General features: G+C 48.2%; 1 protein-coding gene across 1 annotated transcript; it reads left to right on the top strand.

The window, feature by feature from the left end:
- Positions 1 to 14,441: 14,441 nt before the first annotated feature.
- NOP2 (NOP2 nucleolar protein) lies at positions 14,442 to 28,056 on the top strand. The gene is made up of 17 exons (XM_063962430.1): positions 14,442 to 14,587; positions 15,717 to 15,859; positions 17,045 to 17,084; positions 17,179 to 17,246; positions 17,344 to 17,705; positions 17,931 to 17,980; positions 19,160 to 19,248; positions 19,504 to 19,700; positions 20,010 to 20,099; positions 21,022 to 21,109; positions 21,206 to 21,346; positions 21,461 to 21,600; positions 21,941 to 22,030; positions 22,411 to 22,533; positions 22,755 to 22,852; positions 25,402 to 25,532; positions 27,245 to 28,056. The coding sequence occupies exons 2-17, from the start codon at positions 15,754 to 15,756 to the stop codon at positions 27,697 to 27,699; spliced, it is 2,268 nt and encodes a 755-aa protein (XP_063818500.1). The 5' UTR covers positions 14,442 to 14,587; positions 15,717 to 15,753; the 3' UTR covers positions 27,700 to 28,056.
- The last annotated feature ends 44,033 nt before the right edge of the window (positions 28,057 to 72,089 follow it).

A 72,089-nucleotide genomic window follows, 5' to 3' on the forward strand; every position in this document is an offset into this window, starting at 1 on the left:
GAAGGGACAGCAGATGCTGGGGTGCAGGTGAGAGGCAGGGGATCTGGGGTTCAGAAGGAGGGACGGCAGATGCTGGGGTGCAGGTGAGAGGCAGGGGTTCTGGGGTACAGAAGGAGGGACAGAAGATGCTGGAGTGCAGGTGAGGGGCAGGGGTTCTGGGATACAGGAGGAGGGACGGCAGATGCTGGGGTGCAGGTGAGGGGCAGAGGTTCTGGGTTACAGGAGAAGGGACAGCAGATGCTGGGGTGCAGGTGAGAGGCAGGGGATCTGGGGTTCAGAAGGAGGGACGGCAGATGCTGGGGTGCAGGTGAGGGGCAGGGTTTCTGGGTTACAGGAGGGACAGCAGATGCTGGGGTGCAGGTGAGAGGCAGGGGTTCTGGGGTACAGGAGGAGGCACGGCAGATGCTGGGGTGCAGGTGACAGGCAGGGGATCTGGGGTTCAGAAGAAGGGACGGCAGATGCTGGGGTGCAGGTGAGGGGCAGGGGTTCTGGGTTACAGGAGGAGGGACAGCAGATGCTGGGGTGCAGGTAAGAGGCAGGGGTTCTGGGGTACAGGAGGAGGCGAGGCAGATGCTGGGGCACAGGTGAGGGGCAGGGGTTCTGGGTTACAGGAGGAGGGACAGCAGATGCTGGGGTGCAGGTGAGAGGCAGGGGTTCTGGGGTACAGGAGGAGGCACGGCAGATGCTGGGGTGCAGGTGAGAGGCAGGGGATCTGGGGTTCAGAAGGAGGGATGGCAGATGCTGGGGTGCAGGTGAGGGGCAGAGGTTCTGGGATACAGGAGGAGGGACGGCAGATGCTGGGGTGCAGGTGAGAGGCAGGGGTTCTGGGGTACAGGAGGAGGCGAGGCAGATGCTGGGGTGCAGGTGAGGGGCAGGGGTTCTGGGGTACAGAAGGAGGGATGGCAGATGCTGGGGTGCAGGTGAGGGGCAGGTGTTCTGGGGTACAGAAGGAGGGATGGCAGACGCTGGGTTGCAGGTGAGGGGCAGGTGTTCTGGGGTACAGAAGGAGGGATGGCAGATGCTGGGGTGCAGGTGAGTGGCAGGTGTTCTGGGGTACAGAAGGAGGGATGGCAGATGCTGGGGTGCAGGTGAGGGGCAGGGGTTCTGGGATACAGGAGGAGGGATGGCATTATCTTTATTACTGTGTTTTCTACCTATTGTCAGCGGTTGGTTACCTTACACTGCACCGGTAGTATTGTTATACTCATTGGAGGTCATTCCGAGTTGTTCGCTCGCAAGGCGATTTTTGCAGAGTTGCTCACGCTAAGCCGCCGCCTACTGGGAGTGAATCTTAGCATCTTAAAATTGCGAACGAAGTAATCGCAATATTGCGATTACACACCTCGTAGCAGTTTCTGAGTAGCTTCAGACTTACTCGGCATCTGCGATCAGTTCAGTGCTTGTCGTCCCTGGTTTGACGTCACAAACACACCCAGCGTTCGCCCAGACACTCCTCCGTTTCTCAGGCCACTCCTGCGTTTTTTCCGGAAACGGTAGCGTTTTTTCCCACACGCCCATAAAACGGCCTGTTTCCGCCCAGTAACACCCATTTCCTGTCAATCACATTACGATCGCCAGACCGATGAAAAAGCCGTGATAGGGTATGTTAACCTATTCAGGTCTGATTATAAATTCTCTTCAGTCATCAGTCAGAATGCTGTTCCCCTTTAGCAACCGGTTGGAGGTCAATGAATGATAAGATGACACAAATTCATATGTAACCGAAGCAAATCATAAGTGACCCGCTCGGGGGCCGTCATGGCTTTATTATTTATAGCTTGAACACAAAGGGTTTATGCTTGCCAATACATTTAGCCAATCAGAATACACCATGTATGTCTTGAAAATATATCGATTGTCATACAATGTTAGAAGTGGCAACTAGGACAGCCTTGAAAATGGTTATTGTTTCGTTTATCAGTCTTTCGGACATAAACTCAAAAGATTTCTTTCTTTATTCTTCTCAATTAGCCTTGGATATATCTGGTGTTGCTTTGTCCGTCTTGGATACATTTCCAATACATTTAATGTTGCATTTGTCTTGTACAAGTCATGCCTTAAAACAAGATTATTCAGCAAATATAGTATTCTGACCAGCTCTGCACATTTTTCTTAAGGACATATCAACTCATTTTGTGATTAACAGTAAATATCTTAATAAATGCGAAAAACGTGAATCAATATATATTTGCCATTTAAAGGAAGCTCCTACACCATCATTTCCCCTCTTTTTGATTCCACTTTTTCTCCCTATTCTACCTACACTATCTAGGCCTGAACTATTTTCTTTCAGTAAACCAGTCCCCTGGACCTATAGTCCAAACCTTGGGGATTACCCCTAACAACAATCAAAGGATAAGCAACTTCATTCTTCTGGCTGGAGAGTCACTGTCAACTTCTTCAAGTGGGATGCATGTAATCAAGTATCACGACCTTTCACCTTAATTTAAGGTAGACATGGTTAGCAGCACTTGATATGGACCATCATATCTTGGTTTAAAGGTCTTTCTCACATGTCTCTTTAAATAGACCCAATCTCCTGGATTTAGCTTATGCGTAGCTGATCCTTCTGGGTCTGGAATGGAAGAAAACACTCGGCAATGGAGGTTAGTCAAAGTTTTACAGACCTCCTGTACATAACCTGTAAAAATCACCATGATTATGTTGTAATTGTTGTGGATAATAACAACCTGTTCTTAGAGCTGACCCAAACAATATTTCATATGGAGTCAGTTTACTAGGTTTCATGGGTGTGGACCTAATATTAAACAAGACTATAGGTAGGCATTCTGGACAAGTTCTTTTGGTTTCTGTCATTTTCTGTAGTTTTAGCTTAAGGTCAAAGTTCAGATGTCCCCCCTTCCCACTCGCCTGGGGCTGGTAAGGCACGTGGAAGGCCTGCTGTACCCCCAAATCTTTCATTATATGCTGCATGACTTCTCCCGTGAAATGTGTACCTCTATCTGATTCTATAACCTCAGGTATCCCAAATCTACATACTACTTCTGCTATCAGTTTCTTTGCAGTGGTTTTTGCTGTGGCTTTGCTTACTGGCCAGGCTTCGGCCCAGTGACTAAACATGTCTGTTGCTACTAGTACATATTCATATGGACCGCTTCGTCGCCACTGTATATAGTCAATTTGTAGTCTTTCAAATGGGTAAGAGGCTTTGGGTATAGTTCCTAGAAGTGTCTTGGTTCTTTTTCCTGGATTGCTGATTCCACAGATCCAGCATCCTGCTACAAAGTTTGTTGCAGCTTTATTGAAGCCTGGAGCTATCCAATGCTCTTGTACTCTATTCACCATGGCTTCCTTTGACTGGTGCACTTGTCCATGAGCTACTTGTAACATAGGTGGAAATAGAGCTGCGGGTAGACAGTACTTCAATTCTCTTTACTTCCAAAGTCCATGTTCATCTTCTTCTGCCCCCAATCGTCTCCATTTCTCCTTTTCTTCTTGTGATGCTTGTTGTTGAATTTTGATCAGCTCCTGTTCACTAGGCATTTGCTTCACGTCTTGAGCTACTAAGACTTGCTCAAGTTCTTTTGATTTTAAGGCAATTCTCTTGGCTTCTGCATCTGCAAATGCATTTCCTTTAGCTTCCATGGTTTGGCTCTTAGTATGTGCTTGTACCTTGATTATTCCAATTCTTTTAGGTAGTTCCAATGCTCTGAAGAGTTCCATAATCAAACTGGCATGTTTGATGGGTTTTCCGTTTGCACTTTTGAAGTCCCTACTTTTCCATATAACAGCGTAATCTTGGGACTAGATGTTAGCTGTCATGTTTTCAGCATGTATGCAGGCTTTGGTCATTGCTATGAGTTCTGCTTCTTGTGCTGACATACTTGGTAGCAATGCTCCAGAGTCTATGACTTCAGTTTCAGTTGTTACTGCATATCCTGTCTTTGGGGATCCATTATCATAATATCTTGATCCATCGACGAACAGGTTCATGTCTGGATTGTCCAATGGTGTATCTTGGACATTAGGGAGAGGTAAAGTCTCTAATTCCATGAGGGCTAAGCAATCGTGTGGAGATGATTGTGTTGTATTCTCTGCGTCTGTAGCAGCAATTTCCTCTTCATCTGACGATTCACCATCATTACCATCTTCCCCTGTCCTCCCCTCTTTTGAATCGTTGATGGGAAGGAGTGTGGCTGGGTTTAGTACAGTGCATCTTGTGATGGTGACATGGGAGGCGCTTAACAGTGCTACTTCATATTTGGTAAGTCTGGCTGCAGAAAGATGCTTAGTTTTTGCTTGACTTAATATTTCTGTTACAGCGTGAGGTACTTGTATATATAGTGGATGATCAAGCACAATGTCTGCCACCTTTTCCTTCAGTATTGCTGCTGCTGCAACTGCTCGGACACAGGATGGTGCTCCTCTGATAATCGGAGCCACTGGTCTTTGTTTTGGTCCGTATTTCTGGGTGAGCACCCCTAAAGAATGTCCTTTGTTTTCATGGCAGAATAGGTTAAAAGGCTTTTTGTAATCAGGCAATCCCAATGCTGGGGCTGTTACTATAGCTTGCTTTTAGTTTTCTTACTGCTTCTTCAATGGTGTCCCAGTTTTCTGATGATACCTCCTTTTTTGTCAATTCATATAGAGGTTGCATGAGTAATGAGGCTGAGGGTATCCATTCTCTGCAGTATCCAATAAGGCCCAGGAAAGCTCTGATTTCTTTTAATGTTCTTGGGGTTTTTGCTTGAGTTGTAGGCCACTGGTCTTCACCTTCAGTTCATAATTTTGCGTAAGGACTTCTATGTATGGCCTCTTTCTTTAATAGTCAGGTAGTTCTAGGGCTTGAGATGAGGCAACTGCTGTTTCCAAGTGTTCAATAGCTTAATTCATCTGTTGCTGTATGTAGGATGCGGACCCTCCTCCCTTTCAGTGTTGTCATACAATGCTTGCATGTAGACTGGTGCTAGAGGTATCCATGTTCTGTAGTGTCCTACTAGGCCCAGGAATGATCATCTGACTTGCTTGACACTAGTTGGCATCTTAGCTTGCAGTCTGAATCTTTTCCTTTTCACTTTTGTTAGATGTCTGGTACCTTGAGTGTCCTAGGAAGATTAACTCTTGCTTGACTAGCTGCAATTTCTCCTTCTGAGGCTCTGCAGTCTTGGTCTTCCAGAAACTTCACTAAGGACACTGCCCCTTCTTGGTACTTCTTTTGGTGGTGGTGGCAATCAACAGTTCATTCACATCCTGTATTTAGCTGTGTGTTTTGTGGATAAATCACTTGGTGATATAGCCCCTCCACAAAGCTATCCTGGTCCAGTAGTATTGCTTCCTTTCTTCTACAACTGGTACTGCGGGAATGAGCCAATACTGAACTTCTGTTTTAACTTGCTTCTAAATGGCTTTTTGTTCTTTCCTTTGATAAGTTGCTGGAAAGTTAAACTTCTGCTGGTGTATACTGTATTCTCCTTGGATAAGCTTTAGTACATTGTGCTTCAGCAAAGTCACTGGACATGTACTCCAAGGTCAAGAATTGGGCTGGTATTGGTGACTGCATTTCTCTCATCTCCTGTCCCTTTAAGAATTTCTGATATCACCAGTTCTTGTGGTATCTCCCTCTGCTGTCTTCTGCGTGTGCTGACTCCAGTATTCATTAGGCACAAACGTATTTCTCCAGTGGGCAAGGTGACTGTAATCATACCTTCTGCTGTTTCTTCTGGAGACATTATGTTCACTGGGGAGTACCTGAAGAAGCTTGTACTTCATATTGGCAGAAGAAGCATCATTTATTTGTCTTTTGGAACTTTTTCTGTCTTGTTCCTTATTATTTGCTTTTAAACCCCGGAGCTTCTGTTGCTTTAAATCATTGCATTATCTCTGTAATCTTGCCATGTAGTACTGACCACTTGTCAGATGTCTTTCTTTGTCCTTTTTTAAAGCAGACTTCCTTTAGTCTCCAAACTTTCATGCGACCTTCATATTGTTTCTCAACTTTTCTTTTTCCAGTCACCTCTCTTTATGATTCATTCATTATTCTTCATACTTTGTCCTTTCTTCACTTGCATATTCTTTCTCACTGCTGCCGGCATGTCATCTTCTTAGTCCAAGTCCACCCAGGCTGGTGTTTAGCATAATGATGTTCATGCTGGGAGTTGTTGTTCCTTTTTGTCTTACTTTGACTGTGAGAGATAGACTTGTATAGCAGCTTGTATTTCAGGTTACATCTTTGCTTTCTTGCAGGGGTAGGGCTTAACCTCATAATCCAGTCGTTGCAATGGCTTGATCTGTAAGTAAACGTAGAGGAATCTGGTTGTGCATAAAAACAGCTCTTGAAACCCTTGTGTCTCCTGTGGGTAAAGTCACTTTTATCAAACTGCCAGTGGTGACTGAGTACACTGTTGCCGACACAGGAGTTGCACACTTTCATATTCTATCATCTTGTGTGTCGTATAGTGACTTTATCATAGTAGGTTCTGATGGACTCAGTCTTTTCCTGTTTCAAATCTGGGGCTGCTGGTGCCCTGAGTGTCTGTGCATGACACCATCTCTTAAATCTTGTCATGCACATCTTTCCACTTTCAAACGTTGTTCTATTTTTCTCTGTCGGAACGTCCGTTATGGCTGGGCAATCATCTACTGCATCTGCTTTTAACATGGTGCTTACTGTTTGGGCAGTTGCTGGTCCTAGTATAGCCTCACACAACTGGTGGTAGTCGACCCATGCCGGTGTCCATATGGTTTGAATTCTTTCCATATAGGCATAAACTGCTGTTGGGTTTTTTTTCTAGGATCTGGGGACTTGGCAACTATACTTGCGAGCTCGTTGCCATACCATGGTTTGTGGTGTTGGCTCTGTATGATATATAGTCGATCCGCCCTGGTTGTATCATCTGGGTTGCGTATTCTCTGCACTTGTACTGGATACAGAGAAATAGGCAATGATGTCCGTCTTTCAGCGTTTCTGGTGGCATAAATATTTTGACACGGTGGCTCATGGGGTGAAACCCAGTTTCCACAATTTGGGCAGTGTTCATATCCTTCTGGAACACAAAACTGACATACCGGACACAATCTTTCTGGAAAATATGTCAGTTTATTCTGTACATTATGCACCTGGGCATGAAAAGCTGTAGAGGCTGTGTCTTGACCCCTTGCTTCTCCTCTTCACCTGATTTGCACCCTTTCGCCTATAGTTCCTGATTGTGGACAATTGTTTACTGGACTCAGCTTGATTGCAGGTGTCTACCACTCGTTTAAACATGAGGGAAGCATTAGGTGGCTAGTTTCTTTGGTTGGTCTTGTTGGGGTTTCTTGTGATAAAGTATCAGGACACTGGGGCATACTCTGTACACATAGCTCAGGTAAATCATTCGGATTTTCAACCACAGATCCTTCTAAGATAGGGCTGATTATTCGTCACTCTTTTCCTTGCTCGCATCTTTTTAATTTCACTGTTAGTGAGCTTGTAGGTAATTGCATTCTGTTCATACTAGGGGTACCTTGGTGTGCATGCATGTCTGGGTATAGGGGTGGGGTATAGTGTGCAGGTGCTGTTGCTGCAATTACAGGCAGTGAGTTTAACGCTGGTTGTGGTGCTATTGAGTACTCTGGTACAATGGGGAAATCATTTTTCTCATCTCTTCTTCTATTCTCTGCTCCTAATTCTTTTGCTACAGTGATCCAGATGGATGCTTGATCTCTACTATTATGCTTAATTATCCAACTTTTGTTACAGGAGGCAAATTTTTTCCATTTCTCTAGGTCAAGTGTCCCCTCTGACGGGAAGCCTGCTCTTTCATAGATTTACTGCCCTCCCTTGTCATTAACAATATCCACGGGTTTGTCGGGCCCTGACATCTTTTCAGACCGCGCTCCCATGCCTGGGTGAACGTGCGCGGAACCCCTCCTGATGTGGTATTTTAATAACTCCTTTTGAGGGACTTAAAATCTCCTTTTAAAACTTTTCTTCCCTTCTTAAAATCTCCTTTTAAAAATTTTCTTCCCTCCTTGTTATTAACAATATCCACGGGTTTAAACCCATCCTGATGTGGTATTTTAATAACTCCTTATGAGGGAATTAAAATCTCCTTGTGAGACGCTGACTCTGAAGAATCTCTTCTATCCTTGTACCTAAAGAGCTTCTTCAATCCGTCTGTGGACAAATGACTGGGGTTGTCCCATTTCTCTACTTTTGTTACAGGAGGCAAATTTTTCTAGGTCAAGTGTCCCCTCTGACGGGAAGCCTGCTCTTTTGAAATTCCTTTCAGAGATGTATTACCCTCCCTGTTATTAACAATATCCACGGGTTTGAACCCATCCTGATGTGGTATTTTAATAACTCCTTTTGAGGGACTTAAAATCTCCTTTTAAAGAATCTCTACCTAAAGAGCTTCTTCAATCCGTCTGTGGACAAATGACTGGGGTTGTAGTGTTGCCCCTTCCTCCCTGCTTTTGTGGAAGATCTGTTAGTACTGCTCCCCAAGTGAGACCTGCATAATAGATTATTTCTTCTGGATCACTGAGATGCGTCCCTAATATTATTGTTAAGTTACTCCAAGGGTCTACCCCCCTGCCTATATGGCTTGTAAAGTAACAGCTAACACCGGGGACTGCTTGGATGTGAGAAATACTTATCAGTGTGTGTAGGAGAATCTAGTTTCATTTATTCAGCAGACAACCCGACTCCCCCCCACCTTTTCAAAAGCATATTGACAGAGTACATATAACAGTGCAAGGATACAAAAACAAAGATGACAGTAAATCCTATATCTGTTATCTGCGTGCACGGCAGCTGTTTGAGGCTGCACGGGCACATGGGTCTTAGACCTGGGATTATGTGGTTCCTAGGCCAATAGGTTATGATGTTAAATCAATCATTCTTAATGTAATGTTCCAACAATTCTCTTTTTAAAATGACAACCTTTTGTACAATAAAATTCATCATCATTTTCCACATAACCAAATGAGACTTCAGTGCCTGTAATTGCCAGCAATCTTGGTGCTACAGACCCTTTGTATTTTCTTAACACAACAACACAGGTACAAGATTTGCATATACCTCTTTGGTTATTTATCAATTCAAACTGGTTATCAGCATTAGAACATATCTTGGCCATGCGCCACCTTTATAAAACGGCTCTATTTTCTTAATAAACATGCATTAATACTTGCACAATTTAAAAGTTTTCTGCATACTTGATTAATTCCCCCTGTGCACTTGTGACAATTTATCTGAAATTATTTACCCACAATTCAACAATATAACATAATTCAACAATATAACATAATTCAACAATATAACATACATGTATGGTACCTTAAAAAAAATTTCTTCTGACTGACGCTGGGCTCTTTAAAATATTCTCTGACCTTCCCGACTGGACTTCCCCTTGATTTACACAAGAAGCGCTGATTTCAAGTGAGCAGGTAGAAATCTACACAATAAATCTCACTTACCGGTTTTTTTTTTTTGTTATCAGCGGTTCCTGAAAGATCAGAGGATTTATTGCCAGTGGAGGAGATGCTGGAATATCCCGGACGAGATCCCAAAATGATAGGGTATGTTAACCTATTCAGGTCTGATTATAAATTCTCTTCAGTCATCAGTCAGAATGCTGTTCCCCTTTAGCAACCGGTTGGAGGTCAATGAATGATAAGATGACACAAATTCATATGTAACCGAAGCAAATCATAAGTGACCCGCTCGGGGGCCGTCATGGCTTTATTATTTATAGCTTGAACACAAAGGGTTTATGCTTGCCAATACATTTAGCCAATCAGAATACACCATGTATGTCTTGAAAATACATCGATTGTCATACAATGTTAGAAGTGGCAACTAGGACAGCCTTGAAAATGGTTATTGTTTCGTTTATCAGTCTTTCGGACATAAACTCAAAAGATTTCTTTCTTTATTCTTCTCAATTAGCCTTGGATATATCTGGTGTTGCTTTGTCCGTCTTGGATACATTTCCAATACATTTAATGTTGCATTTGTCTTGTACAAGTCATGCCTTAAAACAAGATTATTCAGCAAATATAGTATTCTGACCAGCTCTGCACATTTTTCTTAAGGACATATCAACTCATTTTGTGATTAACAGTAAATATCTTAATAAATGCGAAAAACGTGAATCAATATATATTTGCCATTTAAAGGAAGCTCCTACACCATCAGCCGTGAGTAAAATTACTAAGTGCATAGCAAATTTACTTGGCGCAGTGCGGACATTGCGCATGCGCATTAAGCGGAAAATCGCTGCGATGCGAAGATTTTTACCGAGCGAACAACTCGGAATGAGGGCCATTATTATTATCATTACTATTATTGTGTTGAGCTGCTGCTAAACTATTTGCCAAAGCATCTTTTATAATTTCTTAGTTACTCCATTTGCACACAGCATGACTATTGAACCTTGGGGGTCATTCCGAGTTGTTCGCTCGGTAAATTTCTTCGCATCGCAGCGATTTTCCGCTTAGTGCGCATGCGCAATGTCCGCACTGCGACTACGCCAAGTAAATTTGCTATGCAGTTAGGAATTTTACTCACGGTTTTTTCTTCGTTCTGGTGATCGTAATGTGATTGACAGGAAGTGGGTGTTTCTGGGCGGAAACTGGCCGTTTTATGGGTGTGTGTGAAAAAACGCTACCGTTTCTGGGAAAAACGCGGGAGTGGCTGGAGAAACGGAGGAGTGTCTGGGCGAACGCTGGGTGTGTTTGTGACGTCAAACCAGGAACGACAAGAACTGAACTGATCGCAGATGCCGAGTAAGTCTGGAGCTACTCAGAAACTGCTAAGAGAGGTCTAATCGCAATATTGCGAATACGTCGTTCGCAATTTTAAGGAGCTAAGATTCATTCCCAGTAGGCGGCGACTTAGCGTGAGCAAATCTGCTAAAAGCAGCTTGCGAGCGAACAACTCGGAATGACCCCCCTTATTTGTTAGACCACAATTGTGTCTCTGATTTTATATGTACACACTGTATAAACCCAATCAAGAGGGAAGATTTGCAGTGAAGACAGAGCCTGGGGTGCAGGTGAGGGGTTTTGGGGTACAGAAGGAGGGACAGTGGATCCTTGGGTGCAGGAGAAAGCCAGGGGTTCTGGTGTACAGGAGGGACAATGGATGCCGGGGGGTAGGTGAGGGGCAGGAGTTCTGGGGTACAGAAGGAGGGATGGCAGATGCTTGGGTGCACGTGAGGGGCAGGGGTTCTGGGATACAGGAGGAGGGACGGCAGATGCTGGAGTGCAGGTGAGGGGCAGGGGTACAGAAGGAGGGATGGCAGATGCTGGGGTGCAGGTGAGGGGCAGGGGTTCTCGGATACAGGAGGAGGGACGGCAGATGCTGGGGTGCAGGTGAGGGCCAGGGGTTCTGGGATACAGGAGGAGGGACAGCAGATGCTGGGGTGCAGGTGATGGGCAGGGGTTCTGGGTTACAGGAGGAGGGACAGCAGATGCAGGGGTTCTGGGGTACAGGAGGGACGGCAGATGCTGGGGTGCAGGTGAGGGGCAGAGGTTCTGGGATACAGAAGGAGGGACAGAAGATGCTGGGGTGCAGGTGAGAGGCAGGGGTTCTCGGGTACAGGAGGAGGGACGGCAGATGCTGGAGTGCAGGTGAGGGGCAGGGGTTCTGGGATACAGGAGGAGGGACGGCAGATGCTGGGGTGCAGGTGAGGGGCAGAGGTTCTGGGTTACAGGAGAAGGGACTGCAGATGCTGGGGTGCAGGTGAGGGGCAGGGGTTCTGGGTTACAGGAGAAGGGACTGCAGATGCTGGGGTGCAGGTGAGGGGCAGGGGTTCTCGGGTACAGGAGGAGGGACGGCAGATGCTGGAGTGCAGGTGAGGGGCAGGGGTTCTGGGTTACAGGAGAAGGGACTGCAGATGCTGGGGTGCAGGTGAGGGGCAGGGGTTCTGGGGTTCAGAAGGAGGGACAGCAGATGCTGGGGTGCAGGTGAGGGGCAGGGGATCTGGGGTACAGAAGGAGGGACAGAAGATGCTGGGGTGCAGGTGAGAGGCAGGGGTTCTCGGGTACAGGAGGAGGGACGGCAGATGCTGGAGTGCAGGTGAGGGGCAGGGGTTCTGGGATACAGGAGGAGGGACGGCAGATGCTGGGGTGCAGGTGAGGGGCAGAGGTTCTGGGTTACAGGAGAAGGGACTGCAGATGCTGGGGTGCAGGTGAGGGGCAGGGGTTCTGGGTTACAGGAGAAGGGACTGCAGATGCTGGGGTGCAGGTGAGGGGCAGGGGTTCTCGGGTACAGGAGGAGGGACGGCAGATGCTGGAGTGCAGGTGAGGGGCAGGGGTTCTGGGATACAGGAGGAGGGACGGCAGATGCTGGGGTGCAGGTGAGGGCCAGGGGTTCTGGGATACAGGAGGAGGGACGGCAGATGCTGGGGTGCAGGTGAGGGGCAGAGGTTCTGGGTTACAGGAGGAGGGACGGCAGATGCTGGAGTGCAGGTGAGGGGCAGAGGTTCTGGGTTACAGGAGAAGGGACTGCAGATGCTGGGGTGCAGGTGAGAGGCAGGGGATCTGGGGTTCAGGAGGAGGGACAGCAGATGCTGGTGTGCAGGTGAGAGGCAGGGGATCTGGGGTTCAGAAGGAGGGACGGCAGATGCTGGGATGCAGGTGAGGGGCAGGGGTTCTGGGGTACAGGAGGAGGCGAGGCAGATGCTGGGGCACAGGTGAGGGGCAGGGGTTCTGGGTTACAGGAGGAGGGACAGCAGATGCTGGGGTGCAGGTGAGGGGCAGGGGTTCTGGGGTACAGGAGGAGGGATGGCAGATGCTGGGGTGCAGGTGAGGGGCAGAGGTTCTGGGTTACAGGAGAAGGGACTGCAGATGCTGGGGTGCAGGTGAGGGGCAGGGGTTCTGGGTTACAGGAGAAGGGACTGCAGATGCTGGTGTGCAGGTGAGGGGCAGGGGTTCTCGGGTACAGGAGGAGGGACGGCAGATGCTGGAGTGCAGGTGAGGGGCAGGGGTTCTGGGTTACAGGAGAAGGGACTGCAGATGCTGGGGTGCAGGTGAGGGGCAGGGGTTCTGGGGTTCAGAAGGAGGGACAGCAGATGCTGGGGTGCAGGTGAGGGGCAGGGGATCTGGGGTACAGAAGGAGGGACAGAAGATGCTGGGGTGCAGGTGAGAGGCAGGGGTTCTCGGGTACAGGAGGAGGGACGGCAGATGCTGGAGTGCAGGTGAGGGGCAGGGGTTCTGGGATACAGGAGGAGGGACGGCAGATGCTGGGGTGCAGGTGAGGGGCAGAGGTTCTGGGTTACAGGAGAAGGGACTGCAGATGCTGGGGTGCAGGTGAGGGGCAGGGGTTCTGGGTTACAGGAGAAGGGACTGCAGATGCTGGGGTGCAGGTGAGGGGCAGGGGTTCTCGGGTACAGGAGGAGGGACGGCAGATGCTGGAGTGCAGGTGAGGGGCAGGGGTTCTGGGATACAGGAGGAGGGACGGCAGATGCTGGGGTGCAGGTGAGGGGCAGAGGTTCTGGGTTACAGGAGAAGGGACTGCAGATGCTGGGGTGCAGGTGAGGGGCAGGGGTTCTGGGTTACAGGAGAAGGGACTGCAGATGCTGGGGTGCAGGTGAGAGGCAGGGGATCTGGGGTTCAGAAGGAGGGACAGCAGATGCTGGGGTGCAGGTGAGGGGCAGGGGATCTGGGATACAGGAGGAGGGACGGCAGATGCTGGAGTGCAGGTGAGGGGCAGAGGTTCTGGGTTACAGGAGAAGGGACTGCAGATGCTGGGGTGCAGGTGAGAGGCAGGGGATCTGGGGTTCAGGAGGAGGGACAGCAGATGCTGGTGTGCAGGTGAGAGGCAGGGGATCTGGGGTTCAGAAGGAGGGACGGCATATGCTGGGATGCAGGTGAGGGGCAGGGGTTCTGGGGTACAGGAGGAGGCGAGGCAGATGCTGGGGCACAGGTGAGGGGCAGGGGTTCTGGGTTACAGGAGGAGGGACAGCAGATGCTGGGGTGCAGGTGAGAGGCAGGGGTTCTGGGGTACAGGAGGAGGCACGGCAGATGCTGGGGTGCAGGTGAGAGGCAGGGGATTTGGGGTTTAGCAGTAGGGATGGCAGATGCTGGGGTGCAGGTGAGAGGCAGGGGATTTGGGGTTTAGCAGTAGGGATGGCAGATGCTGGGGTGCAGGTGAGAGGCAGGGGATTTGGGGTTTAGCAGTAGGGATGGCAGATGCTGGGGTGCAGGTGAGGGGCAGGGGATCTGGGATACAGGAGGAGGGACGGCAGATGCTGGGGTGCAGGTGAGGGGCAGGGGTTCTGGGGTACAGGAGAAGGGATAACATTTTCCCACCCCGTGTAATACAGGTCCTCTCCACGAAGGAAAACTAGACGCTAGCGTAATAATAATAGGCCTCCTCGGCTCATACTGTGCGCACGGCGCCGCTGTCCCAGGCCGAGCGCTCTAGTGACTGTCACTGGCACGTAGTACACCTGCCGCCATTTTACCGGAGCCCGCAGCTTTCAGTCAGTCATCCCGTCATGCTGCCTGCAGCTCCTGCCGCGTAACCGCGCCGCCAGCCGCCGCGTCCCTCTGACGTCATCACTGCGCACCCGGAGCTACCACAGACACGTGAAGCTGCGGCAGGAGGACGATCGTCCGGCAGCAGCGCGGAGCTCAGGTACCGGCCCATAGCAGCTCCCTGTGTCCGTCCTCAGCCAGGACTCTGGCCCCGTGTCCCCCATGTGTGTCCTGTGCAGGTTGCACCAGTGCATGGTTGCTGATAGCAGGGGCTTCTGTACGCGTGCCTCTACTCTTAGGAGGATAAAGTTTGGTCCAGTTTATTTTTAACTTTATAAAGAGCACAGACCCAGCGATCAGACAGTGTATGTAATAAACTTATAATGTATGCTATCGTGTCTGGAAATAATACGCTAGAAATCACCGTAGGTACCCGGTTGCACTCCGGTGGTTACAAGATGAGTATTGGCACCCCCGGGCATGCTGATACTTGTAGTTCTAAACTCAGGTTGCGGGTGGTGCCTCACTGTCTACTATTACTCTGCGGCCCTTGAAAAGCCTGAGCTTGTAGTGTTTGTGGTCTCCTAGGTAACGGACAGACTTATTTATACTTGTATAGGACTAGTGATGTTATAGCGATCTTCTCTACATATCCAGCGCGCTTCTCATATCTCAGCATTCCCCTCTTTCTATAGATTGTAAGTTCTGAAGGACAGGGCCCTGCCAAGTCCATATAGCATCTGCAACATTTAGTCAACTGTGTTGTGCTCAGAATTCCAACTGGTAACTTGTGTAGCTGTAAGTTGTGTGCAAGGAAAGTATATAAGTGTGATGCACAGGAGATTCCCAGTGCTGTTGTGGTCACATAGCCCTAACACAGCCCTGAATTAATGGTGCAGATGTGGAAGAAAAGCTTAAGTAGTATTTTAGGATATTTATAAACAGCGCTGAGTGGCCATTGAGTTAAGGTAGGGCGGACATTCCCAACACTGGTTGCAGCCATTAGTGATTCAAGAGAAGTTATCCTCCCAATGCACTAGAAAGCGGTGTGTGCCACAAATCGGATTGATGGGCAAATCGCAAGGCTATTGGTTTGAGTCACATGATTTCCCCTGGCCGTAATCAGTGACGGTGGTAGAGAATTGATGGTTTGTTTATGTTGTAGAACTGCTTTTAGTGCCTGTAATACATCGGCGTTGCTGAGAATTGTCTGGAACCCTGCATCGGATATCCTGACGCTAATTTATCAGCTGCTGGCCTCATCACGTTCCTCCCTGCTCTTTTTGCAGCCATTCAGAACCTTCACTCCATCCTCACAGCTGCATCATGGGTCGGAAACTGGACCCGCTGAAGAAGGTGCCCCGGGGACCTGGCCGAAAGTCGAGAAAGCAGCCAGGGGCCGAGAATGAGCTGAGCAAGTTTCTGAGTGAAGGCAAGTGATGCAAAGCACGACTGCAATATCCGTGCACACATGTTATATATACAGGTTGAGTATCCCTTATCCAAAATGCTTGGGACCAGAGGTATTTTGGATATCAGATTTTTCCGTATTTTGGAATAATTGCATACCATAATGAGATATCATGGTGATGGGACCTAAATCTAAGCACAGAATGCATTTATGTGTCATATACACCTTATACACACAGCCTGAAGGTCATTTTAGACAATATTTTTTATAACTTCGTGCATTAAACAAAGTGTGTCTACATTCACACAATTCATTTATGTTTCATATGCACCTTATACACACAGCCTGAAGGTCATTTAATACAATATTTTTAATAACTTTGTGTATTAAACAAAGTGTGTGTACATTGAGCCATCAAAAAACAAAGGTTTCACTATTTCACTCTCACTCAAAAAAGTCCGTATTTCGGAATATTCCGTATTTCGGAATATTTGGATATGGGATACTCAACCTGTATGTGGGGACTTTGTGTGAGAGGACACGTACATCGTTGAAACATAGTAAAACACCTCACTGTAGACAATATGAGCCTTTTCCTTCCAGCATCCAAGAATGGCCCATTCGTCCTTTGTGAAACCCTTTTCTGATTACATCTGGAGGCAGTTTTTTACATTGACATCTAGGTGCCTCTGCATGGCGGTTACGATTGAAAATAAACTGATGACCATTACGTTTAATTTCTTAAAGAATGCCTACGGATGCCACTTCCGATATATCCTAGTGGGTCAGAAAATATATTTGTATTGCGGAGGAAAAGATCTGTCCAATAAGTCGTTTTTGTGGAACTACACATTCCAGCATGCCCTGTCACAGTTGCAGCACTCCTAAATAGAAAATATATGTCCGGGCATGCTGGGATGCGTAGTACCACAACAGCTATAGGGCTGAGAGTTTGACACCCATTTTCTAGATCACAGGTTCTCAAACTCTGTCCTCAGGACCCCACGCGGTCCATGTTTTGCAGGTCACCTGTAGATTTTAAAAATGTGACAGTTGCTTATACACGGTGCAGCTGCTGGGTGACATGGAAAACGTGAACCGTATTGGGTCCTGAGGACCGAGTTTGACAACCACTGTGCTTGATAAATACCCGTTGATGGCTCTCACTTTATTTGTCTTTTTTTTTTTTTCTTGTGACTTTTGCAGACTCTGAAGGGAAACGTCTGTCCAGCCACGGCAGGAAGAGGTGAGAGAGGGAAACTTTGGGATTTAGGGGCCTTGTTACATTTTCCAGAGTCTTGTCATTTATTGCATCCTACTTATTCCCAATAACATTATAGAGCAGCAAAAAGGCGACTTGCCAAGACACCACAAGCAAAGCCTAAGAAACCAGAGACAAAGCAGAACGGTAAGCAGAGACATTCTGCACCACCTGTACGTCCAAAGTACCCAATATCTCTTTTTGGATGGGAGCTTATTTTTATTTCTGCACTATATTTTCTTAGGAAATGTTGGGGTCGTCTTGAAAGGGAAGAAAAAACCTGCTGGATTCAGTGATGATAATGCACAGTGGCTGAAACCTGTGAAGAGAGCGCGGATGGAGAAAGAAGCGGAGAGCGAGGAGGAGATGGAGAGCGGAGAGGAGGAAACCAATGACCAGGAAGTAGACAGTGGAGATGATGTGCCAGGTGATCGGAAGGGAGGGAGTGGAGAGGATGAATCCGGGGATGATGACGAGGGTGAACCTGAGAAGGGGGAAGAAGAAGAGGAGAGTGGAGAGGATGAACCAAGTCAAGCGCTGGAGCTTTCAGACAGCGATGATCTAGAAGATGACTTTGGCGTTTCCTCAGGGGATGATGAGGAGGATGTAAGTCATCTGGATTCTTTCTACATCAGATATCATGTACTTGATAATATCTTGTATTTATAAAGCACAGTGATCTTACAATCTAAGCTGGCGGAGGTATAGATAGCGCCTCTGATTTCAGAATAACAATTGTGGCTGTTGGTGAGGATACGATGTGCTCGTCCCTGTTGCAGGCAGGTGAGGATTAAAGGCACAGCAGTTAAAACTGATTTTTTTTTTTTTTAGCTTCTGCCAATCGAGAAAGCGGCTGGAAAACAGAGAAAAAAGAATGAAAGGTAAAAATAAGAATTGTATAAACACTATTTGTTATCTACATGCACTCACAACCAAATATGTAATTCCTACCTCTGCCGGCCCGCGCAGCACGCTCTGCCAGTCACTCGCTGTTGGCCCAGCAGCGTGCCTTGCCAGTCCCTTCCTCTGCCATTGCCCAGCCTACCCTGCCAGTTCCTCCCTCTGCCAGCCAATGCAGCATACCATGCCAGTCCCTCCTTTCCTCCCTAAGCTTGCGTGTTGCATGCCATGCCAGTCCCTTCTTCCCTAAGCTTGCGTGTAGCATGCCATGCCAGTCCCTCCCTCCATCTGTAAGTGTGCATGCAGCATGCCATGCCAGTCCCTCTCTTCCTCCCTAAGCTTGCGTGTAGCATGCCATGCCAGTCCCTTCCTCCCTAAGCTTGCGTGTAGCATGCCATCCTAGTCCCTTCCTCCCTAAGCTTGCGTGTAGCATGCCATGCCAGTCCCTTCCTCCCTAAGCTTGCGTGTAGCATGCCATGCCAGTCCCTTCCTCCCTAAGCTTGCGTGTAGCATGCCATCCTAGTCCCTTCCTCCCTAAGCTTGCGTGTAGCATGCCATGCCAGTCCCTTCCTCCTAAGCTTGCGTGTAGCATGCCATGCCAGTCCCTTCCTCCCTAAGCTTGCGTGTAGCATGCCATGCCAGTCCCATCCTCCCTAAGATGCGTGCAGCATGCCATGCCAGTCCCTTCCTCCCTAAGCTTGCGTGTAGCATGCCATGCCAGTCCCTTCCTCCCTAAGCTTGCGTGTAGCATGCCATGCCAGTCCCTTCCTCCCTAAGCTTGCGTGTAGCATGCCATGCCAGTCCCTTCCTCCCTAAGCTTGCGTGTAGCATGCCATGCCAGTCCCTTCCTCCCTAAGATGCGTGCAGCATGCCATGCCAGTCCCTTCCTCCCTAAGCTTGCGTGTAGCATGCCATGCCAGTCCCTTCCTCCCTAAGCTTGCGTGCAGCATGCCATGCCAGTCCCTCCCCTTCTCCCTCTGGCTATGCCCAACAGGCCCTGCCAGTCCCTCCCTCTGCCTGCCCCCAACGGGCCATGCCAGTCCCTCCTTCTCTAAGCCGGCTCCCAGCTATCGTCACCCATCTGCTTGCATGTAAGGGTGCATAGTCTGTCCTCATTTATAGATAACATATCCATTGTACGTAATGCTGACTCTATCCAGGGAGAAGATGGAGGAAGATTCTGACATTCAGCTCAATGTGGACGAGGAGCACTTTACGCTGCCTACCGCAGAAGAAATGAATCAAGAGCGTATCCTTGTTTGTACTGGTCTCGAAAGTGGAAAGGGTCAATGTAATGACCTTACAGGAGGGTCACTGGACACTTCCTTAGGGCACCACTGGAGGGTTAGATGCTGGCGAGGAGTCTGCAGGTTGCTGTTACAGGATCTGATACAGTACAGAATTCTCTCACAGTATCTGGGGCTTTGACAGTGTCCATAAGCTACGCCGGTAACATTTGAGCCCCTACACATTGAGAGTGTTACTTCCTTACATCACTGTCCAGTCTCGGGAACTTTGGACCTTGCCTCAGTGCAGGAACGCATCAAGGACGTCGTAGGTGTATTACAGGATTTCGCTAAGCGGGGAGGAGAGCGTTCCAGGCAGGAATACCTTTCCGTCCTATGCAAGGATCTTAGCACCTACTACAGTTATGGTGACTTCATGATCGAAACCCTCAGCGGCCTGTTTCCTGTGTCAGAGGTGAGGACCGGCCCATTGCTTCTCTGAGAGAAAGGTGGCATGGAGGGGGGGGGAGGGGGGGAGTTGGGTGTGGTATGAAATGTCGACACCAGATTAAAGGCCATGTCTGGATGTTGGCATATATTTACCTGGAACCGACACTCCAGTGTTCAGTATCATTAGGTAAGGTTCCTGCCGTAGTATGAGAATACACCATACAGAAGGGGGGGCACTCAGGAACTTGGTAGAGTAAAAAGTAAACTGTTACCTTTTCTCATTATTGCCTGTTTCATTGTCCGTCTCTACAACTCTCGTCTTTTTCCTCACAAGTTGGTGGATTTTCTGGAGTCCTGTGAAGTTCAGCGTCCCGTCACCATCAGGACCAATACATTAAAGACCCGAAGACGTGACCTGGCGCAGGTAAAATGGCCTCATATCGCCCAATCATCCATCACCCTCTACTCCCACTTATCCAGCTCTCACTTATCCATTACTTTCCTTTGTTCTACTATTGTCTGTTAGTGGACCTTGGCATTTTAGATAGAGGCAAGAGAACAGAGAGGACGACGATGGATGTATTTGTTATGGAGAAACTTCTAACTGTTCATATTGGTCACAATCAACCAAAAGGCAAATCATTCTCTTCCGTGATCATGTCCTTTCATCTAGATTACGTTACAGCGGCTAGAAGACCGTTTTGACAAGTGTAATGAAGCTGCATTTAATATTCCAGTGGAATGATAATTCTGCCCCAGATTACATTCTATATAGGAACAAGGGTGCAGGTGCACCATACACCATTAAAATTATAACAGCCATCCTATCCGAGGTTCTTGGCATATATTGGCCAGTATATGAGCTTGCCCACCTACTTCACGGTGACATCGTCGGACAGGTCCCTGACGTTATAGGGTTTGCCTCTGGGACACAGAGCACCCCCAAACCACCCCAGCCAAACCACCCCAGGGCATCACACAAATAAAGGATAGAAAATACCCAGACCATAACCAAAAGCTAAGGCCCCATTATTCACCCACATTATGAGGCCAGGTATCCTGGGGGAGATCACTTATATAGGTGTAATCTGTAGCCCTCCTGATCTGGAGGAACATATAAAGGCTTTTCTATTTGTGTACAATCTACGTAAACCCAGTGTTGCAGTATCTTACATTACCAGCCAGGTTTTCTGGTTGCTTTTCCTCCCATTCATACGACAGCGGTCTGACTTGGCTTCACGTCCAGCTGGTCCCAACACGCGTTTCCCTAATTAGGTTATTACTTTTCCTCCATCGCATCAGCATTCCATCCATTCCATTCTAATTTCTTCTTCCTGTGCTTGTAGGCTCTTATCAACCGTGGTGTAAACTTGGACCCGTTGGGTAATTGGTCGAAGACCGGGCTGGTCATTTACGACTCCTCCGTACCGATTGGTAAGTTTTGAAATTAGGGAGAATGACCGAGTGCAGCGTCTTGTTCTGGGGACCAGAGGTTAATAGACTGCGTTTCGTGCCCTCTCACCTCCCCAGGTGCCACCCCGGAGTATCTGGCAGGACACTACATGTTACAGGGTGCGTCCAGTTTGTTACCAGTCATCGCCCTGGCACCCCAGGAGAATGAACGGGTGCTGGACATGTGCTGTGCTCCCGGAGGGAAGACCAGTTACATGGGTGAGTAGCGCTCACTGGGGTAATATAAACATGAACGGTGACGCATTTCTTTCTGGAGAGCGGACGTTGCTGTGATGCGTTATGCTGAGTATGATGTCACTGCCTTGTCCACAGCCCAGCTGATGAAGAATACCGGGGTCATCGTTGCCAATGATATGAACGCGGAGCGCCTTCGGAGTGTGGTGGGAAATTTGCACAGGCTGGGGATCACCAACTCTATAATCAGCAATTACGACGGAAGGCAAATCTCCAAGGTTAGTACCGTATGGTCATGGAGACAGGAATGAGATTGTGGTATTGGAAGGGTGGAGAGCGAGCCTTTGCTGGACAGGGAAAGTGGGTGTGGCCAGTCTCTACAGGGGTGTGGCCGGTCTCTACAGGGCGGGGTTCTGTTGGGTGCTTATTAATGTGGCTTAAATATGCAGATTTGCACTTACTGACTTACTGCTGTATGTTTAGTACACATTTGCACCTATTGACCAGTGTTGGTAAATATCTCACTGTCTCCCTTGGTTACCTCCTTGTCCAATGGAAAAACCTGCTCTTGTTGGTCATCTCTCAGTATAACTGCTCAGTCCTCTGTCCTAATTCCAGGTCCTAGGAGGTTTTGATCGGGTTCTCCTGGATGCTCCATGCAGCGGCACCGGGATCATCAGCAAAGATCCATCTGTGAAAACCAACAAGGTGTGTGAGCTCATGGCAGGAATATGGCGGTATGACTTGGCCAGGATGGCACGGGGGACGGGGGGGGGGAGGGAGGGGAACACATACAGACTTCTGTTTCTCCACTCCCAGTCCTCAGGGACCCCTAACAGCGCATGTGTTACAGATCTTCTCAGTAGCACAAGTGAAATTATTAGTGCCACGTGTGATCTATTAAATACACCTGTGCACCAACGAGGAGATCTGGAAAACATGCAATGTCAGGGGGGGTCCCTGAAGAGTGGAGTCGGGAAACAGTGATTATAGAAGACCTGGGCCAGGTAGTACATAGGAGTACGACAATGTGTATAGGAGGAATGGTGGTGGCTACATACTGATCATGTGTTCATATCTCCATGCAGAGCGTACAGGACATCCAGCGATGCGCCCACATACAGAAGGAGCTCATCCTCAGCGCCATTGACTCTCTGGATGCCCAGTCATCCAGTGGTGGATTCCTGGTCTATTGCACATGTTCCATCACTGTAAGTGTCACACCGATCTGTGTGTCGCCCCCCTCCCCCCCCACACACACTTATTGTGTCACCTGTCCTTCCACCCGTGTCACTGGAACCGGACTTTCCATCCCCGCACCCTGACGTGGGTTTCGTAGTCTGTTTTGGCCTCTTCATGGAGTCTTCTACACAACTGAATGATAGTGTACTCTGCTTCTTTACCCTGACGCTGCTGTTATTTCTGGCTGCAGGTGGAGGAGAATGAGTGCGTGGTGGATTACGCCCTGAAGAAGAGAAACGTCAAACTTGTGCCAACAGGTCTGGACTTTGGGAAAGAAGGATTTGTGAGGTGAGGCCCTGTCCGTAACATATTGCAGAGACGATCCAGTAATGGTCTGATTCTCTCTTGCTGTATGTCAGTTACAACTGGGAGAGACTGTCCAGTATTGGTCTGGTACTCTCTTGCTGTATGTCAGTAACATCTGGGAGAGGCGGTCCAGTATTTGGTCTGGTTCTCTCTTGCTGTATGTCAGTAATATCTGGGAGAGGTGGTCCAGTATTGGTCTGGTTCTCTCTTGCTGTATGTCAGTAATATCAGGGAGAGGCGGTCCAGTATTGGTCTGGTTCTCTCTTGCTGTATGTCAGTTACATCTGGGAGAGACTGCCCAGTATTGGTCTGATTCTCTCTTGCTGTATGTCAGTTACATCTGGGAGAGACTGTCCAGTATTGGTCTGGTTCTCTCTTGCTGTATGTCAGTAACATCTGGGAGAGACTGTCCAGTATTGGTCTGGTTCTCTCTTGCTGTATGTCAGTAATATCTGGGAGAGACGACCCATTATTGGTCTGGTTCTCTTGCTGTATGTCAGTAATATCTGGGAGAGACTGCCCAGTATTGGTCTGGTTCTCTCTTGCTGTGTGTCAGTAATATCTGGGAGAGGTGGTCCAGTATTGGTCTGGTTCTCTCTTGCTGTATGTCAGTAACATCTGGGAGAGACGGCCCAGTATTGGTCTGGTTCTCTCTTGCTGTATGTCAGTAATATCTGGGAGAGGCGGTCCAGTATTGGTCTGATTCTCTCTTGCTGTATGTCAGTAATATCTGGGAGAGGCGGTCCAGTATTGGTCTGATTCTCTCTTGCTGTGTGTCAGTAATATCTGGGAGAGACGGTCCAGTATTGGTCTGGTTCTCTCTTGCTGTATGTCAGTGACATCTGGGAGAGACGGCCCATTATTGGTCTGGTTCTCTCTTGCTGTATGTCAGTAATATCTGGGAGAGACTGTCCAGTATTGGTCTGGTTCTCTCTTGCTGTATGTCAGTAATATCTGGGAGAGGCGGTCCAGTATTGGTCTGGTTCTCTCTTGCTGTATGTCCGTAATATCTGGGAGAGGCGGCCCAGTATTGGTCTGGTTCTCTTTTGCTGTATGTCAGTAATATCAGGGAGAGGCGGTCCAGTATTGGTCTGGTTCTCTCTTGCTGTATGTCAGTAATATCAGGGAGAGGCGGTCCAGTATTGGTCTGGTTCTCTCTTGATGTATTTCAGTAATATCTGGGAGAGGTGGTCCAGTATTGGTCTGGTTCTCTCTTGCTGTATGTCAGTAACATCTGGAAGAGACGGTCCAGTATTGGACTGGTTCTCTCTTGCTGTATGTCAGTAACATCTGTTAGAGACGGTCCAGTATTGGTTTGGTTCTCTCTTGCTGTATGTCAGTAATATCTGGGAGAGACTGTCCAGTATTGGTCTGGTTCTCTCTTGCTGTATGTCAGTAATATCTGGGAGAGACTGTCCAGTATTGGTCTGGTTTTGCTGTATGTCAGTAACATCTGGGAGAGACGGCCCGTTATTGGTCTGGTTCTCTCTTGCTGTATGTCAGTAACATCTGTTAGAGACGGTCCAGTATTGGTCTGGTTCTCTCTTGCTGTATGTCAGTAATATCTGGGAGAGGTGGTCCAGTATTGGTCTGGTTCTCTCTTGCTGTATGTCAGTAATATCTGGGAGAGACTGTCCAGTATTGGTCTGGTTCTCTCTTGCTGTATGTCCGTAACATCTGGGAGAGGCGGTCCAGTATTGGTCTGGTTCTCTCTTGCTGTATGTCAGTAATATCAGGGAGAGACGGTACAGTATTGGTCTGGTTCTCTCTTGCTGTATGTCAGTAATATCTGGGAGAGACTGTCCAGTATTGGTCTGGTTCTCTCTTGCTGTATGTCAGTAATATCTGGGAGAGACTGTCCAGTATTGGTCTGGTTCTCTCTTGCTGTATGTCGGTAACATCTGGGAGAGACGGCCCATTATTGGTCTGGTTCTCTCTTGCTGTATGTCAGTAACATCTGTTAGAGACGGTCCAGTATTGGTTTGGTTCTCTCTTGCTGTATGTCAGTAATATCTGGGAGAGACGGTCCAGTATTGGTCTGGTTCTCTCTTGCTGTATGTCAGTAATATCTGGGAGAGACTGTCCAGTATTGGTCTGGTTCTCTCTTGCTGTATGTCAGTAATATCTGGGAGAGGTGGTCCAGTATTGGTCTGGTTCTCTCTTGCTGCATGTCAGTAACATCTGGGAGAGAGACGTTCCAGTATTGGTCTGGTTTTCTCTTGAGATATGTTAGTAAATAATGGAACAGGTGAGAATTCCCTGTAACCAGAAGGAATTTGGCGGGTTCCACCCCTAAATGGGTCGGCATTAAACAAATGAAAATAAGCAGACTGCAGAAATCTCATTCTGTCACCCACATCCTCGGCTAACAAGATCCCCACAGTAGTTGAGGTAAAGGTGAGTCACTCAGACAGCTGTGGACCTTGGTGGGGAATTAGGTTGGATAGATGGGGAGTTAGGTGGCCGAAGGATGATCAGGAACTCTGAATATAAGAGAACCCCACACAACTTTTGCTTTTCTTTCTCCTCAGATTTAAAGAGCGGCGGTTTCACCAGTCCCTGCGGCTGTCCCGCAGATTTTACCCTCACACTCACAATATGGACGGATTCTTCATTGCAAAGCTGCGCAAATTCTCCAACACCATCCCGGTGACGAAGGAAGGTGAGCAGCGTTCTCAGTTACAGCTTGTGTTCCAGCGTCTCCACACAGATACAGAAATCTCACAATCCTTAGATCTCTTGCATATGCAGCTGCCCCCTATACCATAGCTGGGGACTTAGTGGTGGTTGCACTAGAATTACAGTTTTATATGAATAACAGCTGGAGACTTAAACGCTACCTATTATTCTTTATTTATATAGTGCCATGGATGTCAATTGCGCCATGCAAGTGGGTAAAACACAAAAACAATAGAAAATACACAGCTTAAGTACAATACACAACACATAACCAAAGTGTAATTACATACCATAAGTACTAAACACTGCTATAAATGAAGACTGAGTAGTACAAAAGAGGGAGACTCAGTGACTCCTGTACCTATTGTATGGGCAAGCAGACAGTCAGAGTCTGCTGTAGGGGACCAGGGGCAGAGCACGGTGACATGGAGTGTGCTAGGGGACAACACGAGGGAAGAGGGACCCAGCCCGTGAGAGTGGCCATGATGAAGATGAAGGGGTTGGAGGGAGTGTGGACAGAGATGAGGTTAGAGATGTAAGGGGGGATGAGTGGTTTAGGTCTTCATATAATGTGTTAAGAAGTTTGTGCTGAATTCCGAGAGTATAGGAAGTCGATGAAGCTGGTTGCAGAATGGGGAGGCAGATGCCCTTCAGCGGGAGAGGAAAATGAGACACGGCAGTGTTAAGGATAGACCAGTGGTTCCCAAACGCGAACCTAAAGTCATCCCAACAGTCCAGGTTTTGAGGATATTCATGTTTAAGCACAGGTGACTTAATTAGTACCTCAGTCAGTTTAATTATACCATCTGTGCACAACCAGGCATATACCTAAAACCTGGACTGTTGGGGTGCTTTGAGGACCGCGTTTTAGAACCACTGGTCCACTCAAGTGGCGGGGAGAAGCGAGTACATGGAGCAGGAGGTTACCGTAGTCAGCTGGGAAATGTGAAGTGCATGTATGAGAGGGCTGGATCGGGGGATCCGGTGTCTAGGTCGACCACTATTGGTCGACAGGTCAAAAAGTCGACATGAGTTTTTCACAGTTTTTTTTTCTTTTTTTTGACCTTTTTCATACTCAACGATCCACGCGGACTACGATTAGGAATAGTAACCTGTGCCAAACGCAGCGAGGCACCTTGCTCGATGCGTGGCGAGCGAAGCCAGTGCACTAATTGGGGTTCCCGGTCACTGTACAGAGAAAAAGACACCAAAAAATATATAAAAACCTCATGTCGGCCTTTTGACCTGTCAACCTAGAGACCCTGTCGACCAATAGTGGTCGACCTAGTTACTGTCGACCTTGTATACCACACCCCTCGATCAGGGTGCGGAAGCTTCATGATTGAGAGGTGGCCTGAATTGGGGTGGGTGGGGGGGGGGGGGGGATGTGGGGAGAGAGAGCCTAGGATCACACTTGACATGCGGGACAGAAGTGACCAGTTTGTTTTGGAAAATGCCTGGGTCATCCCTCGGTGATGGCAGCCAGTTAGTGACATGAGGGAGAGGGGTAGATTAGGGAGTTGTCAGCTTATAGACGATATCAGAGTTGATGGAGCTGGTGAGGTTTTCAAGGAAGGAGTGGAAAAGGGAGCCAGGAATATAGGCATACAGATGTCCTACACACAGGGCAGCTTCCCATATACCTCCCCCATCCAAATGTTCGTGCACTAATCTTGTTCATCTTTCCCGATCAAGTGACCGAAGCATCCAGCGCTGATCAAAGTGAAGAAACAGCTTCAGAGAATAAGGAAGCAAAGCCACAAGGACAGAAAACCCAAACAACGAAACAAGGGAAGAAAACCCCGCCGACAAAACCAGGACAGAGAACAACGCCGCCACCAAAACAAGGGAAGAAAACTCATCCGGCGAAACCAGGACAGAAAACTTCCCTAGGAAAACCTGGACCGAAAACTCCCGTAGGAAAACCAGGACAGAAAACTCCCATGCAGAAACAAAAACAGAAAACGAAGACGATACCAGGACAGAAATCTCCATCATCGAAACAAGAACAGAAAACTCATCCGTTTAAACAAGGAAAGAAATTTCCTTCATCAAAACTTAAGAAGAAAACTCCTCTGACCATGAAACAGGGAAAAAAAACCTCTCAGAAAAAACAAAACTTTTTTTCTAAAAAGAAAAAGAGCAAATAGTTCTCACGTTCTGCCACCTCTGGACTCTTGTGTCACCACCACCACCTCCTGCTCGGCAGTGGGCTCTGATCAGTAATTCGCGGTATGGAGGGTGGGATTCTCTAGTGTGCCGACCCTCCCCCAGGATGTGAAGTGACCATGGCGTGATCAGCATTCGCCGTAAGGGGAAGTGTTCTGTATGTGTTCCCTGGACTCTCCGGGAGGGTGAGAGAATCTGCAGCAGTGCTCTGGACAGTCTAGAGAGGGTGAAATGCTCTGTAGGCGTGTTCCACCTGGATGGGTGCATGCTCTGCTGGTTTTCCCATTGGTGACTTGTTTTCCTGTTTTATTATAAATTGGATAAAAAAAACAACCAAATATGGCATCTGTGTTATTGTCATGGTGAGACGGGATCCGGTCTGAAGATCGACAGTGTTTAGGTCGACTACTATAGGTCGACAGTCACTAGGTCGACATGGATGGAAGGTCGACAGGGTTTCTAGGTCGACATGTGCTAGGTCGACAGGTCTAAAGGTCGACATGAGTTTTTCACATTTTTTTACTTTTTTTGAATTTTTTCATACTTAACGATCCACGTGGACTACGATTGGAACGGTAAAGTGTGCCGAGCGAAGCGGTAGCGGAGCGAAGGCACCATGCCCGAAGCATGGCAAGCGAAGCGAGCCATGCAAGGGGACGCGGTGCACTAATTTGGGATCCCGGTCACTACGAAGAAAACGACACCAAAAAAAATAAAAAATCCTCATGTCGACCTTTAGACCTGTCGAACTAGCACATGTCGACCTAGAAACCCTGTCGACCTTCCATCCATGTCGACCTAGTGACTGTCGACCTATAGTGGTCGACCTAAACATTGTCGACCTAGACACTGTCGATTTGATGAACCACACCCGGTGAGACGGTTTCTGGCGTTTCTTGTAACAAAATCCATCAGCCTCCTATAACCTGTGGAATAATGAAAAAAATGTATACATTTTATTTAAAAATTTTTCTGAACCACACAATTGCCATCGCTAAACCGTTGATGGCTGTAAATGAGGCCCCGTATTTATAAAATTATTAAAAATTAAAATTTAAAATTATTATTATTAAAAGGAACCATGAAATTAGCTTCTACAATAATACCACACATAAAAAATGAATACATTTGAAATTAAAAATGATTGGTTTTCCAGATATATCAGGTAAATCGTTAAGTAATGTTCGGAGAACACAGACAGTTTACATGTCCCCGGCAGCTGCTCCTCCCTGCAGCCGTCGGGTGTAGACTGGGGGTGGAGGCGCTGCTGTTTCTCCTGTCTGCAGGTGGGAGGTGCCGCCGGGCTGCCTGATCACTGTGACCGGCAGGGGGAGGATCTGAGGATACAGAGGGGCCGGGTGCGACCAGGTCAGGAAAAGCCTAGCTTTGCGTGGTCTCCTCTGATATGACTCATCAGGCAAGTGGTTAATCGACTCTATAAACCCACAGTTGACTGGACTGAGGAGAATAATTGAGGCTGCAGCCTCTGAGTACTCTCCAGTCTTGGCTCCCTCAACCCTGACACGCCGCTAAGACTCTGCGTGAGATACTTGTTGGCCTTCCTTCAGGTTTCTGTGGTGATTTTCTTATTTTGTACCATTTGGCCTGAATCGTTAATGTCCTCCTCACCTAAGGTGTCTTCTTTCCCACTGACATTATTATTAGCATGCTTTGCTAGACTAGGCAGAAGTTACAGCCACCTCACTCAGGGGCCTCAGCACCCAGCGAAACCTGTAGCAGATCTTGTGTTTGCAGCCATTGCGAGTCTACGTTACACCTTGGTCATACTGGTCCACTTGTCCCTCCTGCCTATCTCCGCTAAATTGCTAAACTCTATAATCCTCCCTCAGGCCCAGGTGGCCACTCAGCCTTTACCCGTGCAGCTGGTCTATAGGCCGGCATTGCGTTTCTGGCTGTCACATACTTCATTCATAGACTTATCTGGGCCCCTGCACCTCTAGCAAGGAAAACCTTTGCCTGTTATCCAATGGTCCCTCTTTAAATTAATGCACAACTGTTGGAAGGGTATGGGCCTCCTGTTTCCACCTGTGTCTTGGGAATGCCATTAAGTCTACGCTGGAGTATCTTAGATGTTCAGGCTGCTGCAGCTCCTCATTGTGTATCCATCTCACTGCTCTATTATTATCTTCAGAAGGCCCCCTCCCTTATTTCCTGGGGTTCTCCCCAAGATGCAGTGCTACCAGTGACCTAGCTTAGGGTCTGCTTTTAGTGTCGTGCCAAAGTGCCTGAACTCATGCCAAGCTATTTCTCTGGGTCATGCTTTTATTTCAGTCTCTTTGTTAAGGAGGATGCCTGTGACTGATTTTCACTAATCTCTCAGAATCCTCATAAAAGAATTGTGAACTCATGTCACCAGCGAACTATACGGCCTTTATGGACCTTAAAGGAACCTACCTTCATACCTCCGTTCAGAGGGCGGCACCAGAGGTTTCAGCACTTATCCACGTTTTCTTCCTTTCCCTTGGTAAAATCCAGGGTGAGTCTGGACAGTTAGATCCTGTCACTCGGCCTCTGCTGATTTTTGCTTAAACCGTGCTTGGAACCAGCCCTCACAAAGGGGGTGGTTGTGTTTTCCCATTTCTGTCTTTCATACAAGCCCTTAGGACAGTTTTGGGAACATTGTTCTTGCGCTTGTTTTCTCAAGCGGTGCTTTTCTAATGTCCATTCCAGTTGGGCCTGGCGGTCGTCCTGGCATGGAGATAAGGGGCTTTGGATGAACGGCAAGGCGGCCATTCGGTGTTTCCTGTACGCATTTGTCACATTCTGTTACATCAGGCATTCCCAACCTCGCTCCCCAAAGTTTTAGTGATATCCAGACTTCAGCACAGGTGACTTAATTAGTACCGCAGTTATTTTGACTTAACCATCTCTGCACAAGCAGGGATATCATCTGGGCTGTTAGGGGGGCTTTGAGGATGTGAGCGTTGAGTAGGGTTTTCCAAACACTCATAGGTCTTAGCTCCCCACATACACAGATACCCTGCACCCAGTGTGTGGCGCTGGTCTCATTTATCTGCTGTGTCTACGTGTGGGGAGAGACACCCTTCAATCATTTGCTCCTTTTCCTGATCACAAATCGGACTGGGCCTATTTACACCAGATCCAGGGCTGTGCACTGCCGCACAAGCAACCTTCAGCCAATCAGATTCTTTATACAAGGGAGGGCAGATTTTATAAGGCAGGACTGTATCGCCTCTTACACAGAATGAACACCATAGAAAGCATAAAAGTGTGTTAAATCCTACTTGTTACGGGATGTAGTTATAATGCCACCTGTCGGCTGTCAGCGTTCAGGAGGCCGACCTCGGAATCCCAACAGCCACCATATTACCGGTGGTCGGAATGGCGACACACCTTCCCCTACGTAACTGCCGCTCTGTTAGTGGCTCGCCACCAGACCTGAAGCGAGGGGAGCCGCTGTCGGTATATTGTCAGCCGGTATATCCTATCCATTCATTTGTTTCACCACTTAATAAAAACCTTTACGCGTTCCCTGAAAGCTCTCCTCTTCAGACAAGTTTATCAAATTCCAGAACCGCCCACATAACCTTCATAAACTTTCCTATATAATTAAATCCCCTGTATACACGGGTGTGGTTCATCAAATCAACAGTATCTAGGTCGACAATGTTTAGGTCGACCACTATAGGTCGACAGTCACTAGGTCGACATGGATGGAAGGTCGACAGGGTTTCTAGGTCGACAGGTCTAAAGGTCGACATGATTATTTTTTTTTTATTATTTTTTTGTGTCGTTTTCTTCGTAGAGTGACCGGGATCCCAAATTAGTGCACCGCGTCCCCTCGCATGGCTCGCCATGCTTCGGGCATGGTGCCTTCGCTCCGCTACTGCTTCGCTCGGCACAGATAACCGTTCCAATCGTAGTCCACGTGGATCGTTAAGTATGAAAAAATTCAAAAAAAGGAACAAAAAATGTGAAAAACTCATGTCGACCTTTAGACCTGTCGACCTAGAAACCCCGTCGACCTTCCATCCATGTCGACCTAGTGACTGTCTACCTAAACATTATCGACCTAGATACTGTTGATCTTCAGACCGGATCCCGTATACACACATCCTCATATTATTTCATTCACTTTCCCATCCTCCTGACCCCAGGCCAATATCAGTGTGGGACAATATCATACAGCCCTCCAAGAACCTTTGCAATCTAGTGGACCATAATGACAACTCCTATCCGTGTGTATCAATGCCTATTTCCCTATAGAGTGTAAGCTTGCGAGCAGGGCCTTCCTACCTCTGTCTGTGTGTTATTACCCAGTTTTGTTCTATCATTGTATCTAATTGTAAAGCGCAATGGAATATGCGGCGCTATATAAGAAACTGTTCATAACAGTCGCTGCTACATACGAGAGACATTTCTTGGGACAAGTAGATGTAGAAATAGGGAAAACGAAAGAACAAATAAAGTTGCAAAGCCACGGAGGAAGGACGGTTGAATGTAGAGCGGTGGGGATCGGCGGTCCTCCTCCACAGGAAGATTACACAATGATGTACCGGACTATGGGGGTCATTCCGAGTTGATCGCTAGCTGCCGTTGTTCGCTGCGTAGCGATCAGTTAAAAAAATGGCAAATCTGCGCATGCGTATGCACTGCAGTGCGCACGTGCGTCGTACGGGTACAACGGGCGATGTGCTTTTGCACAGAATCTAGCGACACTTTGTGTCGCACTGGCGGTCGCAAGGACATTGACAGGAAGTGGGAGTTTCTGGGTGGCAACTGACCGTTTTCTAGGAGTGCTTAGAAAAACGCAGGCGTGGTCGGGCGTTTGCACGGCGGGTATCTGACGTCAGTACCGCGTCACTCGTCGCAGCAATCACCGCACAGAATACGTAACTACAGAGCTGGTCTTGTTCTGCACAAAATGTGTTTGCAGGCGCTCTGCTGGACAGGCGTTCGCACTCCTGCTAAAATACACTCCCCCGTGGGCGGCGACTATGCGTTTGCACGGCTGCTAAAAGTAGCTAGCGAGTGATCAACTCGGAATGACCCCCTATATGATCTAACAATTCACACCACCAGCATCAAGTTTTACTGCATAAAGTGTGTATAAAAAATACAAACAATTAAACAGGCATAACTCAGCATAAACCATATATCACATACAGGGGTGCCACAACATTTATAGGGGTGGATGTATTAAGCTTGTATAAAGCACTGTGATAAGTGGGAAGTGATAACGCACCAGCCAAACTCTACAGGTTTGAAAAATGACAATCAGGAGCTGATTGGCTGCTGCGTTATCACCTTGCACTTATCACTGCTTTATCTTTTCTCCAGGCTTAATAAATCTGACCCCTAGGTTGGGGTAGCCCATGATATAAATTGTTGATATTGTTCCCTCAGGGGCAGCTGGACTTACACGGTATACCACCTACCTGCCAGAGATACATCTATATACACATACCTTTCTATCTATCGGGGGAGGGGGAGAAAGGATGAAGGGGGAGTTAAGGAAGAAGAGGGGAGGAGCATATGAAGTGGGGCCAGCCCACAGTCACTAGCCACACACGGTACGTGCTGGGGCGCAGGGCTGTGGCGGGACATGGAGGTGGGTGGAGCAGCTGGACAGGGGGATATCTCCATCCAGATACTGCCCGCGGTAAGCCTAGGTTGCACTGCTCCCCGTGACTCAGTACTTTGACTGGCACCTTTCAAATATTAGAGGGGGGGGCCGCCCCGCCCCTCCTGTTCCGACACCTGTTATTACTTGTGTGAGTCCATATTATGGGGTGTATCTATCAAAGCTTGAAGAGAGATAAAAGTGTAAGAAATAAAGTACCAGCCAATCAGCTCCTAACTGTCATTTCATCTTCAGGGTCCATGGATATTCTATAAGGCAGTGGCTAGTACTTTATCTCTCACAATTTCTCTAACGTCCTAAGTGGATGCTGGGGACTCCGTAAGGACCATGGGGAATAGCGGCTCCGCAGGAGACTGGGCACAAAAGTAAAGCTTTAGAACTACCTGGTGTGCACTGGCTCCTCCCCCTATGACCCTCCTCCAAGCCTCAGTTAGATTTTTGTGCCCGAACGAGAAGGGTGCACACTAGGGGCTCTCCTGAGCTGCTTAGTGAAAAGTTTAGTTTTAGGTTTTTTATGTTCAGTGAGACCTGCTGGCAACAGGCTCACTGCATCGAGGGACTAAGGGGAGAAGAAGCGAACTCACCTGCGTGCAGAGTGGATTGGGCTTCTTAGGCTACTGGACATTAGCTCCAGAGGGACCGATCACAGGCCCAGCCATGGATAGGTCCCAGAGCCGCGCCGCCGGCCCCCTTACAGAGCCAGAAGACAGAAGAGGTCCGGAAAATCGGCGGCAGAAGACGTCCTGTCTTCAACAAGGTAGTGCACAGAACTGCAGCTGTGCGCCATTGCTCTCAGCACACTTCACACTCCGGTCACTGAGGGTGCAGGGCGCTGGGGGGGGGGGCGCCCTGAGACGCAATAAAAACACCTTGGATGGCAAAAAAAATGCATCACATATAGCTCCTGGGCTATATGGATGAATTTAACCCCTGCCAGAATACACAGAAAAACGGGAGATAAGGCCGCCGAGAAGGGGGCGGAGCCTATCTCCTCAGCACACTGGCGCCATTTTCCCTCACAGCTCCGTTGGAGGGAAGCTCCCTGGCTCTCCCCTGCAGTCACTACACTACAGAAAGGGTTAAAAAAGAGAGGGGGGCACTAATTACGCGCAGTATTAAAAATACAGCAGCTATAAGGGGAAAAACACTTGTATAAGGTTATCCCTGTATATATATATAGCGCTCTGGTGTGTGCTGGCAAACTCTCCCTCTGTCGCCCCAAAGGGCTAGTGGGGTCCTGTCCTCTATCAGAGCATTCCCTGTGTGTGTGTGTGTGTGCTGTGTGTCGGTACGTTTGTGTCGACATGTATGAGGAGAAAAATGATGTGGAGACGGAGCAGATTGCCTGTAATAGTGATGTCACCCCCTAGGGGGTCGACACCTGAGTGGATGAACTGTTGGAAGGAATTACGTGACAGTGTCAGCTCTGTATAAAAGACAGTGGTTGACATGAGACAGCCGGCTACTCAGCTTGTGCCTGTCCAGACGTCTCATAGGCCGTCAGGGGCTCTAAAGCGCCCGTTACCTCAGATGGCAGATATAGACGCCGACACGGATACTGACTCCAGTGTCGACGGTGAAGAGACAAATGTGACTTCCAGTAGGGCCACACGTTACATGATTGAGGCAATGAAAAAAAAAATGTTTTACACATTTCTGATAATACGAGTACCACCAAAAAGGGGTATTATGTTCGGTGAGGAAAAACTACCTGTAGTTTTCCTGAATCTGAGAAATTAAATGAGGTGTGTGATGATGCGTGGGTTTCCCCCGATAACAACTGATAATTTCTAAAATGTTATTGGCATTATATCCTTTCCCGCCAGAGGTTAGGGTGCGTTGGGAAACACCACCTAGGGTGGATAAAGCGCTCACACGCTTGTAAGAACAAGGGCTCTACCCTCTCCTGAGATGGCCGCCCTTAAGGATCCTGCTGGTAGAAAGCAGGAGGGTATCCTAAAATGTATTTACACACATACTGGTGTTATACTGCGACCAGCAATCGCCTCAGCCTGGATGTGCAGTGCTGGGTTGGCGTGGTCGGATTCCCTGACTGAAAATATTGATACCCTAGATAGGGACAGTATATTATTGCCTATAGAGCATTTAAAAGATGCATTTCTATATATGCGTGATGCACAGCGGAATATTTGCCGACTGGCATCAAGTCTAAGTGCGTTGTCCATTTCTGCCAGTAGAGGGTTATGGACACGACAGTGGTCAGGTGATGCGGATTCCAAACGGCATTTGGAAGTATTGCCTTATTAAGGGGAGGAGTTATTTGGGGTCGGTCTTTCAGACCTGGTGGCCACGGCAACAGCTGGGAAATCCACGTTTGTACCCCAGGTCGCCTCTCAACATAAGAAGACGCCGTATTAACAGGCGCAGTCTTTTCGTGGGCAAGCGGGCAAAAGGTTCCTCATTTCTGCCCCGTGACAGAGGGAGAGGAAAAAGGCTGCAGAAATCAGCCAGTTCCCAGGAACAGAAGCCCTCTCCCGCCTCTGCCAAGCCCTCAGTATGACGCTGGGGCTTTACAAGCAGAATCAGGCACGGTGGGGGCCCGTCTCAATGAATTTCAGCGCGCAGTGGGCTCACTCGCAAGTAGACCCCTGGATCCTTCAGGTGATATCTCAGGGGTACAAATTGGAATTCGAGACGTCTCCCCCTCGCCGTTTCCTAAAGTCGGCTTTACCGATGTCTCCTTCTGACAGGGATGCAGTTTTGGAAGCCATTCACAAGCTATATTCCCAGCAGGTGATAATCAAGGTACCCCTCCTGCAACAGGGAGCGGGGTATTATTCCACACTGTTGTGGTACCGAAGCCGGACGGCTCGGTGAGACCGATTCTAAATCTAAAATCTTGAACACTTACATACGGAGGTTCAAATTCAAGATTGAGTCACTCAGAGCAGTGATTGCGAACCTGGAAGAAGGGGACTACATGATGTCTCGGGACATCAAGGATGCTTACCTTCATGTCCCAATTTACCCTTCTCACCAAGGGTACCTCAGGTTTATGGTACAGAACTGTCACTATCAGTTTCAGACGCTGGCGTATGGCACCCCGGGTCTTTACCAAGGTAATGGCCGAAATGATGATACTCCTTCGAAGGAAGGGAATTTTAGTTATCCCTTACTTGGACGATTCCCTGATAAGGGTAAGATCCAGGGAACAGTTGGAGGTCGGTGTAGCACTATCTCAGGTAGTGTTGCGGCAGCACGATTGGATTCTCAATATTCCAAAATCGCAGCTGATTCCGACGACTCGTCTTCTGTTCCTAGGGATGATCCTGGACACAGTCCAGAAACAGGTGTTTCTCCCGGAGGAGAAAGCCAGGGAGTTATCCGAGCTAGTCGGGAACCTCCTATAACCGAGTCAAGTCTCAGTACATCAATGAAATGGTTCTGGGAAAAATGGTGGCTTCCTACGAAGCAATCCCATTCGGCAGATTCCACGCGAGAACTTTCCAGTGGGACCTGCTGGACAAATGGTCCGGGTCGCATCTTCAGATGCATCAGCGGATAACCCTGTCACCAAGCACAAGGGTGTCTCTCCTGTGGTGGTTGCAGAGTGCTCATCTTCTAGAGGGCCGCACATTCAGGACTGGGTCCTGGTGACCACGGATGCCAGCCTGCGAGGCTGGGGAGCAGTCACACAGGGAAGGAATTTCCAGAGCTTATGGTCAAGCCTGGAGACATCACTTCACATAAATATCCTGAAGCTAAGGGCCATTTACAATGCTCTAAGCTCAGCAAGACCTCTGCTTCAAGGTCACCCGGAGTTGATCCATTCGGACAACATCACGGCAGTCACCCACGTAAACAGACAGGGTGACACAAGAAGCAGGGGGGCAATGGCAGAAGCTGCAAGGATTCTTCGCTGGGCGGAAAATCATGTGATAGCACTGTTAGCAGTATTCATTCCGGGAGTGGACAACTGGGAAGCAGACTTCCTCAGCAGACACGACCTCCACCCGGGAGAGTGGGGACTTCACCCAGAAGTCTTCCACATGTTTATAAAACTCGACAAGTATTGCGCCAGGTCAAGGGACCCTCAGGCAATAGCTGTGGACGCTCTGGTAACACAGTGGGTGTACCAGTCAGTGTATGTGTTCCCTCCTCTGCCTCTCATACCCAAGGTACTGAGAATTATAAGATGGAGAGGAGTAAGCACTATATTCGTGGCTCCGGATTGGCCAAGAAGGACTTGGTAACCGGAACTTCAAGAGATGCTCACGGAGGATCCGTGGCCTCTACCTCTAAGAAGGGACCTGCTCCAGCAAGGACCCTGTCTGTTCCAAGACTTACCGCGGCTGCGTTTGACGGCATGGCGGTTGAACGCCGGATCCTGAAGGAGAAAGGCATTCCGGATAAAGTCATTCCTATCCTGATCAAAGCCAGGAAAGATATAACCGCAAAACATTATCACCGCATTTGGCGAAAATATGTTGCGTGGTGCGAGGCCAGTAAGGCCCCGACGGAGGAATTTTTCAACTAGGTCGATTCCTACATTTCCTGCAAACAGGAGTGTCTATGGGCCTGAAATGGGAGTCCATTAAGGTTCAAATTTCGGCCCTGTCAATTTTCTTCCAAAAAGAACTAGCTTCAGTCCCTGAAGTTCAGACGTTTGTGAAAGGGGTACTGTATATACAGCCTCCTTTTGTGCCTCCAGTGGCACCTTGGGATCTAAATGTAGTTTTTGGGTTCCAAAAGTCACATTGGTTTGAACCACTTAAATATGTGGAGTTAAAATATCTCACATGGAAAGTGGTCATGCTGTTGGCCCTGGCCTGGGCCAGGTGCGTGTCAGAATTGGCGGCTTTATCCTGTAAAAGCCCTCATCTGATTTTCCATTCGGACAGGGCGGAATTGAGGACTTGTCCTCAGTTTCTCCCTAAGGTGGTTTTCAGCGTTTCACCTGAATAAACCTATTGTGGTGCCTGCGGCTACTAGGGACTTGGAGAATTCCAAGTTCTAGACGTTGTCATAGCCCTGGAAATATAGGTTTCCAGGACGGCTGGAGTCAGAAAATCTGACTCGTTGTTATTCTGTATGCACCCAACAAGCTGGGTGCTCCTGCTTCTAAGCAGACTATTGCTCGTTGGATTTGTAGTACAATTCAGCTTGCACATTCTGTGGCAGGCCTGCCACAGCCAAAATCTGTAAAAGCCCATTTCACAAGGAAGGTGGGCTCATCTTGGGCGGCTGCCCGAGGGGTCTCGGCTTTACAACTTTGCCGAGCAGCTACTTGGTCAGGAGCAAATACGTTTGTAAAATTCTACAAATTTGATACCCTGGCTGAGGAGGACCTGGAGTTCTCTCATTTGGTGCTGCAGAGTCATCCGCACTCTCCCGCCCGTTTGGGAGCTTTGGTATAATCCCCATGGTCCTTACGGAGTCCCCAGCATCCACTTAGGACGTTAGAGAAAATAAGAATTTACTTACCGATAATTCTATTTCTCGTAGTCCGTAGTGGATGCTGGGCGCCCATCCCAAGTGCGGATTGTCTGCAATACTGGTACATAGTTATTGTTACCAAAAAAATCGGTTTATTGCTGTAGTGAGCCATCTTTTCTAGAGGCTCCTCTGTTATCATGCTGTTAACTGGGTTTAGATCACAAGTTATATGGTGTGATTGGTGTGGCTGGTATGAGTCTTACCCGGGATTCAAAATCCTTCCTTATTGTGTACGCTCGTCCGGGCACAGTATCCTAACTGAGGCTTGGAGGAGGGTCGTAGGGGGAGGAGCCAGTGCACACCAGGTAGTTCTAAAGCTTTACTTTTGTGCCCAGTCTCCTGCGGAGCCGCTATTCCCCATGGTCCTTACGGAGTCCTCAGCATCCACTACGGACTACGAGAAATAGAATTATCGGTAAGTAAATTCTTATTTTTTTCTCTTTCCAAGCTTTGATAAATACCCCCTTATGTTTATGCTTTAAGAGGGTCGAGATAAAAAAAAAAAATATATATATATATATATATATATAATTTTTATAGTTAAAATTGCTTATTTTTTAAAACAAAATAATGTGTTTATTACTACTGTGAAGCGATCCCACCAAATTAGAGAAGTTGTACTGTGCCGTTGAAATATTATTGGGAAAGTCTGTAAAATGCTGCCTAAAATAATGGCGGCAGTTCGGTAACAAAGGTCCTGATTGCGAGTCTCGTGTGACTGTAAAACTTCAATATGCCGTCCGCAACTCAACGTATCCACCCAAAATTCACACACATCTCTGTAACTACACCGCCCCCGGCCCTCTGTCCCAGAGCAGTCTTCATTATACATCCACCCTATGCTAGGTGCAGGCGATCTGCCGGACCTAGGTGTCCCCACTACTCACTCATAATGGGTCTAACCAGGGCCCAACACACCCCTGCTCCATGGTCCCCAGTTGCTCTCGCCCCCTTCCACCAGTAACCATTGTTTGACGGACCGAGATGAGCAACATTTCGCAGAGACGTTACAGCGCATTCAGACCTGCGTGCGACTGACTCCGGCCCTTGGTGTGTGTTTATTTTGTGCAGTGGCTTGTGGCTCAGACATGGATCTCGGGGAGTACAGACAGGGTGTGTTTCAGGACAGCTGTCGCTATGCTTTATGTATCCAGTAGGCAGCTGTGCTGGAAACGTCTGAAATTTGAGAGTGCGGAATTCTAGGGAAACGTTCATAGAACGTTCCGTGGGTATGATGGATAGTTTTCCAAGCGTCGCTTTTTCCGTCTTTTACGTTTGCTAAAACGTCAGCGTTTCTACTGTACATCTGCTGTTTTGTCTAATGCCCCGTTGCAGGGCTGGCACCGAGTTCGTGATTCTTATACAGGTTGAGTATCCCATATCCAAATATTCCGAAATACGGAATATTCCGAAATACGGACTTTTTTGAGTGAGAGTGAGATAGTGAAACCTTTGTTTTTTGATGGCTCAATGTACACAAACTTTGTTTAATACACAAAGTTATTAAAAATATTGTATTAAATGACCTTCAGGCTGTGTGTATAAGATGTATATGAAACATAAATGAATTGTGTGAATGTAGACACACTTTGTTTAATGCACAAAGTTATAAAAAATATTGGCTAAAATTACCTTCAGGCTGTGAGTATAAGGTGTATATGTAACATAAATGCATTCTGTGCTTAGATTTAGGTCCCATCGCCATGATATCTCATTATGGTATGCAATTATTCCAAAATACGGAAAAATCCCATATCCAAAATACCTCTGGTCCCAAGCATTTTGGATAAGGGAGACTCAACCTGTACTGCTTTACTCACACGCCTAATGCAGTTACATAGACAAATTATCCGTGTTGCCTTAAGAATTGTCCTGGACAGCAGTTGTCTCCTGCACCAATTTTCAGCTCCCCACTTCATTCTGAACTACTGACCACATCAGGGCGTGATATCTCCGGGGAATTGTCCGGCTGCAGTCCTGTGAATATACACTGCTCAAAAAAATAACGGGAACACTAAAATAACACATCCTAGATCTGAATGAATTAAATATTCTTATTTAATACTTTGTTCTTTACATAGTTGAATGTGCTGACAACAAAATCACACAAAAATTATCAATGGACATCAAATTTATTAACCCATGGAGGTCTGGATTTGGAGTCCTACTCAAAATTAAAGTGGAAAATCACACTACAGGCTGATCCAACTTTGATGTAATGTCCTTAAAACAAGTCAAAATGAGGCTCAGTAGTGTGTGTGGCCTCCACGTGCCTGTATGACCTCCCTACAACCCACACAAGTGGCTCAGGTAGTGCAGCTCATCCAGGATGGCACATCAATGCGAGCTGTGGCAAGAAGGTTTGCTGCGTCTGTCAGCGTAGTGTCCAGAGCATGGAGGCGCTACCAGGAGACAGGCCAGTACATCAGGAGATGTGGAGGAGGGCAACAACCCAGCAGCTGGACCGCTACCTCTGCCTTTGTGCAAGGAGGAACAGGAGGAGCACTGCCAGTGCCCTGCAAAATGACCTCCAGCAAGCCACAAATGTGCATGTGTCTACTCAAACGATCAGAAACTGACTCCATGAGGGTGGTATGAGGGCCCGACGCCCATAGGTGGGGGTTGTGCTTACAGCCCAACACCGTGCCGGACATTTGGCATTTGCCAGAGAACACCAAGATTGGCAAATTCGCCACTGGCGCCCTGTGCTCTTCACAGATGAAAGCAGGTTCTCACTGAGCACATGTGACAGACGTAACAGGGTCTGGAGACGCCAAGGAGAATGTTCTGCTGCCTGCAACATCCTCCAGCATGACTGGTTTGGCAGTGGGTCAGTAATGGTGTGGGGTGGCATTTCTTTGGGGGGGCCGCACAGCCCTCCATGTGCTCACCAGAGGTAGCCCGACTGCCATTAGGTACTGAGATGAGATCCTCAGACCCCTTGTGAGACCATATGCTGGTGCGGTTGGCCCTGGGTTCCTCCTAATGCAGGACAATGCTAGACCTCATGTGGCTGGAATGTGTCAGCAGTTCCTGCAAGACGAAGGCATTGATGCTATGGACTGGCCCGCCCGTTCCCCAGACCTGAATCTAATTGAGCACATCTGGGACATCATGTCTCGCTCCATCCACCAATGCCACATTGCACCACAGACTGTCTAGGAGTTGGCTGCTTTCGTCCAGGTCTGGGAGGAGATCCCTCAGGAGACCACCCGCCACCTCATCAGGAGCATGCCCAGGCATTGTAGGGAGGTCATACAGGCACGTGGAGGCCACACACACTACTGAGCCTCATTTTGACTTGTTTTAAGGACATTACATCAAAGTTGGATCAGCCTGTAGTGTGTTTTTCCACTTTAATTTTGAGGGTGACTCCAAATCCAGACCTCCATGGGTTAATAAATTTGATTTCCATTGATAATTATTGTGTGGTTTTGTTGTCAGCACATTCAACTATGTAAAGAACAAAGTATTTAATAAGAATATTTCATTCATTCAGATCTAGGATGTGTTATTTTAGTGTTCCCTTTATTTTTTTGAGCAGTGTATTTATTGTGTTACCAGTTGGTCATATAGCACATACATTTTCTGTAGCGCTTCTGCAGAGAGTATGTCATTCACATCAGTCCCTGCACCAGTGGAGCTTACAATCTATATCCCTACCACATGTACACACATTATGGTTAACTACTTTGGGGGCTATCCAATTATCCCCAGTAAAACATTGGGTAAACGGACGTTTTTCTGACTGTTTTCCGATGTTTCATCGATTTATTTTTATTTGTTTTTTTACAGGCAATCCAGATTGATTGCCTGTAAAAATAAGAATTTACTTACCGATAATTCTATTTCTCATAGTCCGTAGTGGATGCTGGGAACTCCGTAAGGACCATGGGGATTAGCGGCTCCGCAGGAGACTGGGCACAAAAGTAAAGCTTTAGGACTACCTGGTGTGCACTGGCTCCTCCCCCTATGACCCTTCTCCAAGCCTCAGTTAGGATACTGTGCCCGGACGAGCGTACACAATAAGGAAGGATTTTGAATCCCGGGTAAGACTCATACCAGCCACACCAATCACACCGTACAACCTGTGATCTGAACCCAGTTAACAGCATGATAATAGAGGAGCCTCTGAAAAGATGGCTCACAACAATAATAACCCGATTTTTGTAACAATAACTATGTACAAGTATTGCAGACAATCCGCACTTGGGATGGGCGCCCAGCATCCACTACGGACTATGAGAAATAGAATTATCGGTAAGTAAATTCTTATTTTCTCTGACGTCCTAGTGGATGCTGGGAACTCCGTAAGGACCATGGGGATTATACCAAAGCTCCTAAACGGGCGGGAGAGTGCGGATGACTCTGCAGCACCGAATGAGAGAACTCCAGGTCCTCCTCAGCCAGGGTATCAAATTTGTAGAATTTAGCAAACGTGTTTGCCCCTGACCAAGTAGCTGCTCGGCAAAGTTGTAACGCCGAGACCCCTCGGGCAGCCGCCCAAGATGAACCCACCTTCCTTGTGGAATGGGCTTTTACAGATTTTGGCTGTGGCAGGCCTGCCACAGAATGTGCAAGCTGAATTGTACTACAAATCCAACGAGCAATCGTCTGCTTAGAAGCAGGAGCACCCAGCTTGTTGGGTGCATACAGGATAACAGCGAGTCAGATTTCCTGACTCCAGCCGTCCTGGAAACATATATTTTCAAGGCCCTGACTACGTCCAACAACTTGGAGTCCTCCAAGTCACTAGTAGCCGTAGGTACCAAAATAGGTTGGTTCAGATGAAACACTGAAACCACCTTAGGGAGAAAATGAGGACGAGTCCTCAATTCCGCCCTGTCTGAATGGAAGATCAGATAAGGGCTTTTACAGGATAAAGCCCCCAATTCTGACACGTGCCTGGCCGAGGCCAGGGCCAACAACATGACCACTTTCCATGTGAGATATTTTAACTCCACAGATTCAAGTGGTTCAACCAATGTGACTTTAGGAATCCCAAAACTACATTGAGATCCCAAAGTGCCACTGGAGGCACCAAAAGAGGCTGTATATGCAGTACCCCTTTTACAGACGTCTGAACTTCAGGTAGTGAAGCTAGTTCTTTCTGGAAGAAAACTGACAGGGCCGAAATTTGAACCTTAATGGACCCAAATTTTAGGCCCATAGACACTCCTGTTTACAGGAAATGCAGGAATCGACCTAGTTGAAATTCCTCCATCGGGGCCTTACTGGCCTCACACCACGCAACATATTTTCGCCAAATGCGGTGATAATGCTTTGCGGTTACATCCTTCCTGGCTTGACCAGGGTAGGGATGACTTCATCCGGAATGCCTTTTTCCTTCAGGATCCGGCGTTCAACCGCCCTGCCGTCAAACGCAGCCGCGGTAAGTCTTGGAATAGACAGGGTCCTTGCTGGAGCAGGTCCCTTCTTAGAGGTAGAGGCCACGGGTCCTCCGTGAGCATCTCTTATAGTTCTTACTTCCCTCCGTCTTATAATTCTCAGTACTTTTTGGTATGAGAGGAAGAGGAGGGAACACATACACTGACTGGTACACCCACGGTGTTACCAGAGCGTCCACAGCTATTGCCTGTGGGTCCCTTGACCTGGCGCAATACCTGTCCAATTTTTTGTTTAGGCGGGACGCCATCATGTCCACCTTTGGTTTTTCCCAATGGTTTACAATCATGTGGAAGACTTCTGGGTTAAGTCCCCACTCTTCCGGGTGGAGGTCGTGCCTGCTGAGGAAGTCTGCTTCCCAGTTGTCCACTCCCGGAATGAACACTGCTGACAGTGCTATCACATGATTTTCCGCCCAGCGAAAAATCCTTGCAGCTTCTGCCATTGCCCTCCTGCTTCTTGTGCCGCCCTGTCTGTTTACGTGGGCGACTGCCGTGATATTGTCCGACTGGATCAGCACCGGCTGACCTTGAAGCAGAGGTCTTGCTTGGCTTAGGGCATTGTAAATGGCCCTTAGCTCCAAAATATTTATGTGAAGTGATGTCTCCAGCCTTGACCACAAGCCCTGGAAATTTTTTCCCTGTGTGACTGCTCCCCAGCCTCTCAGGCTGGCATCCGTGGTCACCAGGACCCAGTCCTGAATGCCGAATCTGCGGCCCTCTAGAAGATGAGCCCTCTGCAACCACCACAGGAGAGACACCCTTGTCTTTGGTGACAGGGTTATCCGCTGATGCATCGGAAGATGCGATCCGGACCATTTGTCCAGCAGGTCCCACTGGAAAGTTCTTGCGTGGAATCTGCCGAATGGAATTGCTTCGTAGGAAGCCACCATTTTTCCCAGGACCCTTGTGCACTGATGCACTGACACCTGGCCTGGTTTTAGGGGGTTTCTGACTAGTTCGGATAACTCCCTGGCTTTCTCCTTCGGGAGAAACACCTTTTTCTGGACTGTGTCCAGGATCATCCCTAGGAATAGAGGTCGTGTCGTCGGGATCAGCTGTGATTTTTGGAATATTGAGAATCCAACCGTGCTGGCGCAGCACTATCTGAGATAGTGCTACCCCGACTTCCAACTGTTCCCTGGATCTTGCCCTTATCAGGAGATCGTCCAAGTAAGGGATAACTAAAACTCCCTTCCTTCGAAGGAGTATCATCATTTCGGCCATTACCTTGGTAAAGACCCTGGGTGCCGTGGACAATCCAAACGGCAGCGTCTGAAACTGATAGTGACAGTTCTGTACCACAAACCTGAGGTACCCTTGGTGAAAAGGGTAAATTGGGACATGTAGGTAAGCATCTTTGATGTCCAGAGAGACCATATAGTCCCCTTCTTCCAGGTTTGCAATCACTGCTCTGAGTGACTCCATCTTGAATTTGAACCTTTGTATGTAAGTGTTCAAGGATTTTAAATTTAAAAATGGTCTCACCGAGCCGTCCGACTTCGGTACCACAAATAGTGTGGAATAGTACCCCTTTCCCTGTTGCAGGAGGGGTACCTTGATTATCACCTGCTGGGAATACAGCCTGTGAATGGCTTGCAATACTGTCTCCCTGTCTGAGGGAGACATCGGTAAAGCAGACTTTATGAAACGGCGAGGGGGAGACGTCTCTAATTTCTTGAGACGGGCCCCCACCGTGCCTGAGACCGCTTGTAAAGCCCCAGCGTCATGCTGAGGACTTTGCGGAGGTGGGAGAGGGCTTTTGTTCCTGGGAATTGGCTGTTTCCAGTGGCCACCAGGTCTGTTAGACCTACCCCAAATAACTCCTCCCTTTTATAAGGCGATACTTCCATATGCCTTTTGGAATCATCATCACCTGACCACTGTCTTGTCCATAACCCTCTTCTGGCAGAAATGGACAGCGCACTTACTCTTGATGCCAGTCGGCAAATATCCCTCTGTGCATCACGCATATATAGAAATGCATCTTTTAAATGCTCTATAGTTAGTAATATACTGTCCCTATCTAGGGTATCAATATTGTCAGTCAGGGAATCCGACCAAGCCACCCCAGCACTGCACATCCAGGCTGAGACGATTGCTGGTCGCAGTACCACACCCGTGTGAGTGTACATTCATTTTAGGATATTTTACTGCTTTCTGTCAGCAGGTTCCTTAAGGGCGGCCGTATCCGGGGACGGTAGTGCCACCTGTTTAGACAAGCGTGTGAGCGCTTTATTCACCCTAAGGGGTGTTTCCCAACATGCCCTATCCTCTGGCAGGAAGGGGTATGATGCTAATAACTTTTTAGGAATTAACAGTTTTTAACGGGGGAAACCCACGCATCATCACACACTTCATTTAATTCCTCAGATGCAGGAAAAACTACAGGCAGTTTTTTCTCACCCAACCTAATACCCTTTTTAGTGGTACTGGTATTATCAGAAATGTGTAAAAACATTTTCCATAGCCTCAATCATGTAACGTGTGGCCCTACTGGAAGTCACATTCGTCTCTTAATCGTCGACACTGGAGTCAGTATCCGTGTCGGCGTCTGTATCTGCCATCTGCGGTAACGGGCGTTTTAGAGCCCCAGATGGCTTTCGAGACACCTGGACAGGCACAGGCACAGGCTGAGTCGCTGGCTGTCTCATGTCATCAATCTTTTGTAAAGAGCTGACACTGTCACATAATTCCTTCCATAAGCTCATCCACTCAGGTGTCGACTCCGTAGGGGGTGACATCTCTGTTACAGGCAATTGCTCCGCCTCCACCTCATTTTCCTCCTCATACATGTCGACACAACGTACCGACACACAGCACACACACAGGGAATGCTCTGATAGAGGACAGGACCCCACTAGCCCTTTGGGGAGACAGAGGGAGAGTATGCCAGCACACACCAGAGCGCTATATATATATATATATATATATATATATATATATACAGGGATAACCTTATATAAGTGTTTTTCCCCTTATAGCTGCTGTATTGTTATACTGCGCCTAATTAGTGCCCCCCTCTCTTTTTTAACCCCTTTCTGTAGTGTAGTAACTGCAGGGGAGAGCCAGGGAGCTTCCCTCCAACGGAGCTGTGAGAGAAAATGGCGCCAGTGTGCTGAGGAGATAGGCTCCGCCCCCTTCTCGGCGTCCTTTTCTCTCGTTTTTCTGTGGAATCTGGCAGGGGTTAAAATTCATCCATATAGCCCTGGGGGCTATATGTGATGTATTTTCGCCAGCCAAGGTGTTTTTATTGCTGCTCAGGGCGCCCCCCCCCCTAGCGCCCTGCACCCTCAGTGACCGAAGTGTGAAGTGTGCTGAGGAGCAATGGCGCACAGCTGCAGTGCTGTGCGCTACCTTGGTGAAGACAGGATGTCTTCTGCCGCCGATTTTTCCGGACCTCTTCTTGCTTCTGGCTCTGTAAGGGGGCCGGCGGCGCGGCTCTGGGACCGAGCTCCGAGGCTGGGCCTGTGTTCGGTCCCTCTGGAGCTAATGGTGTCCAGTAGCCTAAGAAGCCCAATCCACTCTGCACGCAGGTGAGTTCGCTTCTTCTCCCCTTAGTCCCTCGATGCAGTGAGCCTGTTGCCAGCAGGTCTCACTGAAAATAAAAAACCTAAAACTAAACTTTCACTAAGAAGCTCAGGAGAGCCCCTAGTGTGCACCCTCTCGGCCGGGCACAAAAATCTAACTGAGGCTTGGAGGAGGGTCATAGGGGGAGGAGCCAGTGCACACCAGGTAGTCCTAAAGCTTTACTTTTGTGCCCAGTCTCCTGCGGAGCCGCTAATCCCCATGGTCCTTACGGAGTTCCCAGCATCCACTAGGACGTCAGAGAAAAAACAAAAACCTTTCTCCCGAAAACACACCGGTTCAGTGAATCCTGTGTGTTTTCATGTGTAACAGCCCCATTTTCGGATGAAAACGGGGCTGTTTCCGGGGATTCTGCTTCGCCTACCGGAGGCAGGTGAAACAATATCCCTGATAAGCCGCGGCACGCGCCGGCTTATCGGGGTTAATTAGATAGCCCCCGGCGGGACAATTAGCCCCGGTAAACTTCCGGGGCTAATTGGTTATCCCCTTAGTCACAATACAATTAACCTATCAGTTTGTTTTTAGATTGTGGGAGAAAACCAATGCAAGCATGTGGAGAACATACAAACTCCACACAATTATTGATATGGTCAGGAACAGACCCAAACCATAGCGCTGTGCGCCGGTAATGCTAATCATTATTTTACTTCACCAAAAGTATCTGCCTCCACTGTGCGTCATGCTGTAAACTAAATGGGTAACTACAGAGCTGGGAGTAAAGTTGGACGTACATTGGTACTAAGAGTCGTGCATGGAAGATGGTGTGTATTTGCACATATGCAGAGCTGGACCCATGTGTATGTGCCCACATCAGCGTGTGTAGCATTGCGTCTGGATTGCTATAGAGCCTCATCGGTGAGAACTGGCATCTGGTGCTGGTGCAAAAGAAAAATACTGAGCATCACTGCGTCTTCCAGCTCCATCCTCCATGGTGGAAGGACGTGACCCAGTGTACCTCTTCTATGCAGAGAGGGGGAGTTACACCAGAGACCCTGCAAGTGCCACTGTGTCCCCACCGCTACTTGCCCTAAGTACTCCACTGCCACCGCTATGTAGTAATAACACAGCTACGTGCCTCACCCCCTCTATTAACCCCCACCCGTTCCTGTCTGGATCTCATGAACCTGCTGCACACATTGGGGGTAATTCCAAGTTGATCGCAGCAGGATTTTTGATAGCAATTGGGCAAAACCATGTGCACTGCAGGGGAGGCAGATATAACATGTTGCAGAGAGAGTTAGATTTGGGTGGGGTGTGTTCAATCTGCAATCTAAATTGCAGTGTAAAAATAAAGCAGCCAGTATTTACCCCGCACAGAAATAAAATAACCCACCCAAATCTAACTCTTTCTGCACATTATATCTGCCTCCCCTATAGTGCACATGGTTTTGCCCAATTGCTATCAAAAATCCTGCTGCGATCAACTTGGAATTACCCCCATTCTACGCCTGCTGTGTTATTCTGCTACCAAATCCCTGGTTATGTTATTCATCGTGTGGCCTGACCTCCATCACACACCGCTACCGCGTATGTCGGCATCTATGGGTTCTGTTTATTTTCCAAATAGCGATGTATATTTTATTGAACAATCATGTAGACAAAACTTATTACATTTCATGACCTGACATCTCCACCTCAGTACAGACATAAATACAGGATGGGACGTTTTATTTACTGACGTTGTACTATAAATGCAGAGTAACACGTTCCAACCAGGTCAAGTGTAACTTCACAGCAGTGATGTGCGGTCTGGTGAGGCAGGTGAGGCAGAGCCTTTCCTGTCATACTAACGTTTATGCCAGAGTTTTGATTGTATAAAGTATATGGAAAATAATAAGAATTTACTTACCGATAATTCTATTTCTCATAGTCCGTAGTGGATGCTGGGGACTCCGTAAGGACCATGGGGATTAGCGGCTCCGCAGGAGACTGGGCACATCTAAAGAAAGCTTTAGGACTAACTGGTGTGCACTGGCTCCTCCCCCCATGACCCTCCTCCAAGCCTCAGGATACTGTGCCCGGACGAGCGAACACAATAAGGAAGGATTTTGAATCCCGGGTAAGACTCATACCAGCCACACCAATCACACCGTATAACCTGTGATCTGAACCCAGTTAACAGCATGATAACAGAGGAGCCTCTGAAAAGATGGCTCCCAACAATAATAACCCGATTTTTGTAACAATAACTATGTACAAGTATTGCAGACAATCCGCACTTGGGATGGGACCCAGCATCCACTACGGACTACGAGAAATAGAATTATCGGTAAGTAAATTCTTATTTTCTCTAACGTCCTAAGTGGATGCTGGGGACTCCGTAAGGACCATGGGGATTATACCAAAGCTCCCAAACGGGCGGGAGAGTGCGGATGACTCTGCAGCACCGAATGAGAGAACTCCAGGTCCTCCTCAGCCAGGGTATCAAATTTGTAGAATTTAGCAAACGTGTTTGCCCCTGACCAAGTAGCTGCTCGGCAAAGTTGTAAAGCCGAGACCCCTCGGGCAGCCGCCCAAGATGAGCCCACTTTCCTTGTGGAACGGGCTTTTACAGATTTTAGCTGTGGCAGGCCTGCCACAGAATGTGCAAGCTGAATTGTACTACAAATCCAACGAGCAATAGTCTGCTTAGAAGCAGGAGCACCCAGCTTGTTGGGTGCATACAGGATAAACAGCGAGTCAGATTTCCTGACTCCAGCCGTCCTGGAAATATTTTCAGGGCCCTGACAACATCCAGCAACTTGGATTCCTCCAAGTCCCTAGTAGCCGCAGGCACCACAATAGGTTGGTTCAGGTGAAAACGCTGGAACCACCTTAGGGAGAAACTGAGGACGAGTCCTCAATGCCGCCCTGTCCGAATGGAAAATCAGATAAAGGCTTTTACAGGATAAAGCCGCCAATTCTGACACGCGCCTGGCCCAGGCCAGGGCCAACAGCATGACCACTTTCCATGTGAGATATTTTAACTCCACAGATTTAAGTGGTTCAAACCAATGTGACTTTTGGAACCCAAACTACATTGAGATCCCAAATTGCCACTGGAGGCACAAAAGGAGGCTGTATATGCAGTACCCCTTTTACAAACGTCTAAACTTCAGGGACTGAAGCTAGTTCTTTTTTGGAAGAAAATTGACAGGGCCGAAATCTGAACCTTAATGGACCCCAATTTCAGGCCCATAGACACTCCTGTTTGCAGGAAATGTAGGAATCGACCCAGTTGAATTTCCTCCGTCGGGCCTTACTGGCCTCGCACTACGCAACATATTTTCGCCAATTGCGGTGATAATGTTTTTGCGGTTACATCCTTCCTGGCTTTAGATCAGGATATGGATGACTTCATCCGGAATGCCTTTTTTCCTTCAGGATCCGGTGTTCAACCGGCATGCCGTCAAACGCAGCCGCGGTAAGTCTTGGAACAGACAGGGTCCTTGCTGGAGCAGGTCCCTTCTTAGAGGTAGAGGCCACGGATCCTCCGTGAGCATCTCTTGAAGTTCCGGTTACCAAGTCCTTCTTGGCCAATCCGGAGCCACGAATATAGTGCTTTCTCCTCTCCATCTTATCAATCTCAGTACCTTGGGTATGAGAGGCAGAGGAGGGAACACATACACTGACTGGTACACCCACGGTGTTACCAGAGCGTCTACAACTATTGCCTGAGGGTCTCTTGACCTGGCGCAATACCTGTCGAGTTTTTTAATCATGTGGACGACTTCTGGGTGAAGTCCCCACTCTCCCGGGTGGAGGTCGTGCTGAGGAAGTCTGCTTCCCAGTTGTCCACTCCCGGAATGAATACTGTTGACAGTGCTATCACATGATTTTCCGCCCAGCGAAGAATCCCTGCAGCTTCTGCCATTGCCCTCCTGCTTCTTGTGCCACCCTGTCTGTTTACGTGGGTGACTGCCATGATGTTGTCCGACTGGATCAACACCGGCTGACCTTGAAGCAGAGGTCTTGCTAAGCTTAGAGCATTGTAAATGGCCCTTAGCTTCAGGATATTTATGTGAAGTGATGTATCCAGGCTTGACCCTAAGCCCTGGATATTCCTTCCCTGTGTGACTGCTCCCCAGCCTCGCAGGCTGGCATCCGTGGTCACCAGGACCCAGTCCTGAATGCCGAATCTGCGGCCCTCTAGAAGATGAGCACTCTGCAACCACCACAGGATGGATACCCTTGTCCTTGGTGACAGGGTTATCCGCTGATGCATCTGAAAATGCGACCCGGACCATTTGTCCAGTAGGTTCCACTGGAAAGTTCTTGCGTGGAATCTAACGAATGGGATTGCTTCGTAGGAAGCCACCATTTTTTACCCAGAACCCTTGTGCATTGATGCACTGAGACTTGGTTCGGTTTTAGGAGGTTCCTGACTAGCTCGGATAACTCCCTGGCTTTCTCTTCCAGGAGAAACACCTTTTTTCTGGACTGTGTCCAGGAACATCCCTAGGAAACAGAAGACAAGTCGTCGGAACCAGCTGCGATTTTGGAATATTGAGAATCCAATCGTGCTGCCGCAACACTACCTGAGATAGTGCTACACCGACTTCCAACTGTTCCCTGGATCTTACCCTTATCAGGGAATCGTCCAAGTAAGGGATAACTAAAATTCCCTTCCTTCGAAGGGATATCATTTCGGCCATTACCTTGGTAAAGACCCGGGGTGCCGTGGACCATCCCTACGGCAGCGTCTGAACTGATAGTGACAGTTCTGTACCATAACCTGAGGTACCCTTGGTGAGAAGGGTAAATTTTGACATGAAGGTAAGCATCCTTGATGTCCCGAGACATCATGTAGTCCCCTTCTTCCAGGTTCGCAATCACTGCTCTGAGTGACTCAATCTTGAATTTGAACCTCTGTATGTAAGTGTTCAAAGATTTTAGATTTTAGATTTAGATTTAGAATCGGTCTCACCGAGCCGTCTGGCTTCGGTACCACAATAGTGTGGAATAATACCCCGTTCCCTGTTGCAGGAGGGGTACCTTGATTATCACCTGCTGGGAATACAGCTTGTGAATGGCTTCCAAAACCGCCTCCCTGTCAGAGGGAGACGTCGGTAAAGCCGACTTTTGGAAACGGCGAGGGGGAGACGTCTCGAATTCCAATATGTACCCTTGAGATATTACCTGAAGGATCCAGGGGTCTTCTTGCGAGTGAGCCCACTGCGCACTGAAATTCATTGAGAACGGGCCCCCACCGTGCCTGAGCTTGTAAGGCCCTAGCGTCATACTGAGGGCTTGGCAGAGGCGGGAAAGGGTTTCTGTTCCTGGGAACTGGCTAATCTCTTCAGCCTTTTTCCTCTCCCTCTGTCACGAGCAGAAAAGAGGAACCTTTTGTCCGCTTGTCAACAAAGGACTGCGCCTGATAATACGGCGTCTTATTTTGAGAGGCGACCTGGGGTACAAACGTGGATTTCCCAGTTGTTGCCGTGGCCACCAGGTCTAAAAGACCGACCCCAAATGTCCCTTTTCAAAGGCAATACTTCCAAATGCCGTTTGGAATCCGCATCACCTGACCATTTTACTGGTAGAATTGGACAACGCACTTATACTTGATGCCAGTCGGCAAATATTCCGCTGTGCATCATGCATATATAGAAATGCATCTTTTAAATGCTCTATAGGCAATAATATACTATCCTTATCAATATTTCCAGTCAGGGAATCCGACCATGCCAACCCAGCACTGCACCTCCAGGCTGAGGCGATTGCTGGTCGCAGTATAACACCAGTATGTGTGTGAATACATTTTTGGATACCCTCCTGCTTTCTATCAGCAGGATCCTTAAGGGCGGCCATCTCATGAGAGGGTAGAGCCCTTGTTCTTACAAGCGTGTGAGCGCCTTATCCCCCCTAGGGGGTGTTTCCCAACGCACCCTAACCTCTGGCGGGAAAGGGTATACACCAATACTTTTTAAGAAATTATCAATTGTTATCGGGGGGAAACCCACGCATCATCACACACCTCATTTTATTTCTCAGATTCAGGAAAACTACAGGTAGTTTTTCCCTCACCGAACATAATACCCCTTTTTGGTGGTACTCGTATTATCAGAAATGTATAAAACATTTTCCATTGTCTCAATCATGTAACGTGTGGCCCTACTGGAAATCACGGTTGTCTCTTCACCGTCGACACAGGAGTCAGTATCCGTGTCGGCGTCTGTATCTGCCATCTGAGGTAACGGGCGCTTTAGAGCTCCTGACGGCCTATGAGACGTCTGGACAGGCACAAGCTGAGTAGCCGGCTGTCTCATGTCAACCACTGTTTTTTTATACAGAGCTGACACTGTCACGTAATTTTCAACAGTACATCCACTCAGGTGTCGACCCCCTAGGTGGTGACATCACTGTTACAGACACTCTGCTCCGTCTCCACATCATTTTTCTCCTCATACATGTTGACACAAACGTACCGACACACAGCACACACACAGGGAATGCTCTGATCGAGGACAGGACCCCACTAGCCCTTTGGGGAGACAGAGGGAGAGTATGCCAGCACACACCAGAGCGCTATATATATATACAGGGATAACCTTATATAAGTGTTTTTCCCCTTATAGCTGCTGTATGTTTTAATACTGCGCCTAATTAGTGCCCCCCTCTCTTTTTTTAACCCTTTCTGTAGTGTAGTGACTGCAGGGAAGAGCCAGGGAGCTTCCCTCCAACTGAGCTGTGAGGGAAAATGGCGCCAGTGTGCTGAGGAGATAGGCTCCGCCCCCTTTTCGGCGGCCTTATCTCCCGTTTTTCTGTATATTCTGGCAGGGGTTAAATGCATCCATATAGCCCAGGAGCTATATGTGATGTATTTTTTGCCATGTAAGGTATTTTTATCATGTTTTATTGCGTCTCAGGGCGCCCCCCCCAGCGCCCTGCACCCTCAGTGACCGGAGTATGAAGTGTGCTGAGAGCAATGGCGCACAGCTGCAGTGCTGTGCGCTACCTTATTGAAGACAGGAACGTCTTCTGCCGCCGATTTTTCCGGACCTCTTCGCTCTTCTGGCTATGTAAGGGGGCCGGCGGCGCGGCTCCGGGACCCATCCAGGCTGGGCCTGTGATCGTCCCTCTGGAGCTAATGTCCAGTAGCCAAGAAGCCCAATCCACTCTGCACGCAGGTGAGTTCGCTTCTTCTCCCCTTAGTCCCTCGATGCAGTGAGCCTGTTGCCAGCAGGTCTCACTGAAAATAACAAACCTAAACTAAAACTTTCACTAAGAAGCTCAGGAGAGCCCCTAGTGTGCACCCTTCTCGTCGGGCACAGAAATCTAACTGAGGCTTGGAGGAGGGTCATGGGGGGAGGAGCCAGTGCACACCAGTTAGTCCTAAAGCTTTCTTTAGATGTGCCCAGTCTCCTGCGGAGCCGCTATTCCCCATGGTCCTTACGGAGTCCCCAGCATCCACTTAGGACGTTAGAGAAACAAAGAATTTGTTTGAAATATCTTCTTTGCATTATTCTAATCATTTTTATAGCCAAAACTCTGGAGTAAAAAGTCTATGGCAGGTGAGGCAGTGCCCCCCTGCCTACCTTATCCGCACATCTCAGATCAAAACTCACTAAATTTCCAGGAGTTTATACTGCTGCTCCTGTGTATAATGCCCACATGTACCCTTTGGCTCATATATTGTGTGTAAATCTGGCTCTGGTGCTAGCCAGTGCCTCCTGAGCCATTTAGCTCATCGCACGTCCCTGCTTCACAGTCTACATATAGCCACTATTATTTTCATCTGAGTTTTGGTCCCGATCCTAGGTATTTTATTCCAGTTACTCCTGCCAATGAATGAGATGGCCCTCCAGTAGAAAGGCTGTACACTATACGTGGTCCTCAAGGCGCCCCAACGGCCCAAGTTTTAGGTATATCCATGGCTCAGCACAGATTGTTAAATCAAATTGATGTGCTAATTAAGCCACCTGTGGCCAAGCATGGATAAACTTAAAACCTGTGCCATTGGGGTGCCTTGAGGACCGCCATTGAGAACCTCTGCTATATGCAGACATTAAGTATCTGAGCAGGGGTATTATGTATATTTGGTGAACGTTTGTATTTACTAGGTGACGTTTTGAACGTTGAAACTTATAACGCATACCTCCCATCTATCCTGATTTCTCTGGCTGGGTCCACAGGATTATCCACAGGCTAACATTGGGATATGGTTGAGCGACAGTGGAAATGGCACCAACACGGTCACGAGCTTTCTGGCCTCCCAGGATGCATCGGGGCTTCCCCATATAATCCCGCCCACTGACTCAGTCAAATCAGTTTTTTGCTTGGTGCGGCAGGATGCCGCATGGTCACAGGGCTGCTGTAAATAAAGCAGCCTGAAGCTTTTATTATTTTATTTTTATAGACTTACTATATTATTATTTTTTTTTAGTGACTTTTCTTAACAGCGTCTTAAACGCATACTGGAAAGAGTCTCTCCAACAACTCCCCACCGGGTCGCAACAACGCTTACCTCCGCGGTATAGTGCTGTCTCGACGGGCGTCTGTGTCGGATGTTCTAGCAGGTCCAGCAGACGTAACCAGGCTGTGGCCGGAGCATGGGGGGAAGGTGAGTCTATGGATTTCCTCTTACTAGGGGGGTCCGGACACAGCTACACTGCATTGGTGGAGACTACAAACAGTGTGTTGATGCGCCGAACATCTCGAGTGCGACAGCGCTACGCTCCGGGGATCATAGGCGCCAGGACTAGGTAGAGGCCGCGATCCTTAGGGTTTACGTCAAGACGCTCTCCTGGCCGTCCCTCCTCCGAGTTCATGACCAGTTTCCGCGTGTCTCCCGTCCATGAACTAAATGACCTCACTTCCGTCTCAGACGCTACCACGAGGGTACTCGGTCGCAGCTTAGACGCTGCTGTTGTGTACACTAGAGATCCCGCCTAGACCGAGTCGCAGACCTTAGCGTCTGCATACACGTGGAAGTCGCTGAGCATCCGTGTCCGTCAGTGAGCGACTGTGTCCGTTATCAGTTGCAGCAGCGGTAGTATACATCAGTAGCGTCTGAATCCACTCAGCGTCTTACGAGCGCATTTGCTTGGATATGGAAGTGTGGTGAGTCTCCCTGTATCCCGCTCTACAGAGGAAGGGTATACAGTACTAAAAATTCTCTCTACTTGTTAGTATGAATTGTAAATTTTTAGCACATATTGCATATGAGATCTGTATATTACTGTGTTTTCTGCATGTTATGTTGAAAAAGAACCAGTTAAAAAGAGAAGTAGAAGTTTCCTACTTATTTATAAGTTGTTATGGGGGTTGTATTCTCATATGACAATGTCTAATGCTTTAACATGTGACTGACTGCTAGTATGCGTACTGACTTTTCTATGTAACGTCAGTCCTGTTCTGACCCTCAAATCAGGTGCACTGTGGTCAGATTGATCTCACTTCTATATACTCATATATATAGGTGATTTTCAGTCACAAATTGTGTAGTCATTAACAGATTATTAACCATGTCTGTGAGCGGCAAAAGTGACAAGGAGAATTTATCAAGCACTCCTACATCCCTAACATGCTTATCTTGTAAGACAGGGTTAATTGGTATGGACCAATTGGTCACTTATGAGGGTTTGTGTGCAAACTGTTTCGCTTTTCAGCGAAGTAAAAAACAGGAGTTGGTTCAACCACCAACAGAGCCACCATGGAATATGTTCGCAAAGACTCTATCTTCAATAGCGGACAGGTCAACTCCGGTAGCACCACCTCAAGGGTTAGGTTACACTATTAACCCATACATGCAGCTCCCTTCCTACGGCTTGGTTCCAGTAGCCTCTACAAGCAACCAAGGGACAGGTAAGACTAAGACAGATACGTCTATGTAGCAGACTACACAAGATGATACAACAGATGATGATACAGTATATTCAAATACTTCGTATGATGATCAGTCGCAGAGTTTTAGTTCAGAAGATGTAGCTGAACTCATTAATGCTGTGAAGACTGTTCTCTCTTTGGAAGAGCCAGCCAAGACAGTGTTAAAATCTAAAGCACCTGTGTTTAAACAAACAAAATCAGTGAAAACTGAATTCCCAGCGTCAGATGAGCTGACGGAAATGATGGATGAGTCTTGGGCGACGCCCAGTAAGAAATATAAGATTCCAAAAAGATGGAATTCTTATTATCCATTTCCCGCTGCGGATTGTTCAAAAAGAGAAGTTCCTCCAAAAGTAGATGCACATGTTCTGCGACTCGTGCATAAATCCGCTTTACCACTGTCGTCTACCTCACTAAATGATGTCACAGACAGAAGGGTATATAGCTTCTTGAAAAATGTATTTTCTCTTGTAGAAGCAGTGGTAAGACCTGCTATGGCTTCGGCCTGGGTAGCAAAGGCAATGGGCGAATGGATAGAGGAACTAGAGAATGACATCTCTTCTCCTGCTATAGAGCAAGAGTATCATTTAAGCCGTTTAAGACAATCTGCTTAATACTTGGAAGAAGCAGCAATTGATATGGGTACAGTTGCTTCTAAAACTTCAGCCTTGACAGTAGCCGCTCGCAGAGCAGTTTGGCTACGTACCTGGAAGGCAGATGCGGAATCCAAGAAAGAATTGGAAGCATTGCCTTTCGTGGGTAATATATTGTTTGGGAAACCTTTGTCTGATATCCTAGAATCAGAGGCTGAATCAAAGAAGGTCAGATTTCCGGCTACCTATAACCCTAAATCCAAGGGTTCAAAGTTTCGCTCATTTCGTTGGCAAAGCGAAAGCTAAAGAGGAGTCTAAGCAACCCCAGTTCAGAACCAGGGGTAGGAAGCAGTGGGCTAGCAAAAAGCCAGCTTCCAAGCCTGAACAGAAACCATCAGCCTGAAGAGACGCTGGAGGATTCCAGGGTTGGGGGCCGACTCCTTCATTTTGCAAACATATTGCAACAGTCAACAACAGATGCTTGGGTGCAGAAGGTGGTATCTCAGGGGTATGGGTTCCCATTCAGGAGGCAGCCTCCTCAAAGATTTTTTTCACCAGCCCGTCTCGTATAGAGTCGAAGGCCAATGCCCTGCAAGAAGCAGTCCAAAAATGACTGCAGTCAGGTGTGATTGTCCCAGTACCTCCATCACAAAGGGGACAGGGGTTTTACTCCAATCTATTTTTAATCCAGGAGCCAAATGGGTCATATCGACCAATTCTCAATCTGAAAATGTTAAACAAATACATTTGGATCCCAAAATTCTACATGGAGACGTTACGCTCCATAATGTTGGCTAATGAACCGGGAGATTACATGGTATCTCTGGATGTACAGGATGCTTACCTATAGCACTGTCTCATCAGTGTTACCTCAGATTTGCCATCCTCCAGGAACATTTTCAGTTCCAAGCTTTGCCCTTCGGGCTAGCAATAGCACCCAGGGTGTTTACCAAGATCATGGTGGTTATGGCAGCTTATCTGCGCAAACAGGGGATAAGAATATTCCCATACCTCGACGACCTGTTAATCCTAGCACAATCGCAGGATTTACTTTTGAGCCATCTTCAACACACGATAATTTGTTTACAGAGACACGGGTGGCTCATAAATTGGGAAAAGTCGTCCCTGAATCCATCACAGCGGATGGTTCATTTGGGAGCCATATTGGATTCAGACCTACAGAAAGTTCTCTTACCAGAGAAAAAGATAGTCAAGGTGCAGGTCATGGCTCAGGAAGCGTTGCACGCCCAGACAATGTCAGTCCATGCAGCAATGCGACTGTTGGGTCTGATGGTATCAACCTTCGACATGGTGGAATATGCGCAATTCCACTCCAGACCATTGCAGCACCATATTCTGACCAGATGGAATGGAAATCATCAGACAATAAAAAAGCAGATGATAAAGTTTACAGTAAACGTAAAAAGGTCTCTAGCATGGTGGCTACAGACAGACCATTTAAACAAGGGGAGACCCTTTTGGATAAAAGAGTGGCAAGTCCTGACGACAGATGCCAGCCTGCAAGGCTGGGGTGCGGTACTCGGAAGCCTTTGGTTCCAGGGGAAATGGACCGCAAGGGAAAGTCGCCTGCCAATAAATCTGTTGGAGATAAGGGCCATTTACATGGCTCTAGTTCAGGCAAAGGACAGTCTGCAAGGAAGACCGGTCCAGATTCGCTCAGACAATGCGACAGCAGTAGCGTACCTCAATCATCAAGAAGGAACTCACAGCAAGAGACTGATGGAGGAAGTAACTCCCATTCTAAGATGGGCAGAACTCCATCTTCCAGCATTGTCAGCAGTGTTTGTCCCAGGTGTACTGAACTGGGAAGTGGATTTTCTCAGTCGACACACCATTCAGGAAACCGAATGGGCATTACACCCAGAAGTGTTTCAGACACTAGTGAACAGATGGGGTCTACCAGAGATAGACCTCATGGCGTCTCGTCTAAACAACAAAGTTCCAAGGTACGGATCGAGAACAAGGGACCCTGGAGTGGTCCTTGTAGACGCACTGTCAGTAGAATGGAAATTTCATCTGGCATATCTGTTCCCTCCAATATCTCTGTTACCCAGAGTAGTGAGAAAAATAAAGCAAGCAAAGGGAGCGATAATTCTAATAGCTCCAGCTTGGCCAAGAAGGCATTGGTACACCGATCTGTTGAGAATGTCCGTGGAAGCACCGATACTGCTCCCTCAACGTCCAGATCTGCTAATGCAGGGTCCTTGTTGCCACAGTCATCTGGATCGTCTGTCTTTGACGGCGTGGCTGTTGAAACCTCTATCTTAGAAGCTAGAGGATTTTCAAAACAAGTAATCCAAACTATGCTTAGAGCAAGAAAGCCTTCTTCAGCTCGTGTGTATCATAGAATATGGCAAGCCTATATTCATTGGTGTACTGGAAAAAGTTTGAATCCAAGATCTTTTAAACTATCCAGGATTTAGATTTTCTTCAAGCAGGGTTGGATAAAGGTTTGAAAGTGGCTTCCTTGAGAGTTCAAGTCTCAGCATTAACTGTATGGTTTCAGCGAAAGATTGCTGATTTACAGGATGTACGTACTTTCTTTCAGGGAGTGGTACATATTCAACCTCCATTTGTTCCACCTGCAGCTCCCTGGGATTTGAATTTAGTTCTTAAATTCCTCCAGGGTCCTCCGTTTGAACCGCTTAAGAGAGCAGCTCTTAAATGGTTAACGGTTAAAGTACTTTTTCTACTGGCAATGGCGTCAGCCAGAAGAGTGTCAGATTTAGGAGCGTTATCATGTAAGTCTCCTTTTCTAAGTTTTTTTCCAGACAGAGCAGTTCTCAGAACGAGATCTGGTTATCTTCCATAGGTGCTTTCAAAGTTTCACCTGAATGAAGAGATTGTAGTCCCAGCTTTTCAGGTATCGGGACTATCTGCGGGAGAAGCGTCGCTGGACGTAGTCCGAGCTTTAAGAATCTACTAGTGCCATCAGGAAAACAGATTCTCTCTTCATCCTCTACGGATTTCATAGAAGAGGATGGCCGGCTAGTAAACAGACGCTCGCAAGATGGCTCCGAATGGTAATATCAGAAACTTATTCTCATGCAGATCTCCCTACTCCGGCTAATGTCTCTGCACACTCTACACGTAAGGTAGGTCCTTCATGGGCAGCACAACAGGGTGCTTCAGCAGAAAAGATATGTAAGGCAGCCACATGGTCTTCCATAAACACATTCATTAGACATTATGCCTTGGATACTTTTGCCTCTCATGACGCAGACTTCGGGCGAAAGGTCCTCCTGTGTAATCAGGAGCGTCCCCACCACTAAACTTGGCTTTGGGAATAACAATGTTATCCTGTGGATGCAGCCAGAGAAATATACGTTATGGTAAGAACTTACCGTTGATAACGTGATTTCTCTTATGTCCACAGGTATCCACAGGGATCCCACCCTGACGCATCTGATTTGAGGATCTTGACAATCACTAAACCTCTTCCCTCTTGTGTGGAAGGGTGTGTATGTGTGTTCTTATCGCCTAAATAGGTTTCTACCTGATGCTCCTGCCTAAATCGCTGTGGAAAGAACTGATTTGACTGAGTCAGTGGGCGGGATTATATGGGGAAGCCCCGATGCATCCTGGGAGGCCAGAAAGCTCGTGACCGTGTTGGTGCCATTTCCGCTGTCGCTCAACCATATCCCAATGTAATCCTGTGGATACCTGTGGACATAAGAGAAATCACGTTATCAACGGTAAGTTCTTACCATAACGTATATTTCTCTTTCAGCCACTAGGGGACACTGGAGCAGAAGTTGCCACTGGGGTATAGATGGAAGCTATAGGGAGCTGGCACTTGAAATTTATCAAGAAGTGTGATGGCTCCGCCCCCTCTATGCCTCTTAAGCCCTCACCCACTCTTAATTCATGGGTCTTACAAATAATGGTGGTCATTCCGAGTTGTTCGCTCGCAAGCTGCTTTTAGCAGCTTTGCACACACTAAGCCGCCGCCTACTGGGAGTGAATCTTAGCTTCTTAAAATTGCGTACGAAAGATTCGCAATATTGCGATAAGACATCTCTGTGCAGTTTCTGAGTAACTCGAGACTTACTCGGCATCTGCGATCAGTTCAGTGCTTGTCGTTCCTGGTTTGACGTCACAAACACCCAGCGTTCGCCCAGACACTCCTCCGTTTCTCCAGCCACTCCCGCGTTTTTCCCAGAAACGGTAGCGTTTTTTCACACACACCCATAAAACGGCCAGTTTCCGCCCAGAAACACCCACTTCCTGTCAATCACATTACGATCACCAGAACGAAGAAAAAACCGTGAGTAAAATTCCTAACTGCATAGCAAATTTACTTGGCGCAGTCGCAGTGCGGACATTGCGCATGCGCACTATGCGGAAAATCGCTGCGATGCGAAGAAATTTACCGAGCGAACAACTCGGAATGACCCCCAATGGGTAGATCTTTACCCAAGAGTGGGCAGTTCGGATGGGTTTGGCCCAATTTTACATGTTTTAATATTAGGAGGTACGCTCAAGATGCCTCAAACTATAGTAACTACTCATATTTTAACTTGTGTTTATTCTGTGACATCCAAATGTCAGTGTAGGTGACTTGAGTGTCAATCCCCACACCACTGAAAGGAAGAGCAGTCTTATAGACTGAAGCTTAATCTGACCTACAGTCCCTAACACCAAAATCATTGAACATCTCTGTAACTCGGGTTACTCAGGTGGACGTCTCTTCTGGTGAGTTTACACCGTAAGATGTTGGGGCCGTTTCCATCTCAGTATCTACTACCTCTCCAGCCTCAAACTAGCTTCCTGTCTTTCTCAAGCCCCTCTCGTGTCTCTCCAGTATCATGACCACCCCGCTGTGTTTCTTCAACCAAATGACCACCTCTGTTTCTTTCCAGCACCATAACCATCCCCGTGTCTCCCCAGCCTCATGAACCCCCCCGTGTCTCTTAAGCCTCATGACCACCCAACACACACACACCTGTGGCTCCAACATCATGGCCCCAAACATGACTCCAGCCCCTGTGACTCTCTGACCAGGCCCATTCCCTCTAGTTCACTTCAGCCTCCTTTTATTTTCTGTGTGATGTTCTTCAGGCCTTCCGGCCTCCTCACTCCTCTTCACACCACAGCTCCTGTTCCTGACTCCAGCTCTTTTTGTCAACAGCGCAACGTCTGTGACATTGCGTTGCAAAGAAGAAGAAAAAACAGGACAGGTAGATGTTCCCTTGTCGCGGGGCCTGGTGTGGACTGTGCTCCACACATAGCTGGTGCTCGGAGCACTTGCTTCAGGTGAGCAATAGGCTGTACTCGAGTGCCGCAGCTATATGCCATCTCATTCTGAACTCTCTGAAGCTCACAATCACTTTAACCCCTTCATAGCAGAGGGTTGGGGGGGGGGGGTTACTGACATTTCAAGAAAGTGAATCAGAAACACATGGTTTGTGGTACACACAGTACTTTGTGTTTCTTACTTCAGCATTAATTGACTATTCCAAAATTGCAACCAGCAGGATTCTGCGTGTGGGCTATAACAGAAATAAAACTCCACTACACAGTGATTGATACTTTTACTCACAATTTCCATTTAAAAGTTCATGTGGTGCTGTATGGAGAAAGTGAGGCTAAACGACACAAATTCACATCATTTAGCCCTGCCCCCTACCTGCAGTCCTGAGAATTGCACCATTTTGGGGGACGGGGCCTAGTGTTGTGCAGCCCACTTCCCTCAGTAGCAACCTGCGTATCCTGGGGGTCATTCCGAGTTGTTCGCTCGGTAAATTTCTTCGCATCGCAGCGAATTTCCGCTTAGTGCGCATGCGCAATGTCCGCACTGCGACTGCGCCAAGTAAATTTGCTATGCAGTTAGGAATTTTACTCACGTTTTTTTCTTTGTTCTGGTGATCGTAATGTGATTGACAGGAAGTGGGTGTTTCTGGGCGGAAACTGGCCGTTTTATGGGTGTGTGTGAAAAAACGCTACCGTTTCTGGGAAAAACGCGGGAGTGGCTGGAGAAACGGAGGAGTGTCTGGGCGAACGCTGGGTGTGTTTGTGACGTCAAACCAGGAACGACAAGCACTGAACTGATCGCAGATGCCGAGTAAGTCTCGAGTTACTCAGAAATTGCACAGAGATGTCTTATCGCAAAATTGCGAATCTTTCGTTCGCAATTTTGATAAGCTAAGATTCACTCCCAGTAGGCGGCGGCTTAGCGTGTGCAAAGCTGCTAAAAGCAGCTTGCGAGCGAACAACTCGGAATGACCCCCCTGTCCGGGCTACTCCCGGAGAGGAGATATCAAAAGTAGGTAAGAATGATTAAGGGGGCAATTCATCACTAAATGGTCAGTTGCACATGTAAAAGTAAACGCTAGTTTCCACATATTTTATGTAACGGACCATTCATCATCAGGACCGCCTGATACTCAGGGAATGCTGAAACAAAGTTTTCAAAGTTTGCCTGCGAGAACATCTTCAGATGACGCTTGTTCTCTGAGTTCCGCTCCTTCCTATGTGAAGGAATTCCAGGGATGCGAAGAGGGATCAGAACGGATCCCTCTGTCGCCTGCTCACTCTGTGACTGTGTGATCTGCGGCAATGTGCATGCGTGACCTCAGGTCACACTACCCCAGAAGCCATCAATGGTGGGTGGGAACGCTTTTCAGGGCAGCTGTCCCCACACCGGTGTAATGCTGAATTGCTCCAGTGATAAGTATCCCCTATGACTAGTTGGATACATAATCATTGGGTGATTGAATAGGCCTGTAAGGGGTTTACTCATCATCCCTTAATATCTATAAAAGTAGGTGAAAATTTCTGGACATGCAGAAATTTGGTGACCTCAGCCAACAGCTTCTCTTGCGGTGATGGGGGGGGAGGGGTCCTGGGGCTGCAACTCTGAGCATGGGGGAGCAGTTGATGTCAGCGGGGTTAGTGGGGATGGGACACAGACACTGGTGAGGGGGGGGGGTGCTGGAACGGACTCGGTAGCGCTGAACGGAGCAATTCAATTGTCATCCCCCCGTTTGGTGCACATGCCCCATGTGCTTGCCCATTACTACCGTGTTTAGCCAGGTTAGGGCGCTCAAACCACAGAGTTTTTGCACATTTCAGCTCACTCATTGGCCCTCATTCCGAGTTGTTCGCTTGGTAAAAATCTTCGCATCGCAGCGATTTTCCGCTTAATGCGCATGCGCAATTTTCGCACTGCGACTGCGCCAAGTAAATTTGCTATGCAGTTAGGAATTTTACTCACGGCTTTTTCATCGTTCTGGCGATCGTAATGTGATTGACAGGAAATGGGTGTTACTGGGCGGAAACAGGCCGTTTTATGGGCGTGTGGGAAAAAACGCTACAGTTTCCGGAAAAAACGCATGAGTGGCTGGAGAAACGGAGGAGTGTCTGGGCGAACGCTGGGTGTGTTTGTGACGTCAAACCAGGAACGACAAGCACTGAAATGATCGCAGATGCAGAGTAAGTCTGAAGCTACTCAGAAACTGCTACGAGGTGTGTAATCGCAATATTCACTCCCAGTAGGCGGCGGCTTAGCGTGAGCAAATCTGCTAAAATCCGCTTGCGAGCGAACAACTCGGAATGAGGGCCATTAGGGGCTGAAATGTGCTCCCCCACCTCAGCTGTGGCCTGTACTCCCTGTGTATATACAGACCTGTCACACTGCGGCCTGTACTCCCTGTGTATATACAGACCTGTCACACTGCGGCCTGTACTCCCTGTGTATATACAGACCTGTCACACTGCGGCCTGTACTACCTTTGTATATACAGACCTGTCACACTGCGGCCTGTACTACCTGTGTATATACAGACCTGTCACACTGCGGCCTGTACTCCCTGTGTATATACAGACCTGTCACGCTGCGGCCTGTACTACCTGTGTATATACAGACCTGTCACACTGCGGCCTGTACTACCTGTGTATATACAGACCTGTCACACTGCGGCCTGTACTACCTGTGTATATACAGACCTGTCACACTGCGGCCTGTACTACCTGTGTATATACAGACCTGTCACGCTGGGGCCTGTACTCCCTGTGTATATACAGACCTGTCACACTGCGGCCTGTACTACCTGTGTATATACAGACCTGTCACGCTGCGGCCTGTACTCCCTGTGTATATACAGACCTGTCACACTGCGGCCTGTACTACCTGTGTATATACAGACCTGTCACACTGCGGCCTGTACTCCCTGTGTATATACAGACCTGTCACACTGCGGCCTGTACTACCTGTGTATATACAGACCTGTCACACTGCGGCCTGTACTACCTGTGTATATACAGACCTGTCACGCTGCGGCCTGTACTCCCTGTGTATATACAGACCTGTCACGCTGCGGCCTGTACTCCCTGTGTATATACAGACCTGTCACACTGCGGCCTGTACTCCCTGTGTATATACAGACCTGTCACACTGCGGCCTGTACTACCTGTGTATATACAGACCTGTCACGCTGCGGCCTGTACTCCCTGTGTACACAGACCTGTCACACTGCGGCCTGTACTACCTGTGTATATACAGACCTGTCACACTGCGGCCTGTACTACCTGTGTATATACAGACCTGTCACACTGCGGCCTGTACTACCTGTGTATATACAGACCTGTCACACTGCGGCCTGTACCTACCTGTGTATATACAGACCTGTCACACTGCGGCCTGTACTACCTGTGTATATACAGACCTGTCACACTGCGGCCTGTACTACCTGTGTATATACAGACCTGTCACACTGCGGCCTGTACTACCTGTGTATATACAGACCTGTCACACTGCGGCCTGTACTCCCTGTGTATATACAGACCTGTCACACTGCGGCCTGTACTACCTGTGTATATACAGACCTGAAACACTGCGGCCTGTACTACCTGTGTATATACAGACCTGTCACACTGCGGCCTGTACTACCTGTGTATATACAGACCTGTCACACTGCGGCCTGTACTACCTGTGTATATACAGACCTGTCACACTGCGGCCTGTACTACCTGTGTATATACAGACCTGTCACGCTGGGGCCTGTACTACCTGTGTATATATAGACCTGTCACACTGCGGCCTGTACTACCTGTGTATATACAGACCTGTCACACTGCGGCCTGTACTACCTGTGTATATACAGACCTGTCACACTGCGGCCTGTACTACCTGTGTATATACAGACCTGTCACACTGCGGCCTGTACTCCCTGTGTACACAGACCTGTCACACTGCGGCCTGTACTACCTGTGTATATACAGACCTGTCACACTGCGGCCTGTACTACCTGTGTATATACAGACCTGTCACACTGCGGCCTGTACTACCTGTGTATATACAGACCTGTCACGCTGGGGCCTGTACTACCTGTGTATATATAGACCTGTCACACTGCGGCATGTACTACCTGTGTATATACAGACCTGTCACGCTGCGGCCTGTACTACCTGTGTATATACAGACCTGTCACGCTGCGGCCTGTACTACCTGTGTATATACAGACCTGTCACACTGCGGCCTGTACTACCTGTGTACACAGACCTGTCACACTGCGGCCTGTACTACCTGTGTATATACAGACCTGTCACACTGCGGCCTGTACTACCTGTGTATATACAGACCTGTCACACTGCGGCCTGTACTCCCTGTGTACACAGACCTGTCACACTGCGGCCTGTACTACCTGTGTATATACAGACCTGTCACACTGCGGCCTGTACTACCTGTGTATATACAGACCTGTCACACTGCGGCCTGTACTCCCTGTGTATATACAGACCTGTCACGCTGGGGCCTGTACTACCTGTGTATATATAGACCTGTCACGCTGCGGCCTGTACTACCTGTGTATATACAGACCTGTCACGCTGCGGCCTGTACTCCCTGTGTATATACAGACCTGTCACACTGCGGCCTGTACTACCTGTGTATATACAGACCTGTCACACTGCGGCCTGTACTACCTGTGTATATACAGACCTGTCACACTGCGGCCTGTACTACCTGTGTATATACAGACCTGTCACACTGCGGCCTGTACTACCTGTGTATATACAGACCTGTCACACTGCGGCCTGTACTCCCTGTGTATATACAGACCTGTCACACTGCGGCCTGTACCTACCTGTGTATATACAGACCTGTCACACTGCGGCCTGTACTACCTGTGTATATACAGACCTGTCACACTGCGGCCTGTACTACCTGTGTATATACAGACCTGTCACACTGCGGCCTGTACTACCTGTGTATATACAGACCTGTCACACTGCGGCCTGTACTACCTGTGTATATACAGACCTGTCACACTGCGGCCTGTACTACCTGTGTATATACAGACCTGTCACACTGCGGCCTGTACTCCCTGTGTATATACAGACCTGTCACACTGCGGCCTGTACCTACCTGTGTATATACAGACCTGTCACACTGCAGCCTGTACTACCTGTGTATATACAGACCTGTCACACTGCGGCCTGTACTCCCTGTGTATATACAGACCTGTCACACTGCGGCCTGTACTACCTGTGTATATACAGACCTGTCACGCTGGGGCCTGTACTACCTGTGTATATACAGACCTGTCGCACTGCGGCCTGTACTACCTGTGTATATACAGACCTGTCACACTGCGGCCTGTACTACCTGTGTATATACAGACCTGTCACACTGCGGCCTGTACCTACCTGTGTATATACAGACCTGTCACACTGCGGCCTGTACCTACCTGTGTATATACAGACCTGTCACACTGCGGCCTGTACTCCCTGTGTATATACAGACCTGTCACACTGCGGCCTGTACTACCTGTGTATATACAGACCTGTCACACTGCGGCCTGTACTACCTGTGTATATACAGACCTGTCACACTGTGGCCTGTACTCCCTGTGTATATACAGACCTGTCACACTGCGGCCTGTACTACCTGTGTATATACAGACCTGAAACACTGCGGCCTGTACTACCTGTGTATATACAGACCTGTCACACTGCGGCCTGTACTACCTGTGTATATACAGACCTGTCACACTGCGGCCTGTACTACCTGTGTATATACAGACCTGTCACACTGCGGCCTGTACTCCCTGTGTATATACAGACCTGTCACGCTGGGGCCTGTACTACCTGTGTATATATAGACCTGTCACGCTGCGGCCTGTACTACCTGTGTATATACAGACCTGTCACGCTGCGGCCTGTACTCCCTGTGTATATACAGACCTGTCACACTGCGGCCTGTACTACCTGTGTATATACAGACCTGTCACACTGCGGCCTGTACTACCTGTGTATATACAGACCTGTCACACTGCGGCCTGTACTACCTGTGTATATACAGACCTGTCACACTGCGGCCTGTACTACCTGTGTATATACAGACCTGTCACACTGCGGCCTGTACTCCCTGTGTATATACAGACCTGTCACACTGCGGCCTGTACCTACCTGTGTATATACAGACCTGTCACACTGCGGCCTGTACTACCTGTGTATATACAGACCTGTCACACTGCGGCCTGTACTACCTGTGTATATACAGACCTGTCACACTGCGGCCTGTACTACCTGTGTATATACAGACCTGTCACACTGCGGCCTGTACTACCTGTGTATATACAGACCTGTCACACTGCGGCCTGTACTACCTGTGTATATACAGACCTGTCACACTGCGGCCTGTACTCCCTGTGTATATACAGACCTGTCACACTGCGGCCTGTACCTACCTGTGTATATACAGACCTGTCACACTGCAGCCTGTACTACCTGTGTATATACAGACCTGTCACACTGCGGCCTGTACTCCCTGTGTATATACAGACCTGTCACACTGCGGCCTGTACTACCTGTGTATATACAGACCTGTCACGCTGGGGCCTGTACTACCTGTGTATATACAGACCTGTCGCACTGCGGCCTGTACTACCTGTGTATATACAGACCTGTCACACTGCGGCCTGTACTACCTGTGTATATACAGACCTGTCACACCTGCGGCCTGTACCTACCTGTGTATATACAGACCTGTCACACTGCGGCCTGTACCTACCTGTGTATATACAGACCTGTCACACTGCGGCCTGTACTCCCTGTGTATATACAGACCTGTCACACTGCGGCCTGTACTACCTGTGTATATACAGACCTGTCACACTGCGGCCTGTACTACCTGTGTATATACAGACCTGTCACACTGTGGCCTGTACTCCCTGTGTATATACAGACCTGTCACACTGCGGCCTGTACTACCTGTGTATATACAGACCTGAAACACTGCGGCCTGTACTACCTGTGTATATACAGACCTGTCACACTGCGGCCTGTACTACCTGTGTATATACAGACCTGTCACACTGCGGCCTGTACTACCTGTGTATATACAGACCTGTCACACTGCGGCCTGTACTACCTGTGTATATACAGACCTGTCACGCTGGGGCCTGTACCTACCTGTGTATATACAGACCTGTCACACTGCGGCCTGTACTACCTGTGTATATACAGACCTGTCACGCTGCGGCCTGTACTACCTGTGTATATACAGACCTGTCACGCTGCGGCCTGTACTACCTGTGTATATACAGACCTGTCACACTGCGGCCTGTACTACCTGTGTATATACAGACCTGTCTCACTGCGGCCTGTACTACCTGTGTATATACAGACCTGTCACACTGCGGCCTGTACTACCTGTGTATATACAGACCTGTCACACTGCGGCCTGTACTACCTGTGTATATACAGACCTGTCACACTGCGGCCTGTACTCCCTGTGTACACAGACCTGTCACACTGCGGCCTGTACTACCTGTGTATATACAGACCTGTCACACTGCGGCCTGTACTACCTGTGTATATACAGACCTGTCACACTGCGGCCTGTACTACCTGTGTATATACAGACCTGTCACGCTGGGGCCTGTACTACCTGTGTATATATAGACCTGTCACACTGCGGCATGTACTACCTGTGTATATACAGACCTGTCACGCTGCGGCCTGTACTACCTGTGTATATACAGACCTGTCACGCTGCGGCCTGTACTACCTGTGTATATACAGACCTGTCACACTGCGGCCTGTACTACCTGTGTACACAGACCTGTCACACTGCGGCCTGTACTACCTGTGTATATACAGACCTGTCACACTGCGGCCTGTACTACCTGTGTATATACAGACCTGTCACACTGCGGCCTGTACTCCCTGTGTACACAGACCTGTCACACTGCGGCCTGTACTACCTGTGTATATACAGACCTGTCACACTGCGGCCTGTACTACCTGTGTATATACAGACCTGTCACACTGCGGCCTGTACTCCCTGTGTATATACAGACCTGTCACACTGCGGCCTGTACTCCCTGTGTATATACAGACCTGTCACGCTGGGGCCTGTACTACCTGTGTATATATAGACCTGTCACGCTGCGGCCTGTACTACCTGTGTATATACAGACCTGTCACGCTGCGGCCTGTACTCCCTGTGTATATACAGACCTGTCACACTGCGGCCTGTACTACCTGTGTATATACAGACCTGTCACACTGCGGCCTGTACTACCTGTGTATATACAGACCTGTCACACTGCGGCCTGTACTACCTGTGTATATACAGACCTGTCACACTGCGGCCTGTACTACCTGTGTATATACAGACCTGTCACACTGCGGCCTGTACTCCCTGTGTATATACAGACCTGTCACACTGCGGCCTGTACCTACCTGTGTATATACAGACCTGTCACACTGCGGCCTGTACTACCTGTGTATATACAGACCTGTCACACTGCGGCCTGTACTACCTGTGTATATACAGACCTGTCACACTGCGGCCTGTACTACCTGTGTATATACAGAACTGTCACACTGCGGCCTGTACTACCTGTGTATATACAGACCTGTCACAC

The sequence above is a fragment of the Pseudophryne corroboree genome, chromosome 3 (genome assembly GCF_028390025.1).
Source record: "Pseudophryne corroboree isolate aPseCor3 chromosome 3, aPseCor3.hap2, whole genome shotgun sequence".
Lineage (NCBI taxonomy): Eukaryota > Metazoa > Chordata > Amphibia > Anura > Myobatrachidae > Pseudophryne > Pseudophryne corroboree.

Bases quoted from the DNA above. Each gene is read 5' to 3' on its own strand.
- NOP2 (XM_063962430.1), top strand. From the start codon at position 15,754: ATGGGTCGGAAACTGGACCCGCTGAAGAAGGTGCCCCGGGGACCTGGC. The intron at 21,601-21,940 runs GTTAGTACCGTA...TCCTAATTCCAG, and splicing joins ACGGAAGGCAAATCTCCAAG to GTCCTAGGAGGTTTTGATCG. The intron at 22,853-25,401 runs GTGAGGCCCTGT...CTTTCTCCTCAG, and splicing joins GGGAAAGAAGGATTTGTGAG to ATTTAAAGAGCGGCGGTTTC.